General features: G+C 56.7%; 6 protein-coding genes across 11 annotated transcripts; 4 read left to right on the top strand and 2 right to left on the bottom strand.

Moving 5' to 3' along the window:
- Positions 1 to 360: 360 nt before the first annotated feature.
- On the top strand, positions 361 to 2,688 carry LOC128822428 (uncharacterized). The gene is made up of 3 exons (XM_054004129.1): positions 361 to 418; positions 1,826 to 2,032; positions 2,162 to 2,688. Exons 1-3 carry the CDS (start codon positions 361 to 363, stop codon positions 2,614 to 2,616), a joined length of 720 nt encoding a protein of 239 aa, XP_053860104.1. The 3' UTR covers positions 2,617 to 2,688.
- A 9,094-nt stretch (positions 2,689 to 11,782) lies between these two features.
- On the top strand, positions 11,783 to 16,534 carry GRHPR (glyoxylate and hydroxypyruvate reductase). The gene is made up of 9 exons (XM_054003807.1): positions 11,783 to 11,946; positions 12,305 to 12,435; positions 12,515 to 12,587; positions 12,974 to 13,090; positions 13,253 to 13,341; positions 13,955 to 14,059; positions 14,615 to 14,750; positions 15,089 to 15,219; positions 16,318 to 16,534. The coding sequence occupies exons 1-9, from the start codon at positions 11,882 to 11,884 to the stop codon at positions 16,437 to 16,439; spliced, it is 969 nt and encodes a 322-aa protein (XP_053859782.1). The 5' UTR covers positions 11,783 to 11,881; the 3' UTR covers positions 16,440 to 16,534.
- Positions 16,535 to 19,555: 3,021 nt separating this feature from the next.
- ZBTB5 (zinc finger and BTB domain containing 5) lies at positions 19,556 to 26,018 on the bottom strand. Of its 3 annotated transcripts, XM_054003800.1 has the most exons (3): positions 25,936 to 26,018; positions 25,362 to 25,807; positions 19,556 to 23,864 (listed from the first exon to the last, which is right to left on the bottom strand). In XM_054003800.1, exon 3 carries the CDS (start codon positions 23,858 to 23,860, stop codon positions 21,836 to 21,838), a length of 2,025 nt encoding a protein of 674 aa, XP_053859775.1. In that variant the 5' UTR covers positions 23,861 to 23,864; positions 25,362 to 25,807; positions 25,936 to 26,018; the 3' UTR covers positions 19,556 to 21,835. The 3 variants fall into 3 exon arrangements, with proteins under 3 accessions (XP_053859775.1, XP_053859774.1, XP_053859776.1); XM_054003799.1 differs by lacking the exon at positions 25,362 to 25,807 and having other exon boundaries at positions 25,936 to 26,011; XM_054003801.1 differs by lacking the exons at positions 25,362 to 25,807; positions 25,936 to 26,018 and adding an exon at positions 23,991 to 24,043.
- Positions 26,019 to 26,205: 187 nt separating this feature from the next.
- On the top strand, positions 26,206 to 35,909 carry POLR1E (RNA polymerase I subunit E). The gene is made up of 12 exons (XM_054003808.1): positions 26,206 to 26,375; positions 26,470 to 26,573; positions 29,104 to 29,180; positions 30,629 to 30,714; positions 31,372 to 31,427; positions 31,799 to 31,943; positions 32,824 to 32,931; positions 33,321 to 33,417; positions 33,618 to 33,751; positions 34,462 to 34,543; positions 34,670 to 34,801; positions 35,554 to 35,909. The coding sequence occupies exons 1-12, from the start codon at positions 26,315 to 26,317 to the stop codon at positions 35,711 to 35,713; spliced, it is 1,242 nt and encodes a 413-aa protein (XP_053859783.1). The 5' UTR covers positions 26,206 to 26,314; the 3' UTR covers positions 35,714 to 35,909.
- Positions 35,910 to 47,783: 11,874 nt separating this feature from the next.
- On the top strand, positions 47,784 to 53,939 carry SLC25A51 (solute carrier family 25 member 51). Of its 4 annotated transcripts, none has more exons than XR_008441378.1 (3): positions 47,784 to 47,921; positions 48,666 to 50,203; positions 53,770 to 53,939. XR_008441378.1 is itself a non-coding variant. In XM_054003806.1 (3 exons), exon 3 carries the CDS (start codon positions 49,296 to 49,298, stop codon positions 50,136 to 50,138), a length of 843 nt encoding a protein of 280 aa, XP_053859781.1. In that variant the 5' UTR covers positions 47,784 to 47,921; positions 48,666 to 48,909; positions 49,002 to 49,295; the 3' UTR covers positions 50,139 to 51,763. The 4 variants fall into 4 exon arrangements, 3 of the variants coding, with proteins under 3 accessions (XP_053859781.1, XP_053859779.1, XP_053859780.1); XM_054003806.1 differs by lacking the exon at positions 53,770 to 53,939 and having other exon boundaries at positions 48,666 to 48,909; positions 49,002 to 51,763; XM_054003804.1 differs by lacking the exon at positions 53,770 to 53,939 and having other exon boundaries at positions 48,663 to 51,763.
- Positions 53,940 to 56,240: 2,301 nt separating this feature from the next.
- On the bottom strand, positions 56,241 to 63,352 carry DCAF10 (DDB1 and CUL4 associated factor 10). Its single transcript, XM_054003802.1, has 7 exons — positions 63,075 to 63,352; positions 62,507 to 62,620; positions 60,923 to 61,120; positions 59,586 to 59,788; positions 59,357 to 59,467; positions 58,306 to 58,451; positions 56,241 to 57,078 (listed from the first exon to the last, which is right to left on the bottom strand). The coding sequence occupies exons 1-7, from the start codon at positions 63,350 to 63,352 to the stop codon at positions 56,710 to 56,712; spliced, it is 1,419 nt and encodes a 472-aa protein (XP_053859777.1). The 3' UTR covers positions 56,241 to 56,709.
- Positions 63,353 to 66,317: the final 2,965 nt, after the last annotated feature.

Raw genomic sequence — 66,317 nt, 5'->3', positions numbered from 1 at the left:
TGATTTGAGGTGTCTGTGTCCATGGCACACCTGTGGGAGGGAATTGGATGTGTCTTCATGACATAGCACAGGTCTGGCTCTTCCTTGAAGTGTTCCTTTCCCTAAAGTCTGTCTCAAACCATCTCTGTGCAACTGCTGTTCAGCCTGCAGGGACCATCACTTAACCAGCACAGGGCCACGCCGTAGCCAGCACCAGCAGCCCGTGCTGGCGACACCGGCCCGCGTGCCCGGGTTGGCCTCAGTCCCACTGGCAGACCTGTGCCACCCCAGCTGTCACTGAGCAGCTGCTCCAGGGCGCTGAGCAAAGCTGGGTTCACTCACCCCAACGGGCGGGCACTGGCACAGGAGCTGCCAGCAAGGATGGGCACTGCCATGCTGTGCCTTCGAGATGGGACGGGGGGTGACAAGGGCAGAGCGGGTCAGTGACAGCCGACCGTGGCACCACAGGGCACAGCAGCCAGTAATTGCACTTTTTCTGCATTGCAAAATGATTATTAGCACCTCAGTTCATTATCAGAGCAAATTTAATTTTTCAATGTAAAGGAGCCAGTTGTATTTATAAAGGAAACACTGTTGATACAGCCGGAAAAAATTAATTCATGACAAATGTAAGGAAAACTAATAGTCTTTAACCAGGGCAATATTTGACTGTGTCTAATTGTGCTTTGCGAGGTTTGAAAAGTCCTGGCAGAAATTCTTGCAGAGGCATTTTGCACTTCTCCTGATGAAACTGCATTTAAACATTGGGGTTGCTTTTTTTTTTTTTTTTTTTTTTTTTTTTTAATTAACCTTGTGCCAATCTGGTCAAATTATAGAAATACTGCTGTGGAAAGCTGGTATTCTCTGGTGTATTTGTGCACTGGCAGGGGCATTGTGTGCATTTGGGAAGGTCCTGTCTAATCCAAATCCATTCAGACAGAAAACAAGGAAGAGGGAGCAGAGGGAAGGCCGAGTGGCCGCAGGGAGCTGCCAGGCAGGAGGCGCTCGGGCTGAGCACAGCCCGTGGAGCCTGCAGGCAGGGCTGCCCGCAGCCAGAGGAGGAAGGTTTAGCAGGCACCGGGGCGTTTGGGATGGGGGAGGTTTCAGAGACACGTGTTCTGTTCACTGGCAAGAGCACGCAGATGCGGGTAACCTTTGGAGCGATGGGCTGATTGCACGTGGCCAGAGCAAGCCCAGCACAAGAGGCACAAGCCCAGCTGAGGCTTCAGCTGTTTCCTGCTTGGGTCAGAGCTCCAGGGGGCTGTTCCTGCTGGGCTCTCCAGAGGTGTCCACATCCCAGTTGTGCCCCAGCCCCACTGTGGCACCAGCCACGTCCTTTGTGTGGACAGGCTGCAGCTCTTCCAGCCGACAGCAGCAGGCGACCCGGCTCCTCCGTGTGCTGAAATCCCGGGTGCAGGCAGGCCCGGGCGGGGCACAGGCTGGGGAGCACTGCCCTGTCTGAGCTGGGGGCTCTCCAGCACCTGCAGTGCCACTGCTGCCGGAGGGCAAACCAGAGGGTCCCAGTTTGTGGAAGCACTGGGCAGGACGGCCCCGGCTGTTTTCCTGGAGGTGTTGCAAAGGGGACGCTGCCCCTGCAGTGTCGTCCCCCTTCAGCCCTGCGGACAGTCCCAGCCTCTCGCCCTCCCACCGCACTCGGCTCTCCTCAGGACAGCTTGGAAATGCGCCGTCTCCTCAACTCAGCTGCCAACTTGAAGCCAATTTGCATTGGATAATTATTTTCAATTAAGTGATAACAATCGTGTTCTGAACAGAAATAATCTTGTCCAAAGGCCAAACAGTTTATCCCGTCTCGGAGATGAGGCTGCCGCTCCGTGCGCCCCGGCAGCGCCGTTATCGCCCGCGGCGCGGGGCTGGGCGGCGGCCGGGGCTCGGGCTCCGGCAGGCTGGCACCGCTGCTCCGCATCGTCCCTGCGGGAGCCGCGGACGCGCCCCGGCTCCGGCCGCTGTGTGCCGTGTCCGTGCTGGCTGCGCCGGCGTTCCTCGCTCGCCAAAGCAGCGCCAGCCACTGCGGGTCCCCCGTGCGCAGGCAGGGGTGACTGTGGGCTGGTGACAGTCCCTGCAGAGCCTGTCAGCCATCAGTCTGCGACTGCGGCCGCTGGAAAGAGCAAGCGGCGCTGCTGCTGCGCAGCACCGCGTCAGCCTGAGCCGCTTCTGCCCCCAGGGAGGAAAGGACCCCCCAGCCACGGCACCTGCCAGCGCGACAGGAGCCGCATTAGCGTGACACTGGGACTGGGAGGCTCTGGCCAGCTCCAGCACGAGAGGCAGGAGCGGTGCCGGAGGCAGCTGCCGCCCTGGAGGCTCCGGCCGCAGCAGGACGCGCAGGGGCTGCAGCAGAAGCCAGGCTCTGCCAGCGTGGCCCATCCTGGGGGCTGCCCCACGGCCTCCTGCCCTCTCCCCACAGCGATGCGCGGAGAGGTGGCGCTGGCCCCCAGAGCCACCAGAGCCAGCCCAGGCCAGCGGCGGGGCGGCTGGGCTCGCATGGACTCATCCTGCACTTTCCTGGAGTTTTCAATCTGCCAGAGCCCAGTCAGTTGGGAAGATTGGACTCCGGAGCTCCTGCAAGTGAAAAATAGCAAATCCAATATCTTTTTAGTGGTGTTTTTATATTCAAATTAGACATAATCTCCATGAATAAAATTACTGTTCCCAAAGGGATCATGCCCAATTTAAATGTATAAAATGTCATTAAAAGGGCGCTGGCTTGCTATTAAAATTTAACTCCAGCAAACCCCCAATGTCATTTGTATTATAGTTTTACAATTAAGCCAGAAATGTTGGAAATAATAGTTTTGATGTACAATCTGGTACCATACAGTAGGAGCACATTGTTCCTCAGAAGCTGCAGCCGGACCTATCGCTGGCACAAGGGCCACCAGCCGTGGCTCCTGGGGACAGGAGGGACAGGGCACAGCCCTGGCCCTGACGAGTGGCAGCAGGTCCCTGCCCCTCCCTGCCACTCGCAGAGCCACCATAATGAAACATGGACGAAAAATCAAAACTTTACAATTCTAATAAAGATTTGTAGAGATGGCGTTCTTATTTTAGCGCTGGACGCATGTGAGGGATCTTTCTCTTTTAAAGGACACGGATGCTTCTGAGAACTCTCGATTTTTTTTATTACTTTTAATTAATTTTTATATGCATAGAATTTTACAATAGATTCATGCATATTTATCCTGCTGATTTTGTGTTACACTTACAGCTTGTTACACTTGTACTCCGTTTTTGTTAGAAAGTACAGAAAGAACTCTTAGGTCACTTTGTGCTGTTTGTTTCAAGGTCTGAGGAGTTCTCCTCCTTATCTTGTATTTTTTTAGTTTGGAAGTTTGTATTTTTTCTCTTTAGTTAGGGTGACTGTTACTAGACAGACTGTCACTAGACAGTGTTGTAGTTACTAGACTAAACAGTATATTTTACTTATGTTAGTAAGTTCAAAGCGGTACATTTCACTTAAATCTAAATGGATTTTTACTCTGTTAAGCTTTTACTCTGTTTCACTAGCAGCTGCAGGGATGTGGGTCTGCTGGCAGGATGCACACGTGGGACTGCAGCCTCCTCTGTTCTGGGACCGTGCCAGGCGGAGGATGTGGATCCCTTTCCCCTTCCCCAGCTCTGCTCTGGGATTGCCCCAGCTCTGCCCCACCAGAGCTGTGTGCCGTGGGCTGCTTCTGTGGGGAGCTCAGCACCGCTCTCAAGGGCAGGTGATCCCCACAGGGACCATCCTGGGGGCTGCTTCACCCTCACAGACGTGGGCACGTGGGAAGACCTGCAGCTGTGGGGGCTGGCCTGCACATCCCAGGTGAGTGCTCTCCCTTCAGGTAACGGCTCCAGAAGCAGCTGGGAGCAGCAGGAGGAAGGGATGCAGCAGAAAAATGTCTGCTTGGGGCCCTGATGCCCCGTGCCCGGTCGTTATTCCACCTTTAACCCAGCACCAGTTCAGCTGGTGGGAGCTGTGGGCTGTTTTCCACATGGCAGGGGAGGGACATCAGGGAGATCAGATTTACTGGGTTCTCTGATCATGGCTGGTGAGCTTTCAAACACTCTGGATGTTCCCTCAGCCATCAAGAGACCTGGCAGAGTCTGTTCCCTGTCTCCCTGAGGACTGGAGGCCCGTTGGCCCCTCAGTGTCATGTGCCACAGCCCAAAGGCAGAACCAGGTGATCCTAGGAGGTGGCAGCCCCCAGAGCAATGGCCTGTCCTGTCCTGCCCCAAACCCTCATGGTTCTGCCCCAAACACTGCTGGTCCTGCTCCCCTCAGCTGGCAGGCTTCAGCTTTTACAGCTGAGACAATGCTTCCTAAACGTTTCCTAGAAACCCCGAGAACACAGAGCCCTGGTGAAGGCTGGTAGGAGCTGAGCATTTGGTCGGAGTCTGGAGCCTGTGCTGACCCTGTGTTCCTGACTGAAAGGCAAGATGTATTCCATTTCCCATCTGTATGGCAGTTGTCTTCTGTTAAGTGCACAGTTTTTTGTGGCAGGCACATTCTTCTCTCTCAGGAATTTTTCACAGAGGAGCACAGAAAGAAAACAATTTCTATTTCTGCTCCTTGTTTTTCCCACGTGGAATGTGTTTGGAGAATTGTTTACCTGGGATGATTGCTTGGTTGGATTCTGGTGAGGATTGTTTGAGCCTGGTGGCCAATCCAACCCACCTGTGGCTGGGCTCTCAGAGAGGGTCACGAGTTGTGAGTTAGATATGGGAGTTAGAACAAGTTGGTTTGTAGTTTTAGTATCTCCTTTAAATAGTAAATTAATGTATTCTAGCATAGCTCTAATAAAGAAATCATACAACCTTCTGAGCTGGAGTCAGACACCAGCATTTCTTCCCACTGGGTTCACCTGCATTTACAATCGTTTTCCTTATCTCTTCCACAGCCAATCCTCTTTTGGGGAGACATCTGCTGATAATGGGCCACTGAGTGTCACTGCATGACTGATAAGAACTGTAACACCCCACTGTGAGATGCTCCAGCCAGAGGGAGGAGCCAAGCATTCCTACCTGGATATAATCTGGGTTTCTGGAACACCAGCACGGCTTTTCCTGCGCTGCATTTCCCAGAGAAACAGCTGCCTGTTCCACTGCAGGAAGAGTGCACCCCTTTCTACAGGATCCCTGCTCCAACAGAACCACAGCTGACACTCCAGGAGGGCTGCAGCCACAATTCCCAATTGGACTGCAGCCAACACCCTAACAGGGTGTCAGGTTGTATTCTGACTCTGTCAGTGTTGTTTTGGTTCACTGCATTGTTTATTTTATCTTTTTATTTTCTTCCCTAATAAAGAACTGTTATTCTTGCTCCCATATTTCTGCCTGAGAGCCCCACATAACTCCTAATTTATAACAATTCGGAGGGAGGGGGGTCTACGTTTTTTTTTTTCCCGTTTCAGAGGAGGCTCCTGCCTTCCTTAGCAGACACCTGTCTTTAAAACCAAGCCACCCTGGACAGCTGAAACTGGGCCTCTTCTGCTGGGCTCTGCTGGGGAGAGGGAAACTGGAGCGAGCTGCTGGAGCATTCCCAGCTGGCGCTGGCAGTCACCCCGAGTGCACGAGCTCCCTCGGAGCAGGGCTGCTCCCACGGCCCAGAGCTGGCACCAGGCGCCCCTGCAGCCCCCACAAAAACCTGCTTCTGGCTCAGGAACAGCCTGTATAATGCACCGAATAATTACTGTGCATTAACGGGTATAATGCATATTCAAACGTGCATTTGACTTTCAGAGCAAGCAGGTGAGTGAACACGCATGTTATAAAATACACGTATTTAAGTAATGTGCAATTAATGGGGCAAAACAGTCAAAACTATTTATTACTTCTGGGAACAGAACAACTTTCCAAGCATTTTAATTACTGCAGCATTATTTTGAAAACAAAGATAGCATTCAGTCTTTCACATTCTCTCTCTTTTTCCCTAAAGAACAGAAAAACCGTGTTAGAACCTATCACTCCTGTGTGTAGGAGGAAAACGCTGAGGAAAAAAAAAAGCATGCAGACCCCTGGGAAGGTTGTGATGGAACAAATTCCTGCAGCAGGAGAGCGATAAATAACTCTACAAAATAGATCTTATCTATGTAACATATATTGTATTGTATATATATATATATTATACAGAATTTGTAAAAACCACCCCCAGGTTCTATACCCGCTCTGGCAAGCTGGAGCTGCGCCCTGAGGGATGTGCAGGGATTGCTGTGGGGAGCAGCAGCAGGGGAGCAGCGCCAGCGCAGCAGTGCCATGGGAGCAGTGCCAGGGCAGCAGTGCCACGGGAGCAGTGCCACAAGGACTCGGCACAGCACCGCCACAGGGACTCGGCAGGGGTGGCACTGCCACAGCTTGCCCTCCTGGCCAGGCTGCTGGCCGCCCCCAGGCAGTGAGAGGTCCCAGCCACGTGCCACGTGGCACCCACAGTGGCACGCGCTGGCGTGGGGCCCTGCCAGCCTCCTGTCCTGTGGCCCACGTGTCCGCGTCCCGGGTCCTGCCTGGGGCTGCTGGCACAGCCTGCAGAACGGGGAGCACGCCCTGGGAGCTGCAGGCCAGCACCCACGTGTCCCCACGTCTGTGAGGCTGAAGGGGCTCCTCGCCACCACAGTTCCTTCCATGAGCTGTGGCATGGAGAGGCTGCTGGAGGGGATGAGGAAAATGCTCCTTCTGTGCACGACTGAGCTGCACGGGCCAAACCAAAGGGACGGGCTGTGCCCTGGGTGATTCCTACCTGGATTTCCATGCTGAAGCGCAAGAATATAATAAAATAATAATAAAATCTTTGTTTAATATGTAATTAAATCTTTGTTTGCACCTCGATGCTGTCACTGCTGGCCCCTGTCCAGGCCCAGCCCCGCAGCACCCTGGGGACTCACATCCCACTCCAGGCTGTGGGGAGCTCCCCGTGCCATGCTGTTCTGCCCTCGCTGCCCTTCCCTCCTGCACAGGGACACAGGCCCAGCCAGCACTCTGACACCTGCAGCAGGGCCAGCAGCCCAGGGAGGGCAGCCTGTGCCTCCCCAGCTTTCCCCAGTCGTGCAGAGCTGCTCCACACTGCTCCTGCCTGCACCCAGAGACCCAAATCCCCCTCGGGCTGCGCCGCCCCGAGCACCTTCCGCACATCCCACGCACGGAGGGAGCTTGGCTTGCACCAGCAGGGAAAAGCAGACACTTAATTAAATACATTTCTTTTCATTTTCAAGGAGCTTTCTAAATTTATGCTAATAGCTGTGTGCTTCTGAGTCGTAGGCTGACAACACACCAGGTCGTATTTTGCATTAAAATACATGAACCCAAAATGAAAATATTGGCAGATTTGGCATCCAGCAATCCAATGGGGAAATGCCCTACCCAGGCACCTCCAACAGTATATTGCATCTAGAGCAGGTCAGAGTGTGGGCCTGGCTGCTCACACAGCACACGGCCACATGGAAAAGGTCCCTTTTAATTCTTAAAAGAAAAGCAGTTTAATCACTGTGAGGAACTATACCTTCAGGGTATCATTTCAAAAATACAGGCAGAGATTAGCAGGGATTTGTGAGATTGTGTTTATTCCCAATTTAAGTGCTTTCCATAAATTAATTATAAAAGCAAGCCCAAACCAGTCAGAAGTACACTGGGAAATTCTCAGAGTGCTAGTCATTTTCATGCACTAATATTCATGCCATCTGCCTGCCTTTTTCCTGCATTTTGTCTAAACACCCAGTGGTTATCCCCGTCCCGCTTTCCTTTGCTGTGCCCTGTCCCTCTGCCCCCTGCCCGCTGCAGGTGCTGCCCCAAGTGCTGCCCCCAGTGATCTCCCTGAGAGCATTACAAAGAGGAAGTTGTGTTTTGGCAATTGGAAAGTTGTCACCCTGCGACAAGCTCTCACCCCACAGGCTGCATGGGGCACTAAGGCTGATATAGCCACTGTGAATTCACTGCGGGCAGAGCTTTGAGCCTTCTTTCAAAGGCCTCTTTGAGGAGAGAATTAAAATATCTCTCCTAGAACAGCATAATTTCAGTTGCTCCCAGGTACAAAATGCCAGCTATGCCTTAAGGAGGATTAAAGAAAACCAATGTGTTTGAAATCCCCAGTGGGAGCAGTAAGTTTTTCCAGTCTACAGGAAACCTCCGAAAATGCTTTAAATGGAACCCTGTAGCAGCAGTCTGACAGCCCTAGCACACTCCTGGGCCAGAGGGGAGGGGGGATTTCACCTGGCTGATGGGATCCTGAGCGCTGCAGGGACACGGGGTCCAGCAGGGACACGGGCACAGGGGGACGTGGGCACAGCAAGGGGAGAGGGGCAGCTAGGACACAGGGATGTGGGCACAGGGATGTGGGCACAGGGGCAGCTAGGACACAGGGATGTGGACACAGGGATGTGGGCACAGGGGCAGCTAGGACACAGGGATGTGGACACACGGATGTGGGCACAGGGACAGCTAGGACACAGGGATGTGGGCACAGGGATGTGGACACAGGGATGTGGGCACAGGGATGTTGGCACAGGCACAGCTAGGACACAGGGATGTGGGCACAGGGATGTGGGCACAGCAAGGGGAGAGGGGCAGCTAGGACACAGGGATGTGGGCACAGGGATGTGGGCACAGCAAGGGGCACAGGGACAGCTAGGACACAGGGATGTGGGCACAGCAAGGGGAGAGGGGCAGCTAGGACACAGGGATGTGGGCACAGGGACAGCTAGGACACAGGGATGTGGGCACAGCAAGGCCGGCAGGAAGCCCCAGCTGGGACAGGGTGGGAAGGCTCCTGGGGCTTTGGGGCCCGGGTGGGCAGCTGCTCCCCCGGCTGCTCTGAAAGAGGTGCTACCCCTTTCCCAGTTTGTGGTGGGTGGTGGAACCGGTGGGGTGGCAGGACTGCCCCAGTGGCAGTCCCTGTGGCATGCAGTGGGACCCGGGGGCTCTGCCAGCCTCGTGGGCAAGGAAGGACTGGTTGCCTGGTTTCCCTGCCAGGGAGCGGGGCCGTGCCGGGACAGCTGAGGGTGAGGCACTGCCAGGGCTGAACGGGGAGGCCCCACTGCTGGGATTTGCTGTGGTGCTGCCAGGCTGGCTGGCTCAGCTCAGAGCGGCCCCTCCAGCCAAAGACTGCTGGTTTTGCCAGGAGTAAACCGGGCAGGGGTCACACAGCCCTGCCCAGCCAGCACCCCTGACACGCCTCTCGCTGCACCAGGAGCCCGATCTGGGAGCCGGGGGGGCAGGAGGGACACAGACACCTGGATCTGGGGTGTGAAAGGTGCTGCAGGGAGCAGCAGCACAACCAGCCCCCGCCCGTGGTGTGGGGGACGGCTGAAGGGCATGGGGGGGACACCCACCCGGACCCACCTGTGGGGCGGGGGCACACGGAGCCACGGCACGGCCCTGCTGGCCCCGCTCCTGCTGCCAGCAGCACTGCTGGCACACGGGGACACCCGTCCTGGGCACACACCACGGGAGGACAGGCTCTCCAGTAACCAGGTGGGTCCTGGCAAACCGGCTCTGCACAGCGAGCTGGGCACCAGTCCCATCACTGTCATCAGTCCTCGGGCAGTCCTGGCCGGCTGCAGAACTCCCCACGGAGCCAACCTCCATCACGGCACTCCTGGAGAGCCACAGCTCCTCCTCAGAGCCCAGAGATGGTGGGACAGGATGGGTGGGATGGGTGGGATGGGTGGGATGGGATGGGTGGGATGGGATGGGATGGGATAATGGGATGGGATGGGCAGAGACCCAGCCGTTCTCTGGCTCTTCGCAAGGGGCTGCCACACCTGCACGCTCCTGTATCCTCTGGAGAGCTGCCCTCTCTGCCTGGGGTGGCTGGTGTTTCCCTCCAGAGAGGGAGGTTGGTGGTTTCTTCTGTCCCACCCTGACATGGGTCAAACTCCAGTGGTACCATAGAGGGTGGCATTCCCAACTCTGCCACTGTCCTTCCCACCAGGCAGCAGGAGTGTGTACAGGAGTGTGGAGGTGTGGCAGCCCACACCTGGGTGGCAGAGAGGTGTGGGAGCGTAGTGGGTGTCCCACCACCCGCTCCTCTCCCTCTCTTCCAGCCCTCTTTGAAAGGTTTTCAGTTTCCCAAAGGTGGGACAGTCAGGTCTGCCTGCAACAAAATCACAAGGTGCAAACAGAATTAGGCATTTACCTGAGTGTGTGGGTTTTATCCAGAAACCCCAAAATGGGAAACAAGGGATGTTATCCAGAGCCAGGGTGACCCAGTGGCTCTGTTGCCAAGGGCCCCTGCACAGCACCACGACCTCCCCTTCAATGGGGACCAGGGAGGGCTGGGGGACTCCACACCTGAAGTCACAGTAAAGGAGACCATTTACAGGTGCCTTTAATGGGTAAAAACACGTTGTGGCCAGAATTGTGCACTTTGTTTTGTAAATAAACCCTCTCTGGGGGCCTCTGTCTCTCTGGTGCCACTGGGAGCACTGGCCCAGAGCTTGGAGGTTGCTGCAGTGTCTGGGGGGGTGACTCCACCACATCCACTGGGACTGGGAAGGGGGAGCTGGAAAACCCCAGCAGGATGAGCCTGGAGGAGTCACACTGCAGAGCAGTACTCCTGACACCAATCCAGACTGACCAGGGAGGCAGATAAGGTGTCAGCCCAAATGATACCCAGCTCGGCAGCATAAAACAAACTTTCAAGCAATTATTAGAAAGTAAAACCAATTCTGCTGGCATAATCTGACAGCATGCTGATGGTGCGTCACGATAAAGGGAAATCCCACCTGGAGCAGCAGAATGAATCCCACACGCAGCAATATGCTGGTGTATGTACCTCAAACTCCATGTTCCCTCTGCCCACAAATGCACTGTCTTTACCTGTCTGCCTCTGTGCTCATTCCAAGAGACAGCCCAGCTCTGTCAGCTACCGAGATCACCGTTCCCTTGGGCCCCCTGCCCCGTACCTGCAGTCTCAGAACACGTTCGAATCAGGTCTCCAGACAATTTAAATCTGGGTTAATTAACGAGCAGTCTCACAGCGTAGTGAGAGGGGCAGTTGTCCATACGTAGCCTCTGGGACGCCCCAAAGCTCCCACCAGAGGCTGTGGGGGTGAATTCACACCAAAGGAGCTCAAAGGGTGCTCAAAGGAGCACCCGACGTTGTGTGTGTGTGAGAATGTCCACACCTGTACGTGCAGGTGCGTACAGGTGTGTGCACCACACCTGTCTACCTGTGTGTGAGTGTGAGCACAGGTGTGTGCATGCAAGTGACGTCACAGCACCAGCAGATCCACCGGGCTGCACAACAACTCTGGCACCACGGACCCCCACCTTGTCCCCAGCCCAGAGCTCCGAGTGCCACCTCCAGGAATTCCTGGGACACCCCCAGGGACGGGCACTCCAACCCTCCCTGGGCACTTCCAAGGCCCGAGCCCCCTTTCCATGGGGAAATTCCTGCTGCTGCCCACCCTGAGCCTGCCCTGGCCCGGCCTGAGGCCGTTCCCTCTCCTCCTGTTCCCTGGAGCAGAGCCCGACCCCCCGGCTGTCCCCTTCTGTCAAGCAGAGCCACAGGGTCCCCCCTGAGCCTCCTTTTCCTGTGCAGGGATGTCCCCACGCCCGTGGGTGGCCACACGTGCCCGCTCAGGTACGGGCGGCCGAGCGCAGGGCGCGACCCCGCGGGAGGCGGGCCCGGGGCGGAGCGGCGCCGGTGCGGCGGGCGGGCTGTTCCGGTGTGCCGGGGCCGTTCGGGGCTGTTCCGGTGTGCCCGGGCCGCTCGGGGCTGTTCCGGTGTGCCCGGGCCGCTCGGGGCTGTTCCGGTGTGCCGGGGCCGTTCCCGCTGTCCCTGTGTGACCGCGCTGTTCCGGTGTGCCCGGGCTGCCCGGGGCTATCCCGGTGTGACCGCGCTGTCCCGGTGTGTCCGCGCTGTCCCGGTGTGCCGGGGCCGCTCGGGGCTGTCCCGGCGCTGGCGGTGGCAGCGGCCATGTCGGTGTTCGTGACGCGGCGGATCCCGGCCGAGGGGCTGCGGGTGCTGTCGCAGGCGAGCGGGTGAGCGCGGGGCGCGGCGAGCCCCGCGGCAGCGCCAGCGGCGGTCGGTGGCTGTGCCGCCGCGGGGCCCGGAGCCGGTCCCGGTGCGGGCTCTGGTGCCGGTCTCGGCGCGGCTCCGGGTCCCGCCGCGGGTGCCGGTCGGTGCCGGTGCCGGTGGGTGCCGGTGCCGGTGGGTGACAGCCGGTGGGTGCCGGTGGGTGCCGGTGCCGGTGCCGGTGGGTGACAGCCGGTGCCGGTGGGTGCCGGTGCCGGTGGGTGCCGGTGCTGGTGGGTGCCGGTGCCGGTGCCGGTGCCGGTGCCGGTGGGTGCCGGTGCCGGTGCCGGTGCCGGTGGGTGACAGCCGGTGCCGGTGCCGCAGGTGCCGCGTGCAGCAGTGGGACTCGGAGGAGCCGGTGCCGCGGGCCGAGCTGCTGGCGGGCGTGGCGGGGACGCGCGGGCTGCTCTGCCTGCTCTCGGACCGCATCGACCGCGAGGTGCTGGACGCGGCCGGTGCGTGCGGGACCCCTGCTCCCCCCGGCCGTGCCCCGGGCCCCGGGACAGGCACGGCAGCGCCCGTCGTGTCTTACAGGGCCCGGCCTGAAGGTCATCAGCACGTTGTCCGTGGGCTTTGACCACCTCGCCCTGGACGAGATCAAGAAGCGGTAACGCTGCCCCTCTCCCGCCCTGCTCCTGCTCTGACCCCCGTGATCCGTTCCCTCCCCCCTGCTCTGCATCCCCCTGTTCTGGACCCCTTCCCCCGACCCCACATCCCGCTGGTCCCTGTTGGCAAGTGGGCTTTCACAGCGCACGGGGCTGGGTGGGGTCAGCTGCCTGCGCCCCTCCGCTGCCGGATCGTGGCTGGGGTCACCCCGGCCACGCCAGGGCTGGGGAAGCCTTTGGGTGCTGGGCCGAGGCAAGGGCTGCCCGGGGAAGGGAGTGCCGGGAGGGCTGAGAGCCGCAGGATGTCCCCGGGAGCCTGGGCCAGGCGCAGGGCTGGCAGCCAGCCTGGCGATGGCAGGGCAGCGCCCAGAGCCCGCTCTGGCTGCAGGGGGATCCGAGTGGGCTACACCCCCGACGTGCTGACCGACGCCACCGCCGAGCTGTCCGTGGCCCTGCTGCTGTCCGCCTGCCGCCGCCTGCCCGAGGCTGCCGAGCAGGTCAAGAGGTGAGTGCCCGCCGAGGGCTCCCGCTGGCCCCGCCGTGTGCCGCACGGGCTGGTGACGAGGGGCCAGGCCAGGGTTTCGTGCAGCTCCCCACCGAGCAGCTGGTGTGGGGCTGGGCTCTGAGCAGCTTTCCGTGAGCCTGCCCCTGTCCCTCTCTCTGCCAGTGGCGGCTGGACAACCTGGAAGCCCCTGTGGATGTGTGGGCATGGCCTGTCCGACAGCACCGTGGGCATCGTCGGGCTGGGCAGGATAGGTGAGTGCAGCTCAGAGGGCAGATCTCTGTGTCTCCAGCAGTGGCAGGGTGAGCTTGGAGCCTCACCCTCAGCCTGGGCCACTGGAAGGTGTCCTGCTGGAGGTGGGAGGGTTGGAATGAGATGGCCTTTGCAGTCCTTCCCAAGCCAGACTGTTCTGGGACTCTGTGACTCAGCCAAGGCGGTGGGCTGGTGCTCACCTGTTTAAACCCCATGGGCACAGCGAGGGGAGCCTGCAGAGCCTCTCCCAGCAGCTGTCCTGGCTCGCCAGCCTCAGCCTTGGAGCCTCAGGTGTTCCTGTGCCTCCACGGCCTCCAGCCCCTGCAGCAATCTCTGCCCCCTCCTGCTCCTCAGTTACACAAATGCAGTGCCAAAGTCCACGCTCGGCACCGTCCAGCCGTGGACTTTGCCAGCGGGCAGCCCTTCGTGTCCTTGCTCCCCAGGGCAGCCACGGGGGCAGTGCCCACGGGCCCCTTGCCACAGCAGAAGGTCTCCAAGCCCACCCCAGCCAGGCAGGGCTGATCCCACTGCAGCAGCCCTTGGGTGGCTCCAGGTGCTGGTCCCGCACGTGCTGTGGAGCCACAGCAGCCCCACGCCTTCCTGCCTCACTCCTAGGACAGGCAGTTGCCCGGCGCCTGAAGCCGTTTGGGGTCAGGAGGTTTCTGTACACCGGCAGCGGCCCGAAGCCAGAGAGCGCGGCAGAGTTTGGGGCTGAGTTTGGTAAGGACGGCGCCGGGACAGGGCTGGTGTCAGCCATCAGTCAGGGAGCCCCATGGCTGGGACAGCTCCAGGGGGTGCCACTCACGGGGTTTGTCACCCGCAGGGTGGCAGTGGAGGGGGCCACGAGCTGGGGGGGGGCTGGGGGGCTCCGGGGCATAGCCCGTGTGAGGGGCAGCAAGGGAGGGACTGCCATGTCCCAGACGTGCCCCAAACGGGGGGTGACGGGGGACCCTGCCTCCTGCGAGGGCTGGGCACGCAGGGGATCATCAGAGCGCTGCGAGAACTCCAGCTGCAGCTGGTCCTGCCACTGCTCCCCTTCCCTGTGTCCCTGCATTGGTGACTTTCTGTCAGCTTCGTTCCCACAAGGAAGTTGGACGCAGTGAGCAGGAGCAAAGTGTGACAGCCGCTCTGGGAGGAGGGAGGGTCCTGTGGGCTGCCCCGGGGGCTGGGGACACCAGGGTGTCGTGCTGGGGGGACAGCAGGGCCTGCAGCTGCCCCTGGAGCTCTGCTGAGGGAGGGGCTGGCTGCAGTGCCGTTTCCCTGCTCTCCCCTCAGTCCCGCTCACCAGGCTGGCCGAGGAGTCAGACTTCGTGGTGGTCACCTGTGCCCTGACGCCAGCCACCCAGGGCATGTGCAACAAGGACTTCTTCGGCAGGATGAAGAAAACTTCCGTGTTCGTCAACACAAGCAGGTACTGGCAGCGCAGACCTGTGCCTGGAGGGGGCTGTGGCCCTTCCACAGGTGCGGGGGGATCCGCTGGGCTGTGAGTCCAGGCAGCACCTTTGTGGCTGCAGCCCCTGGGAGCATTCGCCAAGGCCCCTTGGGAGAGAGCCAAAGGCAAGATAAATTATTCAGGAGCACCCAGCTCTTCCCCCTCTGCGGGCAGCTGGAGCTCACTGCTGGGAGGCTCAGGCACATCCAGAGAGGGTCTGACCTGTGCTCAGGCACTCCTGGGCACGCTGCCTCTGTGCCCCCGGAGCCTGCGGGGCACTCAGCAGCGAGGCCAGCCTGTCACCCTGGCGTTGGCAGGGGGGCTGTGGTGAACCAGGAGGACCTGTACGAGGCGCTGGCCCAGGGGCAGATCGCAGCCGCCGGCCTGGACGTCACCACGCCGGAGCCGCTGCCTACTGACCACCCACTGCTGTCCCTCAGGAACTGCGGTGAGTGCCCGGGGCTGGCAGACCCCTGGAGGGGCTGGCAGACCCCTCCTGCAGCAGCCGCTGCCCCGGGGCCCCAGGTGTGGCAGGTGTGACAGGGACCCCTGGGCCCCACTGCTCCGCTGGTGCCACTGGGCAGCAGAGCACAGGACAGGCAGGTCAGGTGTACTTAGCTGGGCTAGTGTACCATGCAGGGAGCTGCTGTGGGGTCAAAACTCACCAGCAGGATGCCAAACAAGGATGGGAGCTGTTTTAATTTTCCACAAAGCCATTGAGATAACCTTTGTGATGGCTCTTCATTCAGTGTGTGAAATGGGTGGAGGATCTGGAATCAGCAGGGGCGTGAAAGAGAAGCCAACCCCCAGCTCAGGCCCTGTCCAGCTCAGGTGTTCTGAGGGCTCCTGGGCACGTACTGTGATGGAAAAGCTCCCCAGTGACTGAAAGTGGGCTGCTGAGTTTGCCTGGAGGAGTCCTGGTCGCAGGAGTGCTGCCGGGCTGCCGTGGGCGTGGGCAGCCTGTTACCTGGACAGTTCCAGGCTCTGGGAAGGGGGGACATGGGGCAGGTGCAGGTCCAGCACCGAGACCTGTCTTCTCTGGAGGAGGATGAGGCAGGTGAGGAAGGACGGCTAGGAAGGAGCTTGCTTGGCCAGCGTCTCACAGGATGTCCTCCCTCCATGGGGAGAGGGTTCCTGGGGTAGGAAAAATATGTTCCAAAAAAAACCCATGGGCACATCCATGAAAATTTGGAACTGCCCATGACTGTCTCTTTCTGAAATACGAACCTGTAGCTCTTGTTCTGTTTTGCTAAAACTCATTTTTCGTTTGTCTGCATTGTTTCTCAAAGTAGACAGTGCGAGGAGTGATAAGAGCAGAGACTTTCTGGAGATATTTGTAGGACTGGGAGATTTGAGAGCTCTGAAACAAGACGAGGCAGGACATAATTCCTGCACGTGCATCCATTGAATACATTAGTTACAGCAGTAATATTAGGTATTCATTAACACACAAATAACATCCAGCTGGATGCTGCACCTGTGACAGCCCCGGAAGGGGCTGCTGGGGCAGGGGGAGAGGTGAGCAGTGTCCCTCCTGTCCCTGCAGTGATCCTGCCTCACATCGGGAGCGCCACGTACGCCACGAGGAGCGCCATGGCCGTGCTGGCAGCCAAGAACCTGCTGGCCGGGCTGCGAGGGGAGCCCATGCCCCACGAGCTGCAGCTGTGATGGCCAGGCCCTGATGGCCAGGCCCTGCTCCAGCGGCGCCGTGCCCGCGTCCCCTGCCCTGTGGTGGCCAGGAGCCATTAAAGAGTAGCAGCCAACGTGTGGTGCTGATGGTATTTGACAACAGGGCATGTGGTGGGGCACGCTGCGGGTGCCAGCAGCCGTGGAGAGGGGCTGGCCCTGGGCTGGGGAATGCTTGCCATGCTGGAAGTACCGTAAGGGAGCTGCTGCAGCGGCATCTGTCCTCAAAACCTGGCTCCTGGTCACAGTGAGAGGCCAGGAGTGCCTTCCCTGGGCTGGTGGCCAGGAAGGGAGGACAGGTAACAGCTTTGTCCATGCAGGCTGCTGCTGCCACAGGAGCTGCTGCTGCCAGCTGTTGCCAGCCCACACATCATGTGGTCCTATGGAATCAGTGGCACTGCGTAATCCTCTGCTTGAGGGGTCTAAAGAAAAGCACAAAACAGGCTTGTGCAGCTCCCCAGGAACCTGCAGCTCTGCCTTCCTATCTGACCAATCCCAGGCAGAGCTCCAGAGTGGATGGCAAACTGGAATTCACTGGGAGGTTCTGGTAGCCCTTTGCAGGTTCTGGCTGCAGCTGCCCTCGTGTTTGTCAGATGTGCAGTGACATTTGTTGGTGCAGAGGAGAGCCTGAGCGGGGCCTGAGCCTCCAGCTGCCAGGAGAGCCTGAGGGGCACATCTCGAGGGCTTTGGGGATTCATGTGTCCTGCAGCCACTGTCCCACTTCCAAAAAATGGGGGCTGGAACCTGAGCCCACCTCTCCGTGCCACTGATCTCAGAGCCATGGAATGGGTTGGGTGGGAAGGGACCTTATGGATCATCTCATTCCACCCCACCTGCCGTGGGCAGGGACACCTTCCACTATCCCAGATTGGTGCAGGCCCTGTCCGGCCTGGCCTTGGACACTTTTGGGGTGTGGACAGGCACAGCTTTGGCGAGCCTGGGGTCCCGCTGGGCCATCCTGCAGGACGGGGGTGGATCTGCCCTGGGGTGTGCACTGGCCCTGCCATGGCCCCTCCCCGTGTGCCCTCCCATCCTCGGTGACAGGTGGCAGTCAGGACAGCCCTGCCACAGCCCGGTCACAGCCGTGCAGCGCTGCCCACCCCAGCCACGGCACAGGTGTCCCCACAGTGTGACCTGGAGGTCATCTCAAACCAGCTCCCAGTGCTCCCCGTCCTCGTGCCAGGGAACGTGCTGAAGAGCACACCTGGACTCAGGTTCCTTTTGAGCTGTGGCTCTCCATCAGCCATCCTCCTCCTCCTCCTCCTCCTCCTCTCCTCCCAGTGCCACCACACCACTGCGTGCTGCCCAGGCCCACAGAGGAGGACACAGCAGCCCCTGGGCCACGTCCAGGTTGGACAGTGGTGCCAGTGGCTGACCCGTCCCCCCAGAAGGGTTTGTGCAGGTTTTCCCTCCGCTGTGTCCCAGGACAAGCCCCACTGCCCCGCAGCCAGCCGAGCCTTCTCCCCTGTGCCCTCACCTGGCAGGGGACAGACAGGGGACAGAGCTTTCTGGGGACAGCGGAGCCAGGGGAGGGAGCCAGGAGCACGCAGGGGGAACTGTCCCGGGGTGAGCAGCTGGCAGCACCACAACCCTGGCGTGGGGAGGGAGCCAGAGCCCAGCACACAGCTGTAACAGAGCTGGAGCTCACCCAGCACACTCCTGTCCCCTCCTGTCCCTTGTGCCAGACCCTGCTGGGATCTCCTGGATGCCCAGTGAAGCACTCTCTGATAGCAGTAACAGCTGGTGGAAGCTGCCCTGCATCACAGGAGGAATTCTGACACATTTATCAATAACCTTTGATTCACAAACACGGCTGATTGCCTTGTGCTGGCCTGTCAGACATAGTTCTGGAGGTTTGTAACCCGGACTGAGAAGGAAAGGCTTGTGGCCGTGGTGGTGGGGAGGAAGGGAGTGTGCTCTGGGCATCCCAGCTGGCTGGGGAGTTTCCAAACACCCAGTGGAAATGAGGAGTGACTTTGCTGTGAAAATCAGAGCGAGTCCAGTGGGGGAGCTCACTGGTCTCCCAGATTCCTTAGTGCTGACACTGAGGACTCTGCTGCTGGTGGAGCTGCTGTGACACTGGAGGATGGTGACCAAGCATCTGAGAGGTTCCTGGTGATGGCAGGGACTGACCTGGTGTCTGAGCAGGTGTGTCAGATTCCCCAGGTGCATTAAGAAATAGGCACGAGCTGGTAAATCAGCTGCCACAAGGACTGGAGCACTGGGCTCAGGTGTCCATCCCAGAACTCCTTCGAGACAAGCACCTCCTGCACCTGTGGCATCTCCCCATGAGGAATTCAGAGAGCAGCAGTGACCACGGATCATGAATTTTACAGGTGTTGTGTAAATATCATTTCATTAACAAAAGTAATACAAAGAACTTCACCGGGGACAAAATTATTACCAAGGTCGGGTTTTTACGATCCCTTGTGCAGTCACAATTTTGTCTGTACAGGCTGGAGAGCACCGAACCAGTGAAGGCAGGCAGACACAGCCACACAGAAACATTTTTTAAACACAGGGTTTATTTCTGGGTGTTTTGGAGCAGAGCCCCCGGCAGCTCCAGGCGAGATGCCACGTGCAAAGTTCAACTCTGAGCAATGCAGCGGCACAAGCTCTCCAGGCTGTGGGGTGGGACACCCCTCACTGCAGCAGGCAGCTCAGGCCCCAGGTGTTCACTCGTGCCATTCCCAGGAATTTACTGCTTCCTTCAGGAAGACTCAGAAAGCTGCGAGGCAGCTGCAGGCTCCAGGCCTCACTGACAATGGAATTTAAAGCCGCCGCTTCCAAGAACGCTCCCAACTTTTCACAAAGAAAGGACACAGGAGCCCTCCTGCACTGATATTTCACATTAAAATTTTTATAAAAACACTTCAAAAGTCCAGTTAAGTGTTTATCTGCTCATATTAGTTCCTAGTTAGTCTCATTGCGCAAAGAGATGCTTTATTCCAAAACACTGTAACAAGTCAAAAATGTGGATGTGCTACAGGAAACAGAAAATGAAAAAAAAAACCAAGCCTTGTTGTTAAAAAGCAAAACACTAGAAATGCAATGAAGATGAAACAGTGTTACTTAATAAAGCAACACAAGAAAATATTAAAGTACAAAATACTGCATTTTATTGATGTTTGGGAGAGTGTTTATGCAGCTCAATGCTGTTAGTCCCCAATACTGAAATTATTTAAAACAAAACACAGCATATCCCACTGCTTTACAAAAAGTGTTATTTTAATGCTTAAAAAAAAAATCAAGAGCCAGAAATACTACCATTAAGTAAACCCTATAACCAGATATTAACATTTTAAAGGAATTAATCCATCTCCTGTGTTTCTGCATTGCTCAGATGGTCAAGGTGCAAACGACACGCTGACAGGGCAGGTGCAGGGAATCCTCTGTCTCACCTGAGCAGAAAGGACTCCCCTGCAGCCTGGACTCAGCCCCTGCTCGGCTGAGCAGCATTTACCATCAGCAGAAATGCTCTGAAAGCTTACTTTAAAACTTAAGGATGCTGAGCACAGTTCGTGTGCACCTTTGGCAAGGAAGAAAGGAGACTGCAGGCAGTGTTAAGTGACGGTGGCACCAAAGAAGAAGAAATTAAAAAGAAATTTAGGTGACTCACATGGAAAACGACAAATTTCTGCTGCGTGTGTACGGTGCCATTTTTAAAAAATTAAATTTACATTATCTTTTTTTAAATATAAGGGGGAAAGTACTTTTATGACACTAGCTTAAGTGGATTTTACAGAACGTGAGCCAGCCGTGCCCTGGCAGCGAGGAGGGCCAGTCACGCCCTGGGGGTGTCAGGTGAGGGAGGGATTCTCCTGCTCTGCTCTGCACTGGGGCAGCCTCAGCCCAGGTGCTGGGGGCAGTTTTGAGCACCATCATAGAGCAGACATGAGGCTGTCAGAGACTGTCCACAGGAGGCCATGGGGCTGCTGAGGGGTCTGGAGAAGAAGCTTTTCGAGGAGCGGCTGAGGGCACTTGGTTTGCTCAGCCTGGAGGACACCGAGGTCAGACCTCGCCGGCGTCTTCAACGTCCTCCTGAGGAGCAGCAGAAGGGCGGGTACACATCTCCTCACTCTCGTGACCAGTGAGAAAACAGCTGCAGCTGAATCAGGGGAGGTTTAGGTTGGCTATCAGGAAAGGTTTTTCACCCAGAGGGTGGTCTGGCACCCAACAAACTCCCCAGGGTCAGGGTCACAACCCCAAGGCTGCCTGAGGTGAAGAAGCGTCAGGCACAAGTTGGGATTGTTGGGGGATCCTCTGCAAGGCCAGGAGCTGGACACAGTGATCCTGGGGGTCCCTCCCAACTGAGCGTACTCTATGATTCTGTGCAATATGGCAAAGGAGGATTGCTCCTGGCCTAGGAGCCATGTGATCCAAGGACAGATGTGCGAAGGGAAGTCGGTGCGCAGGGCAGGAAACCGAAGCCTGGAGACAAGAGGAAAAGACAACGCGCTCACACTGTAACGGGGACCAGATGGACTCTGGGCATGTGGGAACAGCGAGATGCTGCTGCCTTACGTGGCGAAAAAAGCCATCACAAATTCCCTCTCCTTCAAAACAACAGACAAAGACAAGCTCTGTTCAAACTTCTGCGTATATAGAATTGTAACATAGGAGATACAAACTGGTTAAAATACTGCTAGGAATAGCACAAACAAGAGACAGTACTTCACTTACCACTTAATACTCGTTTCTACGGAAAAAAAAAAACCAGCCAAATATCCAGATCTTGCTGTATTAAAGTTATATGTACACCTGGCAGTCCAAAAGTTACTTGTCTGGGATTTAATTTAAGCACCTTGATTACACAGTGTCCTTTACTACAAAACAGCCAAACATACATTCATTATCCTAGAACTATTGTCGTAAGTAGCGTATTTTAAAGCATTATGTCAGACAGGTGCAGCCTAAGCTGTTTTTCTCTTTTAAAGGTAAGGGGTCTGCACCTCCATCCTCACGTAATGCAGCAACTCATGTTACAGTAATCATTTAAATGCTTCCACTGTTGCAAAATGCTTTAGAGAGAAGAAAAAAAAAAAAAAAAAAAAAAAAAAAAAAAAAAGAGAGAAGAAAAGCGCACGTCAGTTTCTGGTTCTCAGACCGTGCTCTTTCAGGAGACCCCCGTGCTGTCGCCCCTCTGCCCTGCAAAGGGGGCTCTTCGCCGCGGGGGCCGCATCCCCACCCCCGCCGTGGGGGGTCACATCCCCATCCCGCCGCGCGGCTCCCGGCGGCGACACCCGCGAGGTAGGTACCGGATATCCCCAATGGCAGAGCCAAGACCGTGTTTGGCACCGTGGCACGCCGGTGTGCGCCCGCCCGCCCGCCGCGGCGTCCCCGCCGGCAGCGAGGCTCCTCCGCGCCGGGGCGGCGGCTCACAGCAAGCTGCTGGGCAGGTTGCTGCTCTGCCACCTAAGGCAGGTGGTCTTGGAGTGTTTGTAGAGGTGGCTGGACTGGCTGAAGCGCTTGCCGCACTTGAGGCAGGCGTAGGGCTTCTCCCCCGTGTGCACACGGATGTGCTTCTTGCAGTCCGTGAGCGTCAGGAAGGTCTTGCAGCAGATCTTGCAGGCGTACTTGCGCGCGCCCTCCACCACCAGCACGTTGTGCTCCGACAGAGCCTTCTTGCACTTGGACAGCACGTCGGCCGAGGCGCGGGTCAGCTGCGGCGGGCCCGGCTGCGACAGGTGCCCGCCCTCGAAGGAAGCGCCCCCGTTCATCATCAGCTGCGACCCCGACGCGCTCTCCTGCAGCTGCGAGCCCCGCACGGAGGTCACCACGGGCATCTTGGGGGCGATGCGGCGGTAGCCAGGAAAGCCACCGGCTCCTCCTCTCACCGAGCCCATCATGGCCCGAGACAGCGAGTGCAAGCCCAGGCCCGAGCGTGGGAAATCCATGCCGAACTGCTCCGCTGCTCGGTAGCCGGAGGTCTGCACACACGGCAGACCCATCACATCCTGCATGGGCCTCACAAAGTGGGAGTCCGTGGGCTCGCTGAACGGGTTCTCCACGTGTGAGACAGCAGCAGATGAGTGGCCACCGGCGGGCCCCGACTCCGGGCTCATCAGGTAAGAGGCGTCACTGTCCATCCTGCAGTCGCTGGTGGTGTTGGGAATGTTGTCGTCGTTGTTTTGGCTGGCGCCAAAGCCACCTCCCCTGCTTTTATTCAAAAAATTTGAAATGCTGAAAGAAGACTTGTGCTCCAGGTTGTTGGACACCTCCATGATGTGGATGTCTCCCACCCTGTCGGTGCTGGACTGAGGGTCCGAGAAGCTGCGGTCACTGCTCTCGGGGCTCAGCTCTATCTTCTCTGCGCTCACCACCCCTCCTTCCACCTCCACCGACTCGCTGCCCTCCGCCTGCGAGGTGACATCGCTCACCTCGTCCTGAGGCTCTGGGGAGCTCAGGGGCTCAGACTTCACCACCACCCTCATGTGCTCCTTCTCGTTCAGGCTGACCTCCGGATTTTCACAAGGGAAGTTGCTCTTCTCAGCAGCAGCCTCCTGGTCGAAGCTGGTTTCCACTTGCGTGGCCTGGGACGCCATGGACATCTGGGAGATGTTCCCCTCGCCGTTGTCTGACTGGCTGGGCACTTGGGCATCCTCCTGAGCACCAAAGGACTGGTCGAACATGATCGTGTTGTCCTCCTGGTTATCGGCAACCGCGTCGGCCTTGGAGTTGTCCACGATCTTCAGCGAGTCCGGAGAGAAGAAATCCTCCCGCGAGTGGACGACGGGCTGCCCGCTCTCGGCGGCCACGTCGGCCACGGGCTCGTCCATGGCGGGCCGGATGCGCTGGCGGGCGCGCTCCTCCGAGGACTGCTTGCGCTTGTGCAGGCGGTGGATGGGGAAGGCGGCGCGCTGCTCCAGCCCGCCCCGCAGCGCCGGGCCCAGCGCGCCGGGCGGCTCCTCGGCGCCCTGCGAGGAGCCCAGCGCCGAGCTGACGATGCTGAGCCCCAGCTGCTGCAGCATGAAGGAGCGCTGCAGCCGCGCGCTCTGCTCCTGCGCGCGCTCGCTGGGCGGCGACAGCGGCAGCGTCCGCGTCGTCAGGTAGTGCTTGCAGGCCTTCACCACGGAGTTGAGGTGCAGGTGCGACGCGGCCAGCAGCACGTCCATCACGTTGCTCTCGCCCAGCATGAGCGTGGACGTGTACATCATGTCGATGAGCGCGGCGAAGGCCTCGGCCGTCACCACCTCGCTGTCCAGCTGGATCATGTTCATGCTCTGGTCGCCCTCGGCCACGGTGAAGAGCGCGCGGAAGTGCGTGCTGCAGGCGGCCAGCACCGAGCGGTGCGCCTTGAAGTGCCGGTTGCCCACCACGATGACGCAGTCGCACAGCTGCCCGTGCAGCCGCTGGTAGTTGAGCTGCTGGAAGACCTGTTCAAAGTGCCCTGGGAAATCCATGGTCCTGCAAAACAGAAGAGAACCGCTGTGTGGGCCACGGGGCTGGCCAGGGGTGGGGCAGCTCTGCCGCCAGCAAAGCGTGAGCGAACTGGGGTTGTCCAGCCCGAGGAACAGAAGGCTGCAGGCTGACCTCACCGCGGCCTCCCAGCTCTGAAGGGCTACAGTGAAGGTGGGACAAGACCGTTTGTGAGAGTCTGCAGTGAAGGAGAAAAGGGACTGGGGTCAAATTGAACGACAGCAGCAGAAGATGGAATTGTTCCCTGCCACAGGGTGCCCAGAGCAGCTGTGGCTGCCCCTGGATCCATGGGAGTACCCAAGGCCAGGCTGGACAGGGCTTGGAGCACCTGGGACAGCGGGAGGTGTCCCTGCCGTGGCACGGGTGGAACAAGACATGGTGCCCTCCCAACCCAAAGTGTTGTATGATCCTACGGCTGAAGTCCCGGTCAGGCTGCAGTGAACCTGGCAGTGAGGACAAGAGGTGACAGCTGAAAGACAGGCAAACAGTAACTGCTCTGGGTGTACCACCACCACGTGGGCACAGGATCAAAGGCAGCGGTCTGGAGGACAAGGAGGAGCAGTGAAAATGCAGGCTCTGCCTCAGAGCTGACCTCAGCACCACCCACGTCACAGGCAGCTGTGCTGGAAACCGGACAGCGTGGGTCACCTCACGCCCACGAGGGAAACCTCTGCTGCAGGTTTGTAAAAGTCTGATTGCAGCAATAACCTGCTGCCCCTCTGACACGCTGCTGACACACGCGGGTGACCTTCCACATGTCGCAAGGACATTGCTCTTTCTTTCAGGATTCTTCACACAGCAGCACAGAGGACAGAAAGAGAAAACAATTTCTATTCCTGCTCCTTGTTTTTTCCCATGTGGAATGTGCTTGGAGAATTGTTTACCTGGGGTGATTGCTGGGTTGGATTCTGGTGAGGATTGTTTGGGCCTGGTGGCCAATCCAACCCAACCCAATCCAACCCAGTCCAATCCAACCCAATCCAACCCAACCCAACCCAACCCAATCCAATCCAATCCAATCCAATCCAATCCAATCCAATCCAATCCAATCCAGCCCACCTGTGGCTGCGCTCTCAGAGAGGGTCACGAGTTGTGAGTGAGTTAGATATGGGAGTTAGAACAAGCAGGTTTGTAGTTTAGTATCTCCTGTAAATAGTATATTAATGTATTATAGCATAGTTCTAATAAAGAAATCACTCAGCCTCCTGAGCTGGAGTCAGACACCAGCATTCCTTCCCACCGGGCTCACCTGCGTTTCCAGTATCCACAGGAGCACCGGGGCTGCTGGCAAAACCCGGCGCTGCCCAGAGCCCCAGCCGGGGGGGTTCCCTCCCTAATTCCCAGCACCAAACACCAGCCCTGCCCTAGCAGATCAATCCCAGGAGCACAGGGGTGACCCTGGGCAGTACGCCGAGTTCTCCTCGTGAGGCCCGGCGAGCAGGGGGGCTGCACGCCCCGGGCACACACACGGGTCCCTGCGCCCACCTTCGCTCCCCGGCAGCATCGACGGGCACCAGCGCACAAAGCAGCTCAGGGACAAGGCCAGAGTCACGCTTTTGAGCAGGGATCAAATGGAAGTCCAGCCTCAAACAGGGACGTGTTCGCTGCTTTCTCCTTCCTGCCCACCACCGCCTTTGCCGCCAGCTCGCCACGGGCCATCCCCGCAACCCCAGCGCGTCCCGGGATGGAGTCAGAACAGCGAGATCCTCCAGCAGCTACCGCCGGGAACGCTCAGCACGGGAAAACTAAGCGACTCAAAGCCTGTGAGCAGTCCGGAACAGTACCCGGCGGTGGATAACCGGGGTCTCCTGCCGCACGGTGCTCTTCCCAGGACACTGCCTGGTCCTCCCCGGTTCCTCCCGTTACGCATCACCGGGAACAGCCAGGATGCGTGCCCCTCCCGGAGGAGCACCTGCCTCCCAGCGCTGCATCTGCACGGGGGAAGACGCACCGGAGACTCCGTTCTGTGCCGCACACGGGACAGAAAGGGGAGACCGGAGAGCCCCGGTCCCGCCCGACGCTGGGGTCACCGGTCTCCGCCTCCCCCCGCCCCGCTCACCTGCGGTGTCCGCGCGGGCAGGGCCGTGCTCGGGACTGGGTTCGGGCTCGGGACTGGGCTCGGGTTCGGGTTCGGGATCGGGCTCGGGACTGGGCTCGGCCCCGGCCCCGCTCCCGCCGCTCCGGCCCCGCCCGCCCCGCCCCGCCGCGCCGACACAGCGCGTCACTTCCGGCCGCCGGCGGCGCGGGCCCTGCCGACAGCCAATCGGCGACCTCGTTACTTCCACGCCGCGGCAGAGCCTCTCCTCGCCCAATCGCGGCCGAGCTCATTGCCACGACGGGAGGCGGCGGCGGAAGAGGCGGGGGAACGGGAGGAGCGGCGCCGGGAGGCACCGGGCTCGGAGCGCGCCTCCCGCCGCACGCCTGGTCAGCCCCTCGCCATGGCCACCGCCACCTGGCGCTACCGCGGGGACCCCGATGCGGAGCGGCCGGCGGCGCTCGGTGAGCGGCACCGGGCCGGGGGCGTGGGGCGGGTCACGGGCCCCGCTCGGGGGTCGCGGCCGGCCCCGGATCTCACGGGCTTCCTCTCCCGCAGTGCGGTTCGCCAACGGGAGGCTGGAGCGGCCCGAGTCGCTGCGCTTCACCGCGTACCGGAACCGGGACGCGGCGCACCCGCGGAAGAGGCACCGCAGGATCCTGGTGAGGGCTCCCGGACCGCGGCGGGGGCAGCGCGGGAATACCGGGACACAGCGGCAGTGGCGCGCAGTGGGGCCATGGCCAGATAACGGGCTAAAAGCGACAGATGCTGTTAATTTCCCCGCGGGAGCGCGGCCGCCCCGCTTGCCCTCGGGGCTGGGGCCTCGGCAGCTCCCTCCCGCCGGAGCGAGAAACTGCTCCCTGTGAGGGTGGGCAGCCCTGGCACAGGGTGCCCAGAGCAGCTGGGGCTGCCCCTGGATCCCTGGCAGTGCCCAAGGCCAGGCTGGACACGGCTTGGAGCAGCCTGGCACAGTGGGAGGTGTCCCTGCCGTGGCAGGGGTGGCACCGGGTGGGATTTGAGGGCTCCTTCCAGCCCAAACCAGTGTGGGGTTGTGTGAAAAATGCGTGCCGAGCTTTGCAGCAGATTCGTTTTGCACAGTCGGAGTTCAGCCCAGCACGGTGCACGGGGACCTGCTCCAGGTGCCAGGAATGCCTCTGGCCCCGGGGTGGGCACTGCAGGGTGGAGCTGGCAGAGCAGGGGCAAGCTGGGCATTGGGAGCTGCTTCCCAGGCATCATTACTGGCTTCTTGTTTTATAGTTCAGGCTATGAGCAATCACAAAACAATACTTTTTAAACATTTTAGTTGAATCTTAAGCAGTTGTTTTAGTTGAATTGAGTCACATGTTTGTTTGCAGGGTCTTATTGGCTATCTAACTTGTAATTTAGGAACACCCATATGCAAGTTAAATGCCTAAAACAGTAATAGATCCTGAGCCTTAATATCAAAGATATTTTGCACATCACCAGAATAATGAAAATGAGGGTACCAAACTGTTCAGATGAATGAGACAGGTAAAAGACCAAATATTTACAGGTAAGTGGGCATATTCAAGAGGTAGGTTCAATTAATGTAGATATCTTCAATCTACAATATACTTCAATCAATCATAGAAATGTATATGCTAATAATAGAGGGGAAAAGGACTTAATATTTTATTGTTGCATTTTGTTGACACTGACACTGAAACCCACGGGGAAATCTTCACCCAGGGGTCTTTGTTCAGCTCAGGTACGTCACAGGGGGTCCCTCAGTGAGGAGGGAACTGGGGGTACAACCAGAAGGTGCTTTCTGGTGCTGCTGTTAATCTTTACATCCACTCAAAGAATAAGCGACTTTGCAGCCCAGGTCGCTGGGGGAAATTCACTGCAGCAGAGCAGAAGAGCCAGCACGTTCTCAGCGTGCACTGCAGACGTGTTTAGGGGGCTGGGGCGCTCCTGGCAGCGCTGGCTCTGGCTTTGCAGTCGGTGAACTGCAGGCACTTGACAGCAGCGGGGCTTAAATGAACCCCTGGAAACCACGTTTTAAACTGAGGTGCTGGGGGAGCTCCCTGCCAGGCGCTCTGCAGGTTTGCTGTGCTGATCCCTGCTGAGGGCAGAGCAGAGGCTGTGGGGGCCCTCAGCCCTCTCCAGGGAGCTCTCCTGGTTTCCCTCAGCCCTCTCCAGGGAGCTCTCCTGGTTTCCCAAGGAGCTCTCCTGGTTTCTAGAGAGCTCTCCTGGCTTCCCAAGGAATTCTCCTGGTTTCCCTCAGCCCTTGTTCAAGGAGCTCTCCTGGTTTCCCAAGGAGCTTTCCTGGTTTCCCTCAGCTCTCTCCATGGAGCTCTCCTGGTTTCCCAGGGAGCTCTCCTGGTTTCCCAGGGAGCTCTCCTGGTTTCCCTCAGCCCTCTCCAGGGAGCTCTCCTGGTTTCCCCCAGCCCTCTCCAGGGAGCTCTCCTGGTTTCCCAGGGAGCTCTCCTGGTTTCCCCCAGCCCTCTCCAGGGAGCTCTCCTGGTTTCCCAGGGAGCTCTCCTGGTTTCTAGGGAGCTCTCCTGGTTTCCCAAGGAGCTCTCCTGGTTTCCCTCAACCCTTTACAAGGAGCTCTCCTGGTTTCCCTCAGCCCTCTCCAGGGAGCTCTCCTGGTTTCCCAAGGAGCTCTCCTGGTTTCCCTCAGCCCTTTCCAAGGAGCTCTCCTGGTTTCCCAGGGAGCTCTCCTGGTTTCCCTCAGCCCTCTCCAGGGAGCTCTCCTGGTTTCCCAAGGAGCTCTCCTGGTTTCTAGGGAGCTCTCCTGGTTTCCCAGGGAGCTCTCCTGGTTTCCCTCAGCCCTTTCCAAGGAGCTCTCCTGGTTTCCCAAGGAGCTCTCCTGGTTTCCCTCAGCCCTTTCCATGGAGCTCTCCTGGTTTCCCAAGGAGCTCTCCTGGTTTCTAGGGAGCTCTCCTGGTTTCCCAGGGAGCTCTCCTGGTTTCCCAGGGAGCTCTCCTGGTTTCCCTCAGCCCTCTCCAGGGAGCTCTCCTGGTTTCCCTCAGCCCTTTCCAAGGAGCTCTCCTGGTTTCCCAAGGAGCTCTCCTGGTTTCCCTCAGCCCTTTCCAAGGAGCTCTCCTGGTTTCCCAAGGAGCTCTCCTGGTTTCCCTCAGCCCTTTCCATGGAGCTCTCCTGGTTTCCCAAGGAGCTCTCCTGGTTTCCCCCAGCCCTCTCCAGGGAGCTCTCCTGGTTTCCCAGGTCTCGGAGACGGAGCGGCTCTGCTACGTGGGGCACAACTTCGGCAGCCAGGTGATGAAGTGCAACTCCCTGTGCAGGTAAGGAGGAGCAGGGGGCTAGCAAACCAGCACACGGGGCTGCTCACACAGAGCTCCTGCTCCCTGCCCTGCCCTGCCTCAGGGCTCCCTCCGTGGGGCTCGGGGTTTGGGCAGGGAGCTCTGGCTGTTCGTGCACGCCCTGCGGAAGCTGTGATGTGTAAGTCACAGACCGGTTTGAAAACGCCTTGTGAGCTCCGGGGTGAGGGTGGGCAGCAGTGTGAGGCAGGATGGAGCCCTGTTACTAAGGAGCTAGGATGGAGAAATTGCCTTTATCAGCAGCTGGTCAGCGCTGAAGGGGCCATCGCTGTGGGGCCCTTCCAGCTGAGGTGTTCTGTGATTCTGCACAAGGACCTGGCCTCCCTTCTGCACAGCCTGTCAGGACGTGCCCACAGCAGCCTCTGTTCTGTGTGAGCACTGACCCCAGGAGAGATGCACCCTCAGATGGAGCAGTGTCCAGTCTGAGAGGCTGCAGCTGAAAAAACAGCACCAAGGGTTGGTTTGTGCTGGGGTTTGGAGAGATAAATGCAGTTTAACAGAAGTGTGTGGTTCGTTCAGTATTGTTCGTGGGCACGTCTAAGTGCTCCTACCTCTGAACACTGGTGAACAGGTGGTTCTGGGGGCTGAAGTGCTGCTTGCCTGCGCCGCTGGAGATCCTGAGCTCTGGGTGGAAAGGGGGGAATTTGGCTGTTGTTCCAGCTATGGCCATCAAGTCCTGGCGTAGCAAAAAAAGGCAAAGGAAAACAGCAGAATTCTGGCACCTACACTTTACCAAATTCAGTTGTTTTTAAGACTTCTGCATTTACTTGGAGTATCAAGTGTTTGTGTTTTTATATGCACACATGCCTTGGGGATAACTTGGTTTATCATAGCGCTGTATGTGCAAGGCAGGAGAGCTGCTGGGGTGTGAGACTGATGGTAAAAGGGTTTTAAATTCATGGGGATTTGGGGAGTTAGAAGGAAAGTTGGGCTTAGTAGGCCCTGGGAAAATACCTTGGGAAAGTTTAGGCCTTGTACTTGCTAGGGCTGCACCTGTGTAACCAGTGTATGATAAATGATAGAATTGTTAGATGCGATGGTTGTTCAGTAATTAAATATAATTACTGTTTAATCCTAAGAATAATCATGAGAAACTGTGGCCAGGGGCTTGAGAGAGATCAGGAGAAACTCATGCTTGAATAAGGTCAATGTATACAACAGAACAATATAAGTTTAATAATTAATATGCAAGTTCTATAAGGATAGAATATAAAGTATGTTCAGCTCGAGAGCCATGTGGGAGTCAGATTTGGGTCTGCACCCCTGATTCCCAGAGCTCTGCAATAAAAGCACCCGCACAGAATCACGTCCCGTGATTACGTGTGCTCCCGAACGCTGACATCCCCACCGTGTGATTTAAATGATTTCCACTGCTCTGCCTCTCACTAATCAGCTGCCCCCGCTCTCCCCAGGTACTTTGTTGGAGTGCTGGACAGGAGCTCTGGGCAGATGGAGGTCTACAATGCTGAGATGTTCAACATGCAGCCCCTGCTCTCAGGTGGGAGGCGCGGGAGTCACGGCTGCTCCGTGGCTGTGTCCTCGTCCCCGTGGCAGGGGGCACGGACAGCTCCTGCACTTGTGCCTGCTGGGAGAGGGGAGCACAGCGAGCCCAGGCTGGGGGTTCAGCTGGGGGTGTGGGGGGTGAGAGTCACTCACAGGGTGTCACTGCTCAAGTGCAGCCCTGTCTGGGTGTTCTGCTGAGGGAGGCCTGAGACTCAGCAGGAATTGGATCCCTGAATAACAAAACAAAACAAAACAAAGCCTGAGGCTCAGCAGGAATTGGATCCCTGAATAACAAAACAAAACAAAAAAAAAAAAAAAAAAAAAAAAAAAAAACCACAAAAAAACCCCACAGGTTTTATCCAGCAGGACTGCTTTTTGTCACTGAACCCAGGATAAGAACCCAAAAGATCACATCTTTTGGTGGGTGATTTTTACCCTGTGCAGCAGGACATGGGTTGGGCCATAGCCCATGTGTTGCACCCATGGGCTTTGACGAAGAAGCCTTTTTTCCTGGGTTCTCATATTTGGTGTGCCCTGTCATGAGCCAGGTGACATGGAGGAGATGCTGTGCCAAGTCTGTCAGCCACAGAGCTAAAGGAGCTCCCGTCCTGGCTGCCTCTGCCCAAGCACACTGACTTTTGCTGTTTTGTAGATACCATGATACCTGACGACACAAAGGAGTATCAGAGCAAATCCTACAGGGAGAAGGTAAAGTTGGAAGCTGTGTCACATTCTGCTGTGACTGCCCCGCTGGCGGGGCAGATGCTTGTCTTGAGCCTGGGAGGTTTGGTGTCCTGCAGCGTAAACCTGTGCAGGGCCAGCATTCTCCCAGTGTCCAGGAGGCAGCACAGGCATTGCCTGGCTCAGGGGCATTCTCCTGATTATCCTGGTTTCCTGGTTTTCCTGGTTATTTTGGGCTGGTCACCACCCCAGTGACCTCCTGCCCCTCGCAGACCAGCGCATCCTGCGCCTGCGGGTTTTGCCACGGGAGGAGTTTGAAGTGTCTGTGGAAGGAGCGGCGGGGTTTGTGTTCTCCTGGGTGCACAGGGTGTTCCAGTGTGTGTTTGTGCCTTGTGCAGATGGACTTGTGCATTGAGGCCTTCGGAACCAGCAAGCAGAAGCGAGCTCTGAGCTCTCGCCGCATGAACGCTGTGGGCAGCGACATCGTGAGCTCAGCTGTGACAAAAGCAGCTGCAAACGTTATAGATGCCAAGGGAGTGACAGGTGAGAGCCTTCTGTCCCAGGGTGTAATCAGGACAACGTGAAGTGCCTTTTTCTGTCTGTCCACGCCAAGTGTGGCAGGAAGAAGAGGGGTTTTCTTTAAGGGATGAGGAGGTAGCTGGTTCAAGAGCTGAGATGGGTACACGTAGAGGAACTGCTTCCTTCCGGTCCTGCTGGACTTGGAGTTGGAGTTACCTGAATGAGGGAAGGTCCCTGTGACATCAGTGAACACCCTGCCTGCTTTGGAAGCTCCTGGGGGATGTGGGTTCACTGGCATAAAGGCAGTGCCTTCAGCTGGTCTGAGCTCTGTGGCATGGCTGTTGAAAAGGCACCTTCTTGCCTCAGAGAGTGGTGCAGCCTTTGGGACACATCGCAGCACAGTGTGGTGTCACCATCCCTGCGGGCTTCCAAGTTGTGGCAGGAGAGAGCTGGGGCTGCCCTGACTGTGGACATCCAGGCAGAAGGGCAGACAAGACCTCTCCAGAGCACTGCTGGGATCCTGAGAGTGTCACTGGCATGAACAGGAGATGTCTGGTGACTAGGCCCCACCACCTTTCATCCCTTTTGTTCCAGGGTGGATATTGACTGTGCTCTCAGAGCTGCTTTGGGTGTCACCAGAATGCAGGTGCCAAAACCGTGCTCTGCCCGCATCTTGGTGCCCTTCTTTCCTAGATGTTTCTCTAGTCTGGACTGGCATTTCGAGATTTTTATGACCAGAAGGTTCTTGATAGAGGTTGTAAATGTCTAAAACTCCAGTTGTGACTAAAATAGTGCTAACCCATTTGAGTAAACTTGTTTCTAAAGGAAAGATTTGGGCTGTGTTGCTGTTCTGTGCATTTTGGCTATCATGATCCCAATGCTCCTGTCCCTGTTCCCTCCCAAGCTCTGATGCAGGACGTGGCCCAGGATGATGTGCAGAACATCTCTGCCTTCCTCCCGCCGTGCCACGAGGACGCCGACAGGCCGGAGCACGTGTACAGGTTTGAGGACAGTATCTTTTTTGTTTCGGTCTCCGTGAAGCCATCTGGTGTGCTGGGGGCGAGTTGAGCCTTTGCCCCTCACAGGCCAAGAGCTGGCAGCAAGGTAATGCTGCCTTGGGGTTTTGGGGCCTGCAGTGCCACGTCCTGCCTCTTTCCTGTGGGGAGCAGCATGCTCTGCCTCCTGTGGGCAGCATCCCACAGGGAATGTCGCTGAGCTCGGCTTGCAGAAGCGAGCTGTGGGTGTGCCACAGTCTGTCAGAGGCCTTAGTTCCTGGACAGAGTCCATCCCCTTGCTCTGCCCACTTGACAAGTGAGTGTGGACAGAACTGCCCTACCCAGGGCAGAGGAGGGAAGAGAAAGGGAGAGGCCAGGCTTGTTCTTTTCCTTAAAATCCTGCCAGTCCTGTCTCCTGCCGAGTACGAGGCGCTGCGGGTGCCAGCAGCCGCCCTGGCCAACATCACCTCGGAGGAGATGGCCAAGAGAGCAGAGGAGAGAAGGTAAGGCCACTGCCCGTGGCCACGTCCTGGCTGAGGGCCACTAGGGCTGCTGCTGCCAGTGCCACGGCTCGGGGGCACAGGCAGGACATGGGATCCAGGCATGGCAGAGCAGCCCCTGCCTCAGGGAGTGTGGGGGACACTTGAGTGCACAGCAGCAAGGGGCCCTCTGGGCAGCTGATCTGCCCCTCTCTCTCCTGCAGCCTCTGCTCCTTTGTTTTGGAGGAGCTGAAGTTCCTGCCCACTGATGAGAGGAGCAGGGACCACAAAGCCCGATGCCTCTGGTTCCTGGACACGCTCATCAAGTTCAGTCAGCAGAAAGTGATCAAGAAGAAGCGTAAGAGAGTTTTCAGCTCATAAACACATAACTTTTGGAATGTCTTTGTCATCCTTTGCTCGTCAGCTGAGTGTGTGGATCGTACCTCTGCCATACTCAGGGTCCTGCTTTTGAAACCGCCACACAAAACATTTTAGTTGAGATTTTCCAGACTTGCCATCTTCCTTATAACTTGTGTGTCTTTGTCAGTCCTTGGCAGGGCTGAGGGAGGAGGAAGTGGAAAGCCTGGCTTTAAATATCTTCCTGTATTGCTGGAGACACAGCAGTCACCCATAGGACTTGTGTAAGGGGAATGTGGGAATAACTAGACTTGGTGATAGTACGGACTTGTTAGTGTGGTCTCAGCTTTAACAGTATTTTGTGGCAAAATAAATACATGCATAGGGTTGTGTGCATTTTAGATTGTATAGTATGGAACTGGGAGAACTTCCTTTTTACTAAGAAAATAAAAGCTGTTGGGATTCTCTCGGGCATGAAAAATTAAGAGACGTAGAAATCAAGCAGCAAGGTTCGTTCTAGGTTTGTTGTGTTCCTGGGAAGAGGCAATAAATGGTGGGACTCCTGGGGCTGGGCTCAGTGATCCCGGCGTGTGTCTTTCCCCGTGGGTACTGTGATGTTCCCTGCTGAGTGTCAGGGTGACACTTGTGCTGCTGTGGTGGGTGGGCAGTGCAAGCTAGGGTGTGTGTTCCTCATTGCACTTTCTGCCCTAGATCCAATGGGTCCTGAATGCCCACACATTATCAGCAAGAAACTCATGAAGAACTTCACCTCGCTGACCTACAACAATGGCAGGTAAGGGATGCTGCCTGATGCTCTCGAGGCACAGGTGTGGCAGAGCTCAGCTTGAGGGGCCACAGACACACCATCAGGAAGCCCCTTACACTCCACATCTCATGAGTTTTCCCTCTTGCCACACAGCATCCAGAATTTGATCTCTGCGTCCATGAAGGCTAAAATCACCGCATATGTCATTGCCTTGGCTTTGCACATTAACAACTTCCAGACGGATCTCACCGTCCTGCAGAACGACATGAAGCTCTCAGAGAGCAGGTGAGTCATGTGTTCCTTCACACCTGCCGGGATCCTCCTGCAGAAAAACCCTGGGAGAGCTCTGAAGTGTCTCTGGACCTGGGGAGGGCTTTAATTTTCCAGGGAGGGATGGGCAGTTGTCTGTGGGTGCAGGACCTGCATTTCCCAGGAATCACCTGGCAGCTGCAGCTCTGCTCCAGCTGTGCTCCTGTCCCTGGCCCTGCAGAGTTCATTGGATCATTTGGCTTTCTGGCCAAAACTTCAGGTATTAGTGGGTCTCACCAAAGCCCTTGGTCACTGCTTGGTTTTCAAGCTTTGTCATCGGCTTTGATGCCACCACTTGTTTTGCCCACAGTTATCCTCTATTCTTTGATCGGAAGTGGTGAGTTTAGTGGGTTTAAGAGCAGACTGCTGTTGGTTTCCATCCATTTTCCTTTTTCTTTCTGGGACTAAGCTTTTCCAGGAGTCCTTGTTGTTTTTGGCAGTTGATGCCCAGGTTTGGGTTGTGCTGTTCTGCCGCTGGGAACACGGGGCCTTGGATGCTGGGGGGAAAAGCACGGAGGAGGCTGGGACCTGCTGGAAAAGCCAGCAGCACCCTGTGCAGCACCCCAGCAGCACCCAGCAGGGCCTTGCAGCCCTGGTGCTCCCAGCTGCTGCCTCCATGGCACCCCTGTGCACAGAGACACCTCGGGCCCCTCCCGAGGGCTGTGGGCCCGTGCAGGGTCGCGCACGGGGGGCTGAGCCCCGCTGGTGGCATTTCTCCTGTTTTCCAGGATCCTGGACATCGCCAAGGCCCTGCGGCTCAGGGTGTCCAAGGCCAAGGGGGTGCCGGGGCTGGAGAATGACCAGAACCACAAGCTGGGCACTCTGTCCCTGCCCTTGCCCACGCAGAAGGCACCAGAGGGACAGCGGAAGCGCAAGAAAATGAACTGAGAAGCCCAGGGGGTCTGGGGGGGAGATACAGCCCCTCCCTCAGAATGTCATGGGGATGCCTCCATCTGCTGGGCTTGGGTCCAGCATCAGCCCTCACCCAGCTGAAACCCAGGCTGAGGGTTTCACCTCATTAAAATGCTGCTTTTTTTCTATTTATATAGAAAAAGCTATAATAAAACGCTTTTTTTTCTTTCTAGTTTGTCTGGGTGGGTGTGAAATGGAGGTTGTGCTGGAGCACAAGGGAACAATTTGAGCTGGCAGGTTCTGGTTCATGGCCCCTCCCAGGTTCAAGGTCAGAAGTAGGGAGACAAAGACTGTGACTTAGGTATGCCTTTCTGTTTCTCTGGAGTGTCAGTGTAATCCTGTGTTCAAAAACGGTAAAAGATGTTCACAGTTTTTGTCACTTTTCCTATCCAGGATGTTTTCCTGGGGGAGGGAGAGTTCTGTGATTTGGAGCTGGTATCACCTTCATGGAGAGCAATGAGTATGGACCCAGAGCTGTGGCTTCCCAGCCCTTTGGAGAGGCACTTCAGTCTGGTTCCTCTGAATTGTCACTCCTGGGGGATCAGCCTCACGGGAGCTGTTTGCTGAGTAAGGCTGTGGGAGTCAGGAGGGCTTGTGAGAAACAGCATCACCACCAAACGGGTGTGAAACAGAAGCCTGGAATGCCAGAGGGCATCATCTCTCTGGGATGTCACTGCTTCAGACAGTAATTTGGGTTTGGTGCGTCCTCTTGGGGTTTATGTGTCTCCTGACACGCCTCAAAGAGCCACTTCTCACAGCTGTCATTAGCAGTGGCACAAACATCCTGTGTTCTGGGGAGGGGACCAGTGCTGCTGTGGGAATTGCAGGCTCCAAGTCATCAATAGGGCTGGTTGAGGTTGGAAGGGACTTCCAGAGGTCTTTTTGTCCCATCCCTCTCCCTGCTCCAAGCAGGGCCACCAGAGCCACGTGCCCAGCTCTGTGTCCAGGTGACTTTGGAGTCTCTCTGGTTACGGGAACTCCACAAATTCACAGTGAAGCAGTGTTTCCTGATGTTTCCTTTGATCCTTGTGCTCGTGGCCTCTGGCCTGTCCCTGGGCACCTTCCCTGCAGGTCTTTGTAGCCATGGACAAGGTTCCCCTGAGCCTTCCCTGCTCCAGGCTGAGTTGCCCTGGTTGCCTCTGCTGTTCCTTGTAGCAGTGATGCCCCAGCCCCTTCAGCATCTTCCCGGGCTCCCCAGTGTGCCCGTGTCTGGAACTGAGGAGCCCGGAGCTGGGCATGGCCCCCCGGGCCGAGCAGAGGAGGAGCATGAGCTCCGTTCCAATTCTGCCCAGACGCTCTGGCCGCTGCCACAGGGGCATTTCTGCTGGACAGACACACAGGCCGTGTCCGTCCCTGACCTCCCAGCACCACCAGGGACAGCCGCTGACACAGCAGCTGCCAAGTGAGCAATTCCCAGGTGCCCGGTGCTGCCGGCTCCAGGGGGAGCGTTTGTCCAGCCTGGGGCAGCCCGGCGTGCTGGGAGCCTGCCAGGAGCACGTTCCCTGCGCTGCTGCCTTTTCCCTAACCTGTGTTATATGTAACAGGTACAATTCGCGCCATTTTTTTTTTGCATGCTATATATATAATATTAAATAGTTGTTAGAATGTACCCTTTGGCATTAGAAGCCTCCCCCCTTCTCAGGCAAAACCAGCTGTGTGTTGAAACCCGATTTACAAGCAAAGGGATGTGGCTCGCCAGGAGATGGGCCTTATCTGAGGCGATAAGGAGACACCCAGGCGCTGATCATCGCGTGAACGACCCGAGATGGACATCAGGAACATCCCCCGGGCCAAGACATGTGAATACCGTGTTCCCAAAAATTTTATCAAGGGTTTCAACGACACCGGACTTCGAATTGTTCTACCTTGAGAAGGAAATCTCATCAACTTATGGGACTCTGAATGAAACAAAGGACTGAATGCCGAAATCCTGGCTTCAGGCAAAATTTTCCCTATAAAAATCGCTTTTACCAGGATGGTGGTGTGGAGCATAGAGTGAAACCTCTGCTGAGGCTGATCTCTGTGTCTCGCACCCAGCGCCGATCCTGAGCTCGGCTCTGTCCTTTTCCTTGTGGCTGGCTAAGTTAGATCTCTATTGCTAAAATAAATTCTTTTTATTTTTTTAATTAGGCTGGATCATTTTTCATTTATAACACCTGGAAGTGAAACTTGAGGCAATTTCAGTACGGAGGTAATATATATAATATATCTTTATTTGGAGGCTTTCATGACAAGGGGATCTTTATTTGGGGCAGTTATGGAAAGATGTCCACCCACGTGGGATGAATACAGTTTGTCTAAGTTTAGCAAGTTAGCATAATTGACCAAAAACTACCCATTAGGAGGACAAGTGGTGATGGAATTCCCCCCCAGGTCAGGCCCCTTCTCTGGAGCCCTCCCTTGGCACTGGCTGTACTTTGTCCATGAAATGGATCTCCAGGAGTTGCTCTCAGCCTTGGCAGCCAGGAAGAGCCAAGACAGCACAGGGGCTTTGTACCCCTGGGACTTGGAGCTCTGGAATTCGTTTTGTCTTTCTGCCTAGGGAAAGGGCATGGAAAATTAGTGGCATGGAAAACTAGTCACTGACACAATGGGTGACACAGCTACAAATGAATGTGTGAAGAATACAGAGAACACAGGAAAAAAAGGCAAAATCCAAAATGGCATCACTGTGGACCTGCTCGCTTGTAAATTACCCCAGCAGCTGCCTCAGTGGGAAAGAGGGAGACATAAGCAGCTGTTTTCCCGGCAATCTGATTTCAGTGAAGTGCTGCTGAAGTTGGTGCGATGAGGGCCCCGCCCCTGAGCTGTCAGCTTCCCCGCATGGCTCTGGAGAAAGTGTGATAAGTCAGAGAAGACTCTTTGTTCATCAAGACAGAAAGGAGAAGATAACAGAAAATCAAAGGAGAAGCCTTGTGTAAGATAACAGAGAGCCAAAGGAGAAGCCTTGTGTAGATAACAGAAAACCGCCAGACAGAAACTAGCTAGTATGTTGATTACTTAAGTTGGTTGTGTAATTAGAACTTAGGTGCATATAACATATAACCTTATATGGAAAAGACCATTACAGGGCCGTGGACTTTCACCGAGGAAGAAGAGAGGAGCCTTCCTCAAACGACCACCAGAGAGTGGAAGAAGACGCCCTAGCAACAGAGTGCTCAAGCACAGAGTACACCCAGAGATACCACGGACACGGAAGGAAGAGAGTATAAAAAGACTGTGGGAAGGGGGAAATGTTGTGAGCCGTTTGCGGAGCGGGGACTCCCCGGCTGCACCCAGCGCTGTTTGCTTGCCATTGCTTGCTGTAACCAATAAATTTCTGATTGACTCTTGAAAGGCTGAACAAATTATTCACCTCTATTTATAACAAAAGGAGGTCAGAGAAGCCCGTGAGCACCCCCAGTCTGGGTCAGAGAGGGGCACAGAAGATGCTCCCGTGTCTGCAGCAGCCCCTGCCCGGCTGCGGGGGGAGCAGGGGCCCGTCCGGGCAGCAGCCACCACTCGGGAGCCCAGGGTCCCCTCTCGGTGTGAGTGAGGCCGTGCAGGGCTGCTCAGAACCCACGGCGGGCAGGAGGGTGTTGTATAGGTGTATATGGGATAATTCGTGCAGATAAAAATGTTGTATATATCTTATATATGTATTGGTAAGAAATACCCTTGTAAAAGACTTTTAACCGCACAAGTCGGTGTCGGGATTGCATCAGTGTCAAAACCACCTGGACAAGAGGAGGGAGAACCTCATTTACAAAGGAATGGACGCGGCCAGCCCGGAGATGGATCGTTCCCCAGGGTGATCCGAGGAACCCCGGGACGATGAATACTGATAAATCTCTGAGATTGAGAGAGCCAGAGCCATCGATCAATACTGATAAATATCTGAGACTGAGAGAGCCGGAGCCATCGATCAGTACTGATAAATATCTGATAAATATCTGAGATTGAGAAAGCCAGAGCCATCGATCAATACTGATAAATATCTGATAAATATCTGAGATTGGGACAGCCGGAGCCATCGATCAATACTGATAAATATCAGATTGAGAGAACCGGAGCCATCGATCAATACGGATAAATATCTGATAAATATCTGAGATTGAGAGAGCCAGAGCCATCGATCAATACTGATAAATATCTGATAAATATCTGAGATTGGGACAGCCGGAGCCATCGATCAATACTGAGAAATATCTGAGATTGAGAGAGCCAGAGCCATCGATCAATACTGATAAATATCTGAGATTGAGAAAGCCAGAGCCATCGATCAGTACTGATAAATATCTGATAAATATCTGAGACTGAGAGAGCCGGAGCCATCGATCAGTACTGATAAATATCTGATAAATATCTGAGATTGAGAGAACCGGAGCCATCGATCAATACTGATAAATATCTGATAAATATCTGAGATTGGGACAGCCGGAGCCATCGATCAATACTGAGAAATATCTGAGACTGAGAGAGCCTGAGCCGTCGATCAATACTGATAAATATCTGATAAATATCTGAGATTGAGAGAGCCAGAGCCGTCGATCAATACTGATAAATATCTGATAAATCTCTGAGATTGGGACAGCCCGAGCCATCGATCAATACTGATAAATATCTGATAAATATCTGAGACTGGGACAGCCCGAGCCATCGATCAATACTGATAAATATCTGAGATTGGGACAGCCGGAGCCATCGATCAATACTGATAAATATCTGATAAATATCTGAGATTGAGAGAGCCAGAGCCATCGATCAGTACTGATAAATATCTGATAAATCTCTGAGACTGGGACAGCCCGAGCCATCGATCAATACTGATAAATATCTGAGATTGGGACAGCCGGAGCCATCGATCAATACTGATAAATATCTGATAAATATCTGAGACTGGGACAGCCGGAGCCATCGATCAATACTGATAAATATCTGATAAATATCTGAGATTGAGAGAGCCAGAGCCATCGATCAGTACTGATAAATATCTGATAAATCTCTGAGATTGGGACAGCCCGAGCCATCGATCAGTACTGATAAATATCTGATAAATATCTGAGATTGAGACAGCCGGAGCCATCGATCAGTACTGATAAATATCTGATAAATATCTGAGATTGGGACAGCCAGAGCCATCGATCAATACTGATAAATATCTGAGATTGAGACAGCCGGAGCCATCGATCAGTACTGATAAATATCTGATAAATATCTGAGACTGGGACAGCCGGAGCCGTCGATCAATACTGATAAATATCTGATAAATATCTGAGATTGACACAGCCCGAGCCATCGATCAATACTGATAAATCTCTGAGACTGGGACAGCCGGAGCCATCGATCAGTACTGATAAATATCTGATAAATCTCTGAGACTGGGACAGCCGGAGCCGTCGGGGAGATACATCTCAGTGCCGGATTCCGGAACGCGATCATGGGGGCTCATCACTCCCCGGACATGGTTTTGCTCAGTTCAGCACACAGAAAGAACTCCACCTGAGTATGTGCAGTCCTGAAAGGAAGAAAAGGGACTCTGCCTCGGGCAGAATAAACCGTACAAAAAGCGCTCGGGCAGAACAGCCGGTGTGAGCACAGGGGAGCCTCTGCTGCAGCGCTCAGACCTGTGTCTCACCCAGCGCCGATACGCGGGCTCGCCACTGACCCTTTTTGATTGGATTGTGCCTCTCTCAGACCGAATTTTGGTCGCGTAATAAAAATTTATTTTTATTAAATATTAAATTTGGCTCGATTAATTTTTACTTATAACAAGGGGAAGGAGGGGAAGGAGGGACACCCCACACTGGGCTGCCAGGGCTCACCCTCCAAGGGGGAACGGGGCAGAGCAGGGCGGGCACACAACACCGTGCCGGGGTGTTCCAAAACCCAGGTGCAACAGAAACGGTTGGGAAACTGAGACTGAACGTCCTGCTTTTCTGAAAACGCTGCTGTCTCTGATTTCACAGCCAACAGCTCTAAGGGACTGCAAGTTCTGGGCAGCAGAGCATGAGTGTGCAAAAGGAGAGTCAATACTGGGACTGCCCAAAAGCTGCTTGAAGGGGTTTGGAATCCTGATTGAGAAGCTGTGGGACTGAGGTGCTCAGAGTGCTCTCTGCTTCACCCACCTCACTTTCCTGCTCTGGGCGTCTGGAAGACCAGATGGGAGCATCATCACCAATCTGGGGACCCTCATGTCCTGACCTCTGAACCTTCAGCACTCTGAGTGTCACAGTGCCACTGTGTCCTGCCCCACACCCTGCACCAAGACTTACTGCATCACTCCACTCTCTGGAGAGAAGAGTCGAGGTCAAGTTTCTGACCAAAAAAAATCCACTGTACACCCAGCCCCTGCTTCAGAGCACAGCCCTGGAGGAGGAACCTGGTGCCTGAAGCCACTGTGGGCAGTGCTGGCTCAGCAGCCTGGGCGAGCTGGCTGGTCACAGGACACCTGTCCCTGTGCTCAGAAACACCTCCCTGTGTCCCCTGTGTGCACAGTGACGTTAAGGCAGGCACCGTCACACAGAGCAGGACGCTGTGCCAGGCACTGTGCTGCGCCTGGCACTCGGGGCTAGCTGCAGGCTGATTCACCACCAGCAGCCTGAGGAACAGGCTGTGGAACAGGCTAACGGCAGGTGGGGTCACCTGTCCTGCCACGAGGATCCCTTGGGGCTGCTGTAGGAGCAGCAGGGGCACGCACCAGGACAAGGGCTCGGCTCCCTTGTGGACGTCCAGCCTGGCCTCACAGTGCAGCGGGTGCTGCTGTCCGTGGTCAGGCTGCCCGAGGTCAGGCACAACAACTGGAGGATGTCCTTGCCCAGCACGAGGGCCTGGGGCTGCAGGGTGTGACCAAAGCTGTCCCTTCTGCAGCCCTGTGCACCTGCACCCTCCCGGGCTGCCCAACGGGACTCACTGGCACTGCTCAGCACAATCTGGCTTCCTCAAAGAAAGCAGTTAAATATTTACACAGCAGAGGTGTTCAATATTTTCCAGACAAACAAAATCACGTCCTAAATCCACATCTTAAAGTGTTAAGAAACAATTACAAATTGCCTTTGCCTAGCCCGCTTTGACAAACAGCAGAGATCAGAGGGTAATTAAATCACACCTCCTTTTATTTGCCCATTCCCGACGGCCGCTTCCTTCGGTCTCTCAGCCGCACGCCGAGCCCAGTGGGGTGTGGCCACGGCCCACGTCCATCGGGCACGCTCGGCTGCCTGCGAGGCCACGGCCACGGCCGCGCAGCTGGCCCTGGGCCGGGCAGGGACCCGCGGCTCTGGCCAGCTCGGCCATGCTCCCACTCAGGCTGCAGCGAGCCCACCGCTCACCGACACAATTCCTGCTGGCGTTCTAATTCCTGCCTCCTACTCCAGCTGGTAATCCCTGCCCAGCAAACTCCCGCTGACAGCTGGGCAGGGAATGCTCCCCTTCCTCCCCACCTCCAGAATTCTCTCTACAGTCGTGGAGTCATGGAACGAAAAATGGGCCCAAACCCTGGGCTGCCCCAACCCTTGGATGGAACTGCTCTGGGCAGGTGTCTGGAGAGGAACCCCCAAGCCCTCCAGCAGTGCCAGCACTGGGGATTTTGGCAGTGAGGGCACCCAGCCCTCGCCACCACCATCCCGATCTGAGAGCTGTGGGCAACTGCAGGCTGAGATGACGCTGAGGGAAAGCCTCAGTTCAGTGTCCAGCGTGTGTCCCCAGCCAAAAGCCTCTCCTCTCTGACCCCTGACTGCAGCAGGCGCCAGCCAGGACTGGCCACGGTGAGGGGCATGGCCAGGGGTGGGCACGGCAGCCCCCAGCCTCTGCAGCTGGGCTTTCACAGGCTCGAGCGGGCCTGACGAGGTGACTCCAGCTTCACCAGAGACTGCAGGCAGTGCCAGCCACTGCCTTTCCTCTGGGCTGCTCAGCCACGGAAAGGAGCTGGGGAGCAGCAGGGACAGGGAGGAGGGCTCACAGCCCTCTGCTGTCCTGCAGGCAGTGCCCAGCGTGGGTCAGGTCCCTACAGGTGCTGCCTCCCAGTCCCACCTGCCCTCGGGAGCAAAGGAATGCTCTCCCTTTGCAGCCCTGTGGCCAGCTGGCCAAAGCCTGGGCTCCCCTGTCCTGCTGCAGCCCTGGCTGCAGAGACTCGAGCTCCAGCTGTGTGTGAGGGGCGTGCAGCTGGCTGCTCTGTCACCTGCTGTCCCCCTTCCACAGGGCGCAGTGCAGCAGTGGGGCGGGCAGGGCCACCCGTGGGGAGTGCTGGCCACCGCTGGCCAGCGCTGGCCCCGGCCTGCCCTGCCCCGCCGCCTCCACCGGTGCAGCGCCTCACCCTGCTGCAGCAGCTCCAGCCAGCCACAGGGGCCAGCGGCGCCGGGGCAAACTCGGGCTGCCAAACTCGCCCCGCGCCCACCGGAGCCGGCACCGGCCCCTGCAGCCCCGGCAGCGACAGGCGCCTGCAGCGCCCTGCGTGCGCTAAGTACATCTCTCTCTTTCTCAGGATTTTTCATAGAGCAGCACAGAGAGAAGGAATGAGAAAACAATTTCTATTCCTGCTCCTTCTTTCTCCCGTGTGGAATGTGTTTGGGGAATTGTTTACTTGAGGTGATTGCTTAATTGGATTCTAGTAAAGATTGCTTGAGCCTGATGGCCAATCAGATCCACCTCTGTCTAGGCTCTCGAAAACAGGGTCACAAAGTTGTTAGTTAGTTAGATATAACAGTTTAAAAAGTATGCAGTTTTAATATCTTCCTTTGTATAGTATATTAATGTACTATAACATAGTTATAATAAAGAAATAATTCACCCTTCTGCACTAATATTAGCCATCATAATTTCTTCCCATTAAGTTCACCTACATTTTGCAATACCTGCGTGCTCCTGGCTTTGGAGGCCAGGCAGGGCTGCCAGGATGAAGCAATACGTGGAATAAATAAACAGCCCCCACAGCCTGGGGTCGTTATGAAGTGGGTATGTATGTCAGTACCTGGCACAGGTGAGATCGCTCTCCAAAAACCTGTGCCCCGAGCCTCAGTCTGACCCACACCTTTATTCCCAAAGCTGTTCCGTCTGCAGCACATTGCACAACTTTTTCATGCGTATTCAACCCCTGGCCCCGCCTGTCCTCGCCTCTCATGCTAAATGAGTCCACGCCCTTCTGGGCACGCCTGGTTTGCTGTGGTGGTCGCACGGGGGTCTCTTGGTGGTCCTGAGGCTGAAGATTGTGGTCTTCCTCATGATTGAACTTTTGAACTTTTCCTCTCTGCGCGTGCGCTTTTGGTCCTTTGGTGTTATCTGAGTACGTCTGTCAGTCTTGATGGGCTTGGAGACAGAGGAGCTTCTTTATCTGGGTTCTTTGCCTCTTCTGGTATTGTTCTTTATGCAAGAAGCTTCAGGATTTTGCATTTTCCTATGCCCTTTCTACCAGGCAGAGGTTGCTTAAGTAAAAGCTTAAAATTCAACACATAACTCTACAAGCTAAACTATAAATGCTTAATTCATTTTGTCAACCTAGCTCTAAAAATCTCTGTTTCAAGGAGGCCTCTCTCCAGTCTCTCCAGGCCCACAGCTCCACGCCGGGCTGGCTGTGCCAGGCTGTGCTCCAGGCAGCCCAGGCACCGCTGGTGGCAGCCCCGCAGCTGCAGCAGCCCAGGCTGGGCAGGCACAGGCGGCGCGGCAGGAGCCGGCACAGCTCCAGCAGCAGGGCACAGACCTCCCTCAGCACCTCTGGGGGACAAGGCCACGGAATCACAGAACCACTGACGCGGGGGGGAAAGGCCTGCGAGGCCATGGAGCCTTTGAGCAGTCGTCAGCAATGAGGCAGAGCACAGCACAGGGTGCCACACGCGGGCTCTCCCTCAGCTCCCCCACGGACAGCGACTCCAGCACCTCTCCGGGCAGCCCGTTCTAATCGCCCCGAGGCAAAATTCTTCCTGATGCCCCAGCCTGACCCTCCCCTAACACAGCTCGACACTGTGTCCTCTCATCAGTGCCTGTCCAGCCAGCACAGGGAGGGCAAAGCCTGAGCGGGGCTCACAGGGACGTGAGGATTCGTGCCTGTCCAGGGCACGGCTGACCAGTGCTGCCCAGACACTCTGGCCACCGTCACCCCCAGCGCCCTCAAGCTCACGGGCCAGCAGGGCCACATGGGCTGCTCTGGGCTTTCTGCTCTCTCAGGGCAGTCAGAATTACACCGCTTAACCAGGGGCTTTTGGGCAAACAAGCCCATCTGCGGGTCCTGCCAGGGACACGGGGCTCCTGGGTGTGAAAAACGCGTATTTTACGATTGGCTTTAAGCAAATGTTGCAATGAATATTACAAGTGTAACGTTGGAAAGTTGTGCTGTATTAATGCTCTCAAGTAGTGTGTTGAATGTATTTTTAGGTTGTAACACAATGTTAAAATAGGAACTATACTATGTAAGATACTTTATAACTAGCTCAAGAAAGAGATGGGATAATCAAGGAATTCTTCGCACAAGGATAACAATTACAGAAACCCCTAAATTTTCCAGAGGAGAGGAATTTATGGCTTTCCTTATCAACAAAAATTAACTTCTTCAAGCCTGAGACTCGAAGGCGCCTGGGGATTAACAGAACCTTTTTGACAAGTACCAGACGAATTTCTTGTTTTAAATGAAATATATGCATAATCATGAAGTGTTTTGTATATGCAACAGGCTCTTGCTTTTAAGGTGATTCCTTTGTTCACAAGGCATGCTTGTCGTGGCTTAAGTGCCCGAGAGCATCCGGATGTCAATAATTCTTTGCTTTTTATTGTCTTGTGATTGTCCTAACTCTGAATTTTTATTACCCTAATTGTTTTACTATTTTTGTAACCATTTTATTATTATTAAACTTTAAAAATTTTAAAAACCAAGTGATTGGCGTTTTTCACATGGGGCAAGGTGTGACCCACTCTGAGCCCCAGCAGAGCCCTCCAGCCAGGAGAGGGATCGCTCACAGCCGGCCGCAGACCCAGCCCGGGCAGGGACAGCGTTTCGTGGCGGCGGTGCCCCGCTCCTCACCGCCACTGCCCCGGCCCGGCACGGCCCGGCACGGCACGGCAGCGGAGGGAGAACGAACGGGGCGCAGCTCGGCGGGACACGCAGCCTTGCCGCGCTCGCAGGGCCCGTGCGGCGCGGGGCTGAGCCGCGCGGCCTTGGGCAGCGGTGAACACCGCGACCGAAACGGGCCGTCACCGTTCGCTGCCCAGCCGGGAGAACGGGCTCGGCCCCGCACCGGCACACGCGCTCCGCCGCCGCTTCCCGTCCGCTGCGAGGGGCAGAGCGGGCGCCGCCTCTGCGGGAGCCAGGATCAGCTCTCCCGGGCTGGGGCCGGGCTGGGTCCCACCGGGGAGCACCGGCGGCCGCAGCAGGGACGGAGAGCCGGCCCGGGCCGGGCCCGTGCGGAGCGGAGCCGGCCCGGAGCGGAGCTGGACCGGCCCAGCCCGGCCCGGAGCTGGCCTGGAGCTCTCCTGTCCCGGGCCGGAGCTCTCCTGTCCCGGAGCTGTCCCGGAGCTCTCCTGTCCCGGAGCTGTCCCGGAGCTCTCCTGTCCCGGAGCTCTCCTGTCCCGGAGCTGTCCCGGAGCTCTCCTGTCCCGGAGCTCTCCTGTCCCGGAGCTGTCCCGGAGCTCTCCTGTCCCGGAGCTCTCCTGTCCCGGAGCTGTCCCGGAGCTCTCCTGTCCCGGAGCTGTCCCGGAGCTCTCCTGTCCCGGAGCTCTCCTGTCCCGGAGCTGTCCCGGAGCTCTCCTGTCCCGGAGCTGTCCCGGAGCTCTCCTGTCCCGGAGCTCTCCTGTCCCGGAGCTGTCCCGGAGCTCTCCTGTCCCGGGGCTCTCCTGTCCCGGAGCTCTCCTGTCCGGAGCTCCCTCAGGCCGCTCCCGCCCGCGCTGCCGCCGCCACTCACTCGTCGCCGCCCCGCCCTCGGGGGCGTGGCTAGACGAACATCGCCGCCTGATTGGCGGACGCGCCTGGAGGCGTGGCCTGTGGCGCGCGGCTGGTTGACGCCGCCGGGCCCGCGCGCCCTCCGCCGGCCCCGCCCCGTGCGGCGGCGCGGTGGCGTCACACGGCGGCGCGGTGACGTCAGAGAGCGGCGCGAGGCCGCGCCGGGCCGGGCGCTTGTGGCGCCGCGATCCCGCTGCCGGTGCGCTCCCGGTGCGGCCCCGGTGCGGCCCCGGTGCGCTCCCGGTGCGCTCCGCTCCGCTCCCGCCATGGCAGCGCCGCCCGCAGGTGCGTCCCGCCCGCCCGCCGCGGGCTCTGCGCGGCCGCGCAGGCGCCGGGGGAGCGGCAGTCGCGGTTCCCTGGGCCCGGCCGCGCCGCGGCCGCCGCCGGGCTGACCTTGGGCCCTGCTGGCGGAGCTGGGATCCCGCCGGGCGGCGCGGGGCGTGCGGGCGCGGCGCCGCGGGGCAGGACACGGTGCCGGGGGGCGGTCGGGAGGGCCGGGGCGGGCGCGGCCCCGGCGGAGCGCGGGCAGCGCGGGGCTCCGGCCGCCGCGGCCCGGAGCGGGGAGGCCCCGCCGGAGCCTTCCGGGACGCTGCTCCTGCCTCCGGAGCGCGGCGCTTCCCAAGGAACGGGGACGCTGCTGGCGTCAAAGGCAGCGGGAGCCTCGGGAGCAATCGGCGCTCCCGCTCTTCTCCCCGTCCTTTCTCTGCCTTTCTCCCCCCCGCCCTTTTCTGCCCTCCCTTTGCTCCTCCCTTTTCTCCCAGCTCCTTTCCCTTTCCTTCCCCCTTTCTTCCTCCCCTCCTCCTTTCAGTCGCTCCTCGTGCCAGGCAGGGCTGTTGTCCCCAGAGGCCCCTCCAGATCCTGGGGCCTCTCGTGTGCTGCAGGTGCTGGGGGGGGAATTTGAGGCTCAGGAACACCCACGGCCTCGCACGGCTGTGGCACACCTTGCTCTGGCTGAGCGGTGATTTGGGCACCTGGGGAAGCACCTTTTCATAACCGTTAAATAAATAATCCCATTCTTCTGTCCAGCAGGGTTTGCCAGGTAAAGGTCCCTGCAGTCCTCCTCCAGACTGTCTGGTCCAGCTGCCTCTGTCCACATCCTTCGGGGCCCTGGGCCTGGCTGAATTCGACTCGTGAAACGCCTCAGCCGGCCGTGGACGTCGGGCGCGGGGGCTGCGCAGAGGAGGCTGCACGGCAGCGGGCTGGGACTCGCACAGAATTCCTGCACGGCGCCACTGAAGTCGCACGCCCGTGTGGCATCTGTGCACCCCCAAAGGTGTGGTTTGTGCCACAGGGAGAGGCAGAGCGCGAGGATCGGGTTTTGTGACGCTGCTGCACGTGCTTGGTTTGGTTTTGGTTTTCTTATAGGTTTTTGGGCAGCCTCTCTTTTGTTCGTCCGCACAGTGTTTTATCAGTGTGAGGCCCAGCCTTTCACTGCTGGAATTCGTAATTCCAGGGGAAATCTACTCCTGTTTGAATTCGGGGCAGCGCGGGAGGGGAAGAAGTGCCGCTTTTCCTGGAGGCCTGGACCGTGGGCAGAAATGTCACCGGAGCTGTCAGGCGTGGCTGTGGGCTGCCGTTCCCCCCGGGCCCCGGGGGCCGTTTGTGGCCGGCTGACGCAGTAGCGGCCGCGGGGCAGCCACGGCCGTCTGCGGCGGCGCCATGGCTCCGGCCGCCCCCGAGGAGGCGGCGGGCTCCTCGGGCAAGCACTACGTGTGCGGGCTGTGCGCGGCCTTCACCAACATCGCGGTGACCTTCCCCATCCAGAAGGTGCTGTTCCGGCAGCAGCTGTACGGGCTGCGCGCGCGCGACGCCGTGCGCCAGCTGCGCCGCGACGGGCTGCGCACGCTCTACCGCGGCATCCTGCCCCCGCTGGTGCAGAAGACCACCACGCTGGCCCTCATGTTCGGCCTCTACGAGGATTTCTCGGCGCTGCTGCTCAGCCAGGCCCGCGCCCCCGAGCTGCTGACGCGCAGCGCGGCGGCCGCGCTGGCCGGCACCACCGAGGCCGTGCTGACGCCCTTCGAGCGCGTGCAGACGCTGCTGCAGGACTACAGGCACCACGACAAGTTCACAAACACTTACCAGGCTTTCAAGGTGCTGAAGGCCTACGGGATGCGGGAGTATTACCGGGGACTGGTGCCTATTCTGCTCCGGAACGGGCCCAGCAACGTGCTCTTCTTCGGGCTGCGGGGGCCCATCAAGCAGTGTCTGCCCGAGGCCACCTCGTACAGCTCTCACCTGGTCAACGACTTCATCTGCGGGGGGCTGCTGGGCGCCGTGCTGGGCTTCTTGTTCTTCCCTGTGAATGTCGTAAAGACTCGCATGCAAGCTCAGATTGGTGGCGAATTTCAGTCCTTCTCCAAAGTGTTGGTGAAGATCTGGCTGGAACGCGACAGGAAGGTGATGCACCTGTTCAGAGGAGCCCACCTGAACTACCACCGCTCTGTGCTGTCCTGGGGGATCATCAACGCCACCTACGAGTTCCTGCTGAAGCTGCTGTGACCCCGTCCTGCTCGTGGGGCGTCAGCACTCAGTGTCCCAGGGAGCAGTGCCTGTGCGTGTGACAGGTAATTCCTCCCGGCCTTCCGTATTTATGGGGTGAATGGTGATGCATTTAAACCTTGGTGCAATTATGATGAACTTCTTAAAGTATTCCTTTGCCGGCAGGTGAGTTTGCCCATAACAGAGCTACCAGACAAATACAAGGTGTAAAAGAGGAAGGAAAAGTAGTCGTTATCACTCCTAGAATTGTGTTAGGCTCTGTGATGGGGTGCACTCCACTGCCCATGTTTAGAACATGAGAATCAAGGAGGAGCTGAAGAAAAACAATTCCATTGCCTGATCATCTTCCCAGCCTCGATTTTGGAACTGCATTTTCAGATGTTTTGGGGTCCTCGTTGTGTAAAGCTCAAAGGACACGTTCAGAAGGGGATGACTGAGGTGCAGAGCTCCCAGCTGCACCTCAGCTGCTGCAGCCGCCGCAGGTGCGGCCTGTGGTGACCGTGTCCTCCAGCCGTGGCACTGACCTCAGCCCAGGCTGGGCCTCCGTGTGTGTATGTGTGCGTGTTTGTACGTGTGCCTTCCTGGGAAAAGGGAAAAGTGGAAGGAATGGGACAGCAAACTCACTAAAGCTTTAAAGTGTCCTTCCTCGTTAAAAAACATGGAGTTTGTTCTGCTTCTTCTGAGGACTTTTTTATTTTTTAATTGCTGCTTTTTCTGTTGCCGCCAGCTACAGGATCAGGGAGGTGTCCCTGTCTGTAAGGCTCACAGGACACTCCAGCTCCTGCAGCTGCTCAAGCACTTCACACACAGCTTTTTGCACTGCCACGTCTTGTCTTTACTCAGCTCCCTCTGTGGAATTACCAATCACGAGATGTTTGTACCCAAAACTCGGGGTTCTGCCTGCTTGGTGTGTTCTGTTAAGGGTTCTGCAACACAAGGGTGGCACAGGCAAGGTGAGAGTCCTGGGTTACCTGCTTCAGTGGAGGTCTGTAGGTATAGAGGAGATGAGAAGCCAAAGATGACCTTGGAAGCAGGGAGGCAGGAAAGGTGGAGTGCTTGGAGACGTGTTTCAGGACTTCTGTAGGCAGACATTGAAAAGGACTGACAGAAACCTGTGTCTCACAGACACGGGAGGTGAGAGAGAGAAGACTTGAGGCTTTAGATACAGGGACAGAAGAGCGAGCACAACCCTGAGTTAGATGAGGGTCCCAACGAAAAGTGTTTGAATCTCCCTGAGGGCTTCCTCTTTAATTAAACTATACATTCACATATAAACCAAAACACTGTGGATGATGGGGAGCAGCAAAGCTTTCAGAAACTGCTTTGAATTTAGTCTTGTCTTAAGTCTTGGAAGGGGCTATTGCTTTTCTGAATTTGAGTTTTCCATTTGCTAAAACTGTCTTCCGAAATTGATCCTAATCAGTGTGTTGTAATCATACAGTCCCGAGCTTCAGAGACAGCAGTGGGTGGGCACAAGCACGAGTTCCTGTATCCCAGTGGTGATTATCTCCATCTAAATAAAATGTTTACTGGATGTTTGTTACTGGCAGAATCTGATTTTACCGGTGTACCTTTTTTTTTTTTGTAATCTCTCCTTGATGGAATAAAAAAAAATCTGCATCCTGTTTCTCTGTGGAAGATGTTATGTGCTCCTGTAATGTCAGGGAAACCAAAGTGTCGAGGGTGAGAGTTTGGCACAAGCTCAGAGCTGGTCAGTGCCCAGCTACCCCAGCAAAAATGAAATAGTGGAGCCGTGGGTCAGAAGTTCAGAGTCAATTATTCAGAAAAACTTAATGTAAAAGCACTACTGTGACACACAACACTTGTGAGTGGCAGCATCTAAGCACTTGGAAGTGTTTCTTCTCTTAATTTTAGGGGGCAGGCAAGAGTCAGCATGGCTCATTTTAACATAAATAAAACGCATTTCAATTCAGTGAGTTATTAAATGTTTATTATGCAAGCAAGAGAAACTGTCCACAAATAGTAAGTTACTGTACGGCTGTAAGTACAATACTTCCAAAGCAGTTCTGATACTTCATATACGGTATTAAAAGGCTACAGTTTTTACTATGAAATCTCAGGTATTTCAAAATACTCTACATGCACAATTTGTTTCTGTATTAAAAACCTTATACTTAACTGAGGATATTTAGTGCTTTAGAAAATGCACCTTTAACTAAGATCAGCCAATGAGAAGTTTCTGTTTCCTGCAGGTTAAAAACATGATGGGTCGTTGACTTCTTCCTTTCTCTCCAACTTTTTACAGTCTTGTAAACTACATTTTTGAAAGCTTTCATTTGGCAAGTGTATTTATTTTTTTCTAAGAGTTTTTATGTCCTAGAGCAACAGACCCATGTATTACGATGTCAGAACCTTCTCCACATCAGTGCTACCCAAATAAAAATCACAACACAAACGGAAACAAACCCCACTAAATTAACCAAGACCTGTCCCCCCCTCCCCGAAAAAACGGATGTTTACATTCTAATTCTGGTAGTAGGCATCGAGCTGTCCTTACCCCAAGACTCCACGAGTGCAAACAATCGTGTGTGTGTGTGTGTGTGTGTGTGTGTGTGTGGGGGCACCGCTGTGCTTTTCCTCTATCCCCATGGTGCGGCGGTGCCGTCCCTGCGTGAGCCGGGAGCAGCAGCCCCGCGCGGTGCCTCCCCGGGCACTGCACAGCACCCGACCCCGGGCTGGGACAGAGCAGAACCTGCCCCGACCCCGCCATGGGACAGAGCAGAACCAGCCCCGACCCTGTCCTGGGACAGAGCAGAACCAGCCCCGACCCTGTCCTGGGACAGAGCAGAACCAGCCCCGACCCTGCCCTGGGACAGAGCAGAACCTGCCCCGACCCCGCCATGGGACAGAGCAGAACCAGCCCCGACCCTGCCCTGGGACAGAGCAGAACCTGCCCCGACCCCGGGCTGGGACAGAGCAGAACCAGCCCCGACCCCGGGCTGGGACAGAGCAGAACCAGCCCCGACCCCGGGCTGGGACAGAGCAGAACCAGCCCCGACCCTGTCCTGGGACAGAGCAGAACCTGCCCCGACCCCGGGCTGGGACAGAGCAGAACCTGCCCCGACCCTGTCCTGGGACAGAGCAGAACCTGCCCCGACCCTGTCCTGGGACAGAGCAGAACCAGCCCCGACCCTGTCCTGGGACAGAGCAGAACCAGCCCCGACCCCGGGCTGGGACAGAGCAGAACCAGCCCCGACCCCGCCATGGGACAGAGCAGAACCAGCCCCGACCCCGCCACCTCCCCGCGGGGTTCCGCGGCTGCCGGGCTCCGCCGCCGGGCGCCGTTCTCCCGCGAGCTCTCGGTGTGGAACCACCGACAACGCCGCGTGCTCGGCAGCCACCGAGCTCTGGCCCCGCGAGAAACGCCGCGGAATTCATCCAGTGCTGCCGCACCAGGTCACAGACTCCCCTGGTGTGAGCCACCCCTCCGCTCTGCCAGCGCAGTCCATCTCCCTTGGAAATGTTCCCTTACAGTTGTTTCACAGTTTTTTACACTTCTCGAGGTCGAGCATTCAACTTTTGCAACACAACTAGAAGATAAACTTATTTTGTTTGTTTGACTACCTAGAAATAACCCAAAGCTCACCAACACATAACTTCATTGTTTCAGTAATGCTACTGAGAGAGAACTGAAAACACTTGCACCACCACATGACCGTGAGGCATGTCAGCTGTAAGCCACTGAGAAGTGAACTTCACAGGTAAAACATGGTAAAGCCTTCATGGAAAACTTCCAAGTTTGTTGAAAAGGAGTAATCAATCGAATGACCAAAATCTAAGACTACCTACTTACTCTAATTCAAACTTATTACAAATGTCATCAGAAAAACTAAGTAACATTTCTACAGCATACATGTACTGATTCTGTCATTTTATGCATCTGTTGGACACGCTACAAAAGCATCAAGGTGACCAAACCCCTCCACCAGGTGAGCTGTCGGTCCCGGAGCCAGGCAGGGCCTGTCAGCCAAGCACAGGTGCTATCAAGGAGTGGTGACACACCTGTCACACATCTGTCACTTCGGGGTAATGGTCCTCTGTACAAGGTGAGTGTCCAAAGCTCAGCACAATACTGGTGTAAAACACAGCGTATCATGAGGTAGAATTAAAAAGGTAACACTCAGTGCATATTCACAGGCATAGCGTTACAGTCACTAGGGATCCACCAGTCTGAGGAGGTTCTGACAGGAAAAACAAAAACAGCCTTGGAAACAGACAGACAGACCCACCCAAGAACCACCTCGGTCCTGTGGGTGCTCCTTCACCTCCAAAACAAACACTGTGCAAGCCCGTGAGAACCCCAAGGTTCTCTCAAGTGTCCCTGCAGTCCCTTCCATGATGTGTAGTAAAACACTAAATAGGGTGAGAAAACAGTAGCCTGGCAGTGGGACAGCAAATGCTTGGGGAAAAGCTGCTGTAGTCCTGGGCAGGACCTGTTTTTTTTTTTTTTTCCCCCAAACAGCTTGGCCCATACAAACTCCTTGTAGCTCTTCCTTTGCATAAAAATCCTGTATCCCATTGCTGTCCCCAAGTTCCCTGCACACTTCACTCCCAGGGCGTTGAACCACAGCCAAGGGAAACACTGAGTGCTTTCACAGCCCAGCAGACACACCTGCCCCACGTGCAGGCTCAGGCCAGCAGGAGGGGTGTTTGCCCCCAGAGTACCTAACACACAAAACTGAAGGCTTCATATTACCAAAGAAATTCTCCAAAAGAGGAAACTTGGGATTTTCTTCTCTCGTAATGCAGAGGAGGCTTAGGTTTCAATGATTTCTGCACCAACACCAGGGTATACTACCCACATAAAGCTACAGGAGGGTCCTCAGGCTTACCTTTCCAGCTCTCTCACGTCCATAAATGTTGTCTTTATCCCCAAATACATTTTGCAAAAGGCTTTGTAAGAGTCAGCTTTGAACAAGGGTGCTCTGCTGAGCCAGAGTGAGTGTACCTGAACATCAGCAGGTGACAGTCCTTTCAGGTAAAGTTCCCTGCTGAACTGAGTGTGTGACTAGTCTGCAAAACGTCAGTGAAAGACTAAAAAACCCTCATCTTGGAACATGTAAGTGATGAGAATTTTATCAACTGATATGGATGTACAATACCTGTGCATTTACAAGGTTAGCTCTATTAACTCGAGGGCTGAAGTCTGCCATTCATACTCTGGGTGTGACCACAGAACCACAGAATGCCCTGAGCCGGACGGGACCCACAGGATCACCCAGTGCCACCCCTGTCCTGCACAGACCCCCCAAATCCCCCTGGGCATCCCTGGAGCGCTGCCCAAGCTCTCCTGGAGCTCTGGCAGCCCCAGGGCCGTGCCCATTCCCTGGGGAGCCTGGGCAGTGCCAGCAGCCTCTGGGGAAGAGCCTTTCCTGCTCTCCAGCCTGGGCTGCCCTGGCTCCTGTCCCTGTCACAGGGAGCAGAGATGGGAGCTGCCCCTCCACTGCCCCACAGGAGGATGTTCAAGAGCACCATGAGATCTCATCTCAGACTCCTCAAAGCTGAACAAACCAAATGATCTCAGCTGCTCCTCACGCAGCTTTCCGTCCAGACCCTCTGACCAGCTGAGCACTACAGTGTTCCACACCTGATGATAAGCCTGGTTAGATCCAGGTAGATCCCAGTGTTGACAGGTTTGCTTTTAATCCCCTCCCAGACTGACAGCACATGTGAAGAAAGGCTCACCTGGCGATGCTAGGGACATCTCCAAATGAATTTCTCCCACAGCTAGAGTGCAGGCCAGGTGTGAGTGTGGAAAAACAGCCAGGTGGGAAACACCCAAACATCAGCAAAAAGCCACCATGATTCAGGTGTGGGAGGATGTGGACAGCCCCCCCAACAGACACCTGGCAGAGGAGGGGCCAGAGCTGCCCTGCTGCACCAACCCAGCGGGATCCTCTGGGCCAGGCTCCCCCCTGGTGCTGAGTGGTGGGCTCAAGGGGAGCCTGCCCGTGCAGGGGGGGGCCTGGGTGGCCTCCAGTGGTCCCTGCCAGCCTAAGCCACACCGGGACTTACTTTTCTAGCCAATGACAACCACATTAACATAGAAATGAAAGCAAAATTCCTTTTTCTCTTTTTTTTTTTTTTTTTTTTTTTTTGGTGAGAGTAACTAACCGTGTTGCTTATGTAGACAAGCAGTCCATATCTACTAATCACCACAGAGTTGCTTCAGTGACAGAAGAGGAAGCAGAGGTGAGGCAGTCCAGCTCCTCTGCGACAGGAGGTACCTGGGCACCCTGCCCCTCTGTGCTGCTCCAAACAGCCCACGGGAGCTGCGCTGAAGGAAACAATCAAGTATCAGGGTACAAACACAGCAGGACAGCAGCCCGATGGCACAGGATCAGCAGGAGCAGAGGTCTGCTGGCGGGGCCGGGCTCACGGCTGCAGGACCAAGATCCGCACGGCGCTGGCCTGAAAAATCCTTCCACGGCACGTCCCGAGAGCGCGGCAGCCGCGACCGCCTCCGGACTCAGAGGTGTTGGAGAGAGCACAATTCCACTCAGCCGGAGTAAAACCCACAAAGGTCCATCCACAGGGGCCGCCGCCGCGCCTAGAACTTTGGCTGGTAGAGGGAGACGTGTCCGCTAAGGCACCCCGAGGCGATCTGACAGTGCGTGGGGGAGAACTTGGTGGTGAGCACCACGTCGTTGTGGGAGTAGAGCGAGCGGATCTCGCGCAGGGGGCTGGCCTCCCGCGGCAGGCAGTCCACCAGCTCGCTGCAGTGCGCGTCGAAGCCCAGCAGGCGGATGCCGAAGACGTGCGGGGACGAGATCATGCGGCCGTCGGGGCTGAAGCAGAGCTCCTTGATGTAGCCCCGGCCCACGTTGGCCTCCTCGATGCAGTGCGTCAGGCGCAGGGAGCAGCGCGGGGACACGGGGCGCACCGGGGCTCCTTCCTGGAATTCATAGACACAAGTCCACTAAAGGGAGAGGCAGAGAAAGGGACACTGAAAGAGAAGTAAAGCACTGCAAACACACATTCCCCGCCTCCCCCCGCACCTCTACAGGTGACAGCAGCTCGTGTGAACAGGTGAAGGCACAGGAGGGCGATGCTCCTGCTGACCTGCTCCCCAAGGAGCACCCAGAGCAGGCCACTGCCTCAGCACCTCCCTCCCTGTGAGCCACCCAAGCAAAGCAGCTGCCCAGCATCACAGCTGCTCTTCTGATTAAACGGGCGCTGGATATAATCTTTCCAATCTAGGTTTCATCTGCAGAGAGCAAAGCCTAATCCTTTGGCCACGCACCTGCTCTAATTTAGTAAACATTTAAATTAAATCTATAAAATGAGATTCAGCTGACTGTAACTCACTGGCATTTTATGCCTTTGACTTCAAAAGGAATGGAATCTTGAAGCAAGCAGATAACAGATTTTTGAAGGAAGGTTATGAACAGCTCTACAGCCAGTTTGTAATTTGTGAGACACATTAAGGATCCCTGTCATTTCATTATTTAATCTCAGAACAAATGTAAAAGAAAAGATATCAATGACAAAGTTTATAGCTTGCTGATTCCACTTCAGCTCCAAGACAAGCATTCCTAGCTCTGTTTCATGCATCCTTCTGAAATAACCACCACACAAAAAGTACCAATGAATATTAATAAAACAGAGTAAAGCAGACTCTAGGACTAAGAGAAATTATAATTCAGTCAATCATCAGTACCAACTGATCCAAAGTAACATTTTGCATGTCACAAATGCAAAAATTCTGTGCTGTGTAGCAGTTTGATTGTTGCAGAACCAGCATTAAAATTTAAAATTTATAAGCAATCTGCTAAGCTTCCACTCAGTCCTCTACATGGGTTACCATTACAAAGGGTGACTTTCTTCAACAACAGCAAAAAAATCCCAAATAAATACAGAGAGACAAAAGAAAAAAATCCCACCAAAACCAAATGAACCTCAATTTATGTCAGCAATCAAAGTAACTAAAACATTTATTATTGGTCCAGTGCTGTTCTCTACTGTTGGTCAAGTTAGAGGAGCAGAATCTGCAGCCTGCAGCTGAACTGTCTTAGCTGGTCTTACGACTTCCTGCATCAAGGAAAAGGCTTGAAGCAGGCTCTACCAGGAAGATTATTTAAAAGAGAAAAAAAAAAACGAACCCAAAAGCACATATTTTAAAGCAGAAGACGAGGTAATGTGTTACCTCCTGGTCATCTGTGTTGCTGGAGCAGCGCAGCAGCGTGGCCCAGCCCTTGGGGTGCAGCTGCAGCGACGTGATGCAGTTCCCACGGTCTCTTTCTCCAGGAACCTCTGGTGTTAACACCTCAAGGCTATTTCTGGGTGATCCCCCTGCAAGGGAATTAGCTGTGAGTCTCAGTGAAATCCACACAAAGACTTTCACCTCTCTCACCAGTCCTGCTGCTGAAATGGGGTCACACCTGTGGCAGCTGCACAGGACAGGCCTCACCATCAGGACAGAGAAACTCAGAGGCTCACAGGAACCCTGAGCCAACACCCACGGGCTCAATCCTCACTTCAAACAGCTCCCTTTTACAAAATCTGAGTGCCAAGACCTGCACTGAACCCACCACACTGACAACTACATTAACCTTCCACACTTATGCTCTTTGTTAGTATTACAGCAAAATCTAAAGATTGAGGTTTTTATAAGAATTGCTGATTCCCAAACTTGTATGATGTGCTGTCCAAATTCCTCCCAACACTTGCTCAGCTTGCAGCTGTTCTCCCTTCTTCCCTTCACCCCCAGGTAAATCACTCCCTGGCACCTAGGTAAGCCTCCTCTCAGCAGTGTGCTTCAGCATCTCACAACCACGAGTAGCTAAAAATCAACATTATATTTCTTTGAAATTGCAAGGGATGCACAAAGTATTCACCCACTGGCCAAATTCACATGGATTCACTGGATTTTCCCCTAAAAGATCATTCACACAAACTTTGTTCACAGGAAAACACAAGGAAAAGGGAGCACCTCTATGCAACGGCAATGTATTGACATAAAAAACAGATCTTTACTTTTCCCAGATTTCTGAGACATAAAACCTGATTAGATCCCTGGGCTTTGGTGTGCAATGAGATTTTATTGGTTTAATAGAAGTCTCAGCAACACCATTCTTTAAAACCCACAGGACAAAATATCAGTGCTTCACTGTTGTACCCTGGCCTCTTCTGGATACAGTCAATCCAAGTCTGGGATTTTTTTTCATTTATCTCTTTGTTCAGTGTTCTTTTCCTACCTTCTCGCTGGGAGGGCCGTGACAAGGTTTTCTCCGAGGGCGGCCCTGAGTTGTTCTGGTGACAGGGTGAACCCACAGCTCGAGGGCCAGAGGAGCCTGACGACGTTATGTCTGCAAACACAGCAGACAGATGAGCCCACAGGTAGCCCAGCACACGTGGGCTGCTGGCCAGGAGTGCCCCGCAGCACACCCCACAGCACAGGACCTGCCACGCCTCACCAGCATTCACCTGAGCTCGACGTGGTCCTCCTGGCTCGCAAAATCGGGTAGCTGCCAACCTCCAAGGACTTGTTCAGGTCAAGGTCGTGCAAAATCAGAAGGTAACCGGAGGAGGTGGAGATCAGCATTTTGGAACAGTCTGGTGTCAGCCTCATTCTCATCAGAAAACGGGTGTGAAAGAACTTCTTGTGGGGACATCCGTCCTCTGTGCACCTGGACAGCAAGACAAGCACGGCAGGGGCAGTGGTCAGCGCCATCCCAAGGCCCTGATTGTGTCCACAAGGGTCCAGCATCATTCACTGCGTTCACCCCAAAACCTTTTACTCAAGCGCTGTCTTTATCCTGCTTTTTAATGGAACGGGAGAAGTGACATCTTCCCACAACTCCAGCAGTGAGGACAGAACCTTCTCTGGAAGGAAGCAAGTTTGGAAGTTTGGAAGGAAGTTCGGAAAGAAGGAAGGGAAGGGAAGGAAGGGAAGGAAGGGAAGGAAGGGAAGGAAGGGAAGGAAGGAAAGGAAGGAAAGGAAGGAAAGGAAGGAAAGGAAGGAAAGGAAGGAAAGGAAGGAAAGGAAGGAAAGGAAGGAAAGGAAGGAAAGGAAAGGCAGGAAAGGAAGGAGTATGTCCTGGCACAGCAGCACGAGAAGCTCCTTGCTAGCCATTCGCTATGGCCAGAGAGGCAAAGCAAGCTCCTGGTACGGGCTGTGAACTCGGCCTTGTTCCAGAACATGCTGCAGCTGCACTCTGGGAGGCAGGCTGCGCCTCCTGGCAGAAGGCCTGGTGTACCTGTCCTGGTGTACCTGTCCCGGTGTGTCTGTGCCACTGTACCTGTCCTGGTGTATGTACCTGTGCCATTGTACCTGTCCCGCTGTACCTGTCCCGCTGTACCTGTCCTGGTGGGCCTGTGCCACTGTACCTGTGCCACTGTATCTGTCCCACTGTGCCTGTCCCGCTGTACCTGTCCCACTGTACCCATCCTGCTGTGCCTGTCCCGCTGTGCCTGTCCCACCGTGCCCGTCCTGCTGTGCCTGTCCTGCTATGCCTGTCCCACTGTGCCTGTCCCGCTGTACCTGTCCCACTGTACCCATCCCGCTGTACCCATCCTGCTGTGCCTGTCCTGCCCGTCCTGCTATGCCTGTCCTGCTATGCCTGTCCCACTGTACCTGCCCCGCTGTGCCTGTCCCGCTGTGCCCATCCTGCTGTGCCTGCCCCGCTGTGCCCGTCCCGCTGTACCCATCCTGCTGTCCCTGTCCCGCTGTACCCATCCTGCTGTCCCTGTCCCGCTGTCCCTGTCCCGCTGTGCCCGTCCCGCTGTGCCGCAGCAGCCCACGGGGCAGCACAGCCGCGTACCTGTTGGTGTCCCAGATGATGACGTTGCCGTCGAAGCCCGAGGTGACCAGCAGCCGGGTGTTGGTGTCGTACTCGATGTTCTTGACCCAGCTGGTGTGGCCGTGCAGCGTGCACACTTTGGCGTTGAGCTTCCGCAGGTCCCAGAGCGCGATGGTGGTGTCGTCGGAGCAGGTGGCGAACAGCCGGTTGTCCAGGAACCTGCGGGGGGGAGCGCGCTCAGCACGGCCGGCCGACGCGGAGCCAGGAGAGAGCCACGGACACGGCGCCGCAGAGCTCGTGCCCCCGCAGCTCCGCTGCCGGCACGGCTGCTGGGCATCAACCAGCGGGGCCCCTGTAGCAGCACACGAGCGAGCGCAGAGGCGCGGCGCGAGTTTGGGGCTCCTTGGGGGGGTTTGCGTGCTGAGGAACCGCCAGCCGCGCGAGAGCCACGCCGCCAGGGGAGCACACGCTCAGACAGGACCCCCGCGCCAACTCGGTCTGCTCCCCCTCTGCAGGGCACTCAGCTGGCTGGGGCTGGGAGCGGCACAGCTAGGAAAGGAACCGAACAGACAAGAGTCGAGAGCTTACAGAACCAAACGTCAGGCTTCCCAAAAACACCGAGTGAGGACCGGGCCCTGTTTGAGCACACACCGACACAAGTTACTTGGTTCAGTGAGAAAATGAACGCACTGGGTCTGCAGTGTGCAGATCAAAGGTGGGCAGCACTGGAACCCAGGCATGCCTTCAGTTTCACAAGGACAGGGCACGCTGGCTCACGCTTGGAATTCATTCCATGGAGGCACTCAGTTAAGAAAAGCCCTACCTGAGGTAAAAGGAACAAGACACCCACCCAAAAAACACACAGTAAAAATCCTTCAGGCCCAGAGCTGCACCACACAAAACAGGCAACAACAACCAACTACCGAACTCCTGGCAAACAGTAAACAGTTTTGGTGCCGACCACAAGGAACTTCTGCAGTGCTGCAGTGACTGAAATCCTGCTCGTGAACCTGAGCAAGGCTCCAGGCAACGCTGTAGAAACTGTGTGCAGAACACAGTTCAGTTCCCTTGTGTCACACAGACACGCCTTTTAATCCAGCCTTAATGACACGTGTCCAGCTGATGTAAAACAACGGTCTTTTGTAAAAAGGACCACCAGCTTGTGGAAAGCATCAGCTTATCTGAGGGACACGGCACCCCACATCATATTTGGCTCTTCTGAGTGAAAACACTTGGAATTTTCTGCAGTTTTCTTGGGCTTTTTTGTTTGGGTTTAGTTCTTGTTTGAAGTTTTTTCGTTGCTTTGTAGTTGGTTGTTGTTTTGGGGTTTTGGAGATTTTTTTGCTTTGAAAATCTGAAGTGAAGAGCAGCTGCAGTATTGCTAGAAGATACCTTAAATTCACACCTCAAAATCTATTCCCAGAACCAGAACAACTTAAAAGCCCTGAATTTAAAAGGAAGAATACTACATGATAAAAACAGCGATGGATTTAGAGTCACACTCTTGCTATTTCCAGCTCTATCCCAAGACAGTGGCAGAGTGAGATTTAAACTACAACGCCTAGGTACAGGCTGCGTTGTGTCAAAAGGTCCCTCCTGACCCACCTGATGTTATTTACACAGTCTTCGTGAGCTTCAGAGAGAGTCTTGATGTGCTTTGAAGATATTGGGTCGAAGAGCAGGACTTCAGTCTGTTCGCAGGCCACGGTCAGCACGGAGCTGCAGGGAGCAGAACAGAAAACTCCGCGTTTGTGCTGGGCTTTGCCCTCCAGCCTGGCGTGCCACCCGGGCCCTCTGCCCGCACCTTCCAGGGCTTCTGAGACAGCAAAGGTAGCACCGAGCCAAAGGCTTATCTGCAGTACCTATCTGCCCTTTTGCAAAGCAGCGGTTTGTTTGTTTTTTCACTAAAACCTTGCGGAGCACAGATCTATCAGCCCCGGCAGCAGCCGCAGCCGGGCACTGCCAGCAGCGCCGTCCCCGCCGCTCCGCTCCTGCCGCACGCCGGTGAGCGGGGAGGAGCGGAGCAGGGCAGCTCGGGGCAGGTACGCGCCCGCGGCGCGGACAGCGGAGCCCGGGGCGCTGCCGCTGCCGACGGCGATGTCACCGGCCGCCGGGACGGGCCCCGCGCCCCGGCGGCCCGGGCACACCGCGGCGGGGACCCCGGCACACCTACCCGTCGGGCGAGTACTCGAGGTTGAAGACGGCGCCGTGCGTGCGGGTGCTGAGGGACACGGAGTCGGCGGGCTGGATAGCGCCGTACAGCCCGGTCATGGCGCCGAACGTGTCCCGCGCCGGGTCCACGGCGGCCCCGCGGCCCAGGCAGCGCCCGCGCAGCCACGCGAAGAGCCCGCCGGGGGCGCCGGGCCCCGGCTCGGCGGGGTCGCCGTGGCGGAGGGGCTGCGGCTGCGGCCCCGGCTGCGGCCCCGGCCCCGGGCCCGGGCCCTTGCTCATGGCGGCGGCAGCGCCGGCCCGCGTCCGCCCCCTGCCGGCCGCCCCGCGCCACCGCGCCTGCGCGGCCCCGCCCGCGCCCCGCCCCTGCCGCCGCCGGAGCGCCACTGCGTCTGCGCGGCCCGCCCCGGGCCCCGCCCATGCGGTCACGTGCTTTCCCCCCCACGTGACCGCGGTGCCTCAGGGCCCGGCCCTGCTGCCGGACCGGCACCGGCACCGGTATTGATATTGATATTGATATTGACACCGGTATTGATATTGATATTGACACCGGTATTGATATTGATATTGATATTGACAGCGGTATTGATATTGATATTGACACCGATATTGATATTGATATTGACACCGGTATTGATATTGATATTGACACCGATATTGATATTGATATTGACAGCGGTATTGATATTGACAGCGGTATTGATATTGATACTGACACCGGTATTGATATTGATATTGACACCGGTATTGACACCAGCACCTGTACGGCCCCGGCGCTGCCGGGCTGTCACCGGGCTGTCACCGGGCTGTCACCGGGCTGTCACCGGGCTGTGGCCGGGCTGTGGCCGGGCTGTAACCGGGCTGTCACCGGGCTGTGGGCAGGCTGTCACCGGGCTGTCACCGGGCTGTAACCGGGCTGTGGCCGGGCTGTAACCGGGCTGTCACCGGGCTGTGGCCGGGCTGTAACCGGGCTGTGGCCGGGCTGTCACCGGGCTGTGGGCAGGCTGTCACCGGGCTGTCACCGGGCTGTGGCCGGGCTGTCACCGGGCTGTGGGCAGGCTGTCACCGGGCTGTCACCGGGCTGTCACCGGGCTGTCACCGGGCTGTGGGCAGGCTGTCACCGGGCTGTCACCGGGCTGTCACCGGGCTGTGGCCGGGCTGTGGCCGGGCTGTCACCGGGCTGTCACCGGGCTGTCATCGGGCTGTCACCGGGCTGTCACCGGGCTGTAACCGGGCTGTAACCGGGCTGTCACCAGGCTGTGGCCGGGCTGTCACCGGGCTGTAACCGGGCTGTCACCGGGCTGTCACCGGGCTGTCACCGGGCTGTCACCGGGCTGTGGCCGGGCTGTAACCGGGCTGTAACCGGGCTGTCACCGGGCTGTCACCGGGCTGTGGCCAGGCTGTCACCGGGCTGTCACCGGGCTGTAACCGGGCTGTAACCGGGCTGTGGCCGGGCTGTCACCGGACTGTCACCGGGCTGTCACCGGGCTGTCACCGGGCTGTGGCCGGGCTGTCACCGGACTGTCACCGGGCTGTCACCGGGCTGTCACCGGGCTGTAACCGGGCTGTAACCGGGCTGTGGCCGGGCTGTCACCGGGCTGTCACCGGGCTGTCACCGGGCTGTCATCGGGCTGTCACCGGGCTGTCACCGGGCTGTCACCGGGCTGTGGCCGGGCTGTAACCGGGCTGTCACCGGGCTGTAACCGGGCTGTCACCGGGCTGTGGCCAGGCTGTCACCGGGCTGTAACCGGGCTGTCACCGGGCTGTCACCGGGCTGTCACCGGGCTGTAACCGGGCTGTCACCGGGCTGTAACCGGGCTGTGGCCGGGCTGTCACCGGACTGTCACCGGGCTGTCACTGGGCTGTGGCCGGGCTGTCACCGGGTTGTCACCGGGCTGTAACCGGGCTGTGGCCGGGCTGTCACCGGACTGTCACCGGGCTGTCACCAGGCTGTCACCGGGCTGTGGCCGGGCTGTCACCGGGCTGTAACCGGGCTGTCACCGGGCTGTAACCGGGCTGTTACCGGGCTGTCACCGGGCTGTCACTGGGCTGTGGCCGGGCTGTCACCGGGTTGTCACCGGGCTGTAACCGGGCTGTGGCCGGGCTGTCACCGGACTGTCACCGGGCTGTCACCAGGCTGTCACCGGGCTGTGGCCGGGCTGTCACCGGGCTGTAACCGGGCTGTCACCGGGCTGTAACCGGGCTGTAACCGGGCCGTGGCCAGGCTGTCACCGGGCTGTCACCGGGCTGTCACCGGGCTGTCACCGGGCTGTGGCCGGGCTGTCACCGGGCTGTCATCGGGCTGTCACCGGGCTGTCACCGGGCTGTGGCCGGGCTGTGGCCGGGCTGTCACCGGGCTGTCACCGGGCTGTCACCGGGCTGTAACCGGGCTGTCGCCGGGCTGTCGCCGGGCTGTCACCGGGCTGTCACCGGGCTGTAACCGGGCTGTGGCCGGGCTGTCACTGGGCTGTCACCGGGCTGTCACCGGGCTGTCGCCGGGCTGTCACCGGGCTATAACCGGGCTGTCACCGGGCGCTGCTTGCCTGCGCTGCTGTTGGCAGGAGGAGCGAGCGGGCTCCTCGGAGCGGTTCGCGGGCCGGGCCGGGCCGGGCCGGGCCGTGAGGAGCCGCACGGAGCAGCCGTGCCGCGGGCTGCCCGGCGTGAGAACGGAGGCGCGGCTGCAGCCGGGGCTGGGCGGGAGCTAACGGGAGGCGGTGCGGGGTGCGGCTGCCGTTCTGCACCGCCTGCGGCGGTTCGGTGGGCGCCGGCAGCGCTGCGCGGGAGCCGCCCCGCTCCCGCCCGGTGCACCGAGGGCAAAAAGCCGGGCTGAGCCCCGCTGCCTCACCTGGGTGTGCCCGGGGAAGGAGCCCGCGGTGGGGATGTCAGCGTTCGGGAGCACACGTAATCACGGGACGTGATTCTGTGCGGGTGCTTTTATTGCAGAGCTCTGGGAATCGGGGGTGCAGACCCAAATCTGACTCCCACATGGCTCTCGAGCTGAACATACTTTATATTCTATCCTTATGGAACTTGGATATTAATTATTAAACTTATATTGTTCTGCTGTATACATTGACCTTATTCAAACATGAATCTCTCGTGATCTCTCTCAAGCCCCTGACCACAGTTTCTCATGATTATTCTTAGGATTAAACAGTAATTATATCTAATTACTAAATAACCATCGCATCTAACAATTCTATCATTTATCATATACTGGTTACACAGGTGCAGCCCTAGCAAGCAC

Source organism: Vidua macroura, chromosome Z (genome assembly GCF_024509145.1).
Source record: "Vidua macroura isolate BioBank_ID:100142 chromosome Z, ASM2450914v1, whole genome shotgun sequence".
Lineage (NCBI taxonomy): Eukaryota > Metazoa > Chordata > Aves > Passeriformes > Viduidae > Vidua > Vidua macroura.
Note: the sequence above shows the minus strand (reverse complement) of the source record. Positions and strands in the feature narration are given on the sequence as shown.

Excerpts from the sequence above, each read along its gene's own strand:
- POLR1E (XM_054003808.1), top strand. The coding sequence starts at position 26,315 with ATGGCCACCGCCACCTGGCGCTACCGCGGGGACCCCGATGCGGAGCGG. Across the intron at positions 26,574-29,103 it reads AGAGGCACCGCAGGATCCTG|GTCTCGGAGACGGAGCGGCT; the intron begins GTGAGGGCTCCC and ends CTGGTTTCCCAG. Across the intron at positions 31,428-31,798 it reads GCAAATCCTACAGGGAGAAG|ATGGACTTGTGCATTGAGGC; the intron begins GTAAAGTTGGAA and ends TGCCTTGTGCAG.
- SLC25A51 (XM_054003806.1), top strand. The coding sequence starts at position 49,296 with ATGGCTCCGGCCGCCCCCGAGGAGGCGGCGGGCTCCTCGGGCAAGCAC.
- LOC128822428 (XM_054004129.1), top strand. The coding sequence starts at position 361 with ATGGGCACTGCCATGCTGTGCCTTCGAGATGGGACGGGGGGTGACAAG. Across the intron at positions 419-1,825 it reads GGGTGACAAGGGCAGAGCGG|CGCCGTTATCGCCCGCGGCG; the intron begins GTCAGTGACAGC and ends GCGCCCCGGCAG. Across the intron at positions 2,033-2,161 it reads TCCCCCGTGCGCAGGCAGGG|GGAGGAAAGGACCCCCCAGC; the intron begins GTGACTGTGGGC and ends TTCTGCCCCCAG.
- GRHPR (XM_054003807.1), top strand. The coding sequence starts at position 11,882 with ATGTCGGTGTTCGTGACGCGGCGGATCCCGGCCGAGGGGCTGCGGGTG. Across the intron at positions 11,947-12,304 it reads GTGCTGTCGCAGGCGAGCGG|GTGCCGCGTGCAGCAGTGGG; the intron begins GTGAGCGCGGGG and ends CCGGTGCCGCAG. Across the intron at positions 13,091-13,252 it reads GCTGCCGAGCAGGTCAAGAG|TGGCGGCTGGACAACCTGGA; the intron begins GTGAGTGCCCGC and ends TCTCTCTGCCAG.
- DCAF10 (XM_054003802.1), bottom strand. The coding sequence starts at position 63,352 with ATGAGCAAGGGCCCGGGCCCGGGGCCGGGGCCGCAGCCGGGGCCGCAG. Across the intron at positions 61,121-62,506 it reads GACTGTGTAAATAACATCAG|GTTCCTGGACAACCGGCTGT; the intron begins GTGGGTCAGGAG and ends TCCCCCCCGCAG. Across the intron at positions 57,079-58,305 it reads GCAACACAGATGACCAGGAG|TGGACTTGTGTCTATGAATT; the intron begins GTAACACATTAC and ends CTCTCCCTTTAG.
- ZBTB5 (XM_054003800.1), bottom strand. The coding sequence starts at position 23,860 with ATGGATTTCCCAGGGCACTTTGAACAGGTCTTCCAGCAGCTCAACTAC.